A 72,089-nucleotide genomic window follows, 5' to 3' on the forward strand; every position below is an offset into this window, starting at 1 on the left:
GGGTTTATTTCTTGAAACAAAAGGGGGAAACTTTAGAAACAATTATCGGGTTTGCCAAGAGGGTAGAAAACGAAAAGAATTTCAAGATTGATAGAATTCGAAGTGATCATGGTGGAGAATTTGAAAACTTGAACTTTTCTAAATTTTGCTTGGAAAATGGCTATAAGCATGAATTTTCTTGTCCAAGAACACCTCAACAAAATGGTATAGTGGAGAGGAAAAATAGGGCCTTACAAGAGGCGGCTAGGACCATGCTTAATGCATATTCTTTACCTAGTTTCTTGTGGGCCGAAGCGGTTAATACCGCATGTTATATTCAAAATTGTGTCTTGATTCATAAGTTTTTAGGTAAAACACCTTTTAAATTATGGAATGGCAAAATCCCTACAATTCACTATTTTAAAGTCTTTGGTTGTAAGGTTTATATTCTTAATACTAAAGATGACTTAGGAAAATTTGAGGCCAAGTCCAATGAGGGAATTTTAGTTGGATACTCATCTACTAGTCGAGGATATAGAGTATACAACAAAAGGACTCAAATAATTGAGGAATCATCCAATGTTGAGTTTGATGAATCCACTAGTACTTACCCTAGGAAATCCCCTATTGATAAGGATATAAGTGAACCAAATCAAGACGTCACTCAAGGATTACAAAATCTACATTTAGGGGGTATTGATCAAGGGGGAGGAAGAGATGGTTTGGATGATGAAAGAAACAATGTAAACAATGATCCTTCCAAAGACGATGATTCTATAACCTCAAGGATCTTAAGGCATCATCAAGATCATCCTATTAATCAAGTAGTTGGAGATGTTGCACAAGGGGTAAGGACTAGGTCATACTTTAGGGATCACACTAGTCAAATTGCTCTAATATCACAACTTGAACCAAAAACAATTGATGACGCTTTGCTTGATACGGATTGGATTCTAGCAATGCAAGAAGAGTTGAATCAATTTGAAAGAAGTAATGTATGGGAGTTGGTTCCAAGACCAAATGATAGTACAATTGTCACAACTAAATGGGTCTTTAGAAACAAGTTGGATGATCAAGGGAGAGTCACTAGGAATAAGGCTAGGTTGGTAGCTAGGGGTTTCAATCAAGTGGAAGGACTTGATTATGATGAAACATATGCTCCGGTAGCACGATTAGAGTCCATTCGGATACTATTAGGATATGCCGCCTATATGAGGTTCAAACTTCACCAAATGGATGTAAAATCGGTTTTTCTAAATGGGTTCATTAAGGAAGAAGTTTATGTAGAGCAACCACCTGGATTTGAGAATATGGATTATCCGAATCATGTTTATAAACTTAAAAAGGCATTATATGGTTTAAAACAAGCTCCCCGGGCTTGGTATGAGAGACTTTCATCTTTTTTAATATCTAAGGGTTTTAGGAGGGGAACAATTGATCCAACATTATTTTTAAAGTCTAAAGATGGAGACATTTTCATTGCCCAAGTCTATGTTGATGACATAATCTTTGACTCAACAAACAATGACCTTCTTCATGATTTTATTCAACACATGGAAAGCGAGTTTGAAATGAGTCTAGTTGGAGAATTAAGTTTCTTTTTGGGGTTACAAGTAAAACAAACTAATGAGGGAACCTATGTATACCAATCCAAGTTTGCTAAAGAACTTATCAAGAAATTTGGATTGGAAAATGCTAAAGGAGCAACTACCCCTATGGGGACAAACACCAAGATAGATAGTGATCAAGAAGGAAAGTTAGTGGATCCAAAGCAATATAGGAGCATGATTGGTAGTTTGCTATATCTAACCGTTAGTAGACCGAATATATTATTCGCAGTAGGAGTGTGTGCAAGATATCAATCATGTGCTAAAGAGTCACATTTAGTAGCGGTAAAAAGAATTTTGAGATACATCAAGAACACTCTCAATGTGGAGCTTTGGTACCCTAGAACTAGAAATTTTGACTTACTTGGGTATACCGATTCCGATTATGCGGGTTGCAAATTGGATAGAAAGAGTACTAGCGGTGGATGTCAATTTCTTGGACCTTCTCTTGTAAGTTGGAGTAGTCGAAAACAACCTTGTGTGGCATTGTCCACAACCGAGGCCGAGTATGTGGCAATGGGAGGTTGTGTAGCTCAATTGCTTTGGATGATGCATACCGTAGATGATTATGAGCTACATTATTCTAAAGTCAATGTCTTATGTGATAATGTGAGCACCATTAATTTAACCAAAAATCCGGTACATCACTCTAGAACAAAGCACATTGAAGTAAAACACCACTTCATTAGAGATCATATGGCAAGAGGAGACATTGAACTATTTTATGTTGAATCCAAATCTAATCTTGTCGATATTTTTACCAAACCATTACCCGAAGCGGAGTTTATCTCTATTAGAAGAGAGCTTGGTTTGTGCCTTGTAGAATAATAGATTTAGCTTTTCATGATCACATATATTCAAAAGCTAAATACATACTTGAATGCATCTTACAACGACCTAGAATGACTTGAATGTATTTAAATGTGATGTGAGATATTAGGAAGATGCATTTGGCTCATCATGTTAGTTATGATGCATTATTGTGCGCCAAAATGACATCTAGAGATATCAATCCTTCATTGGACCAATCATTGGGAAGGCTTGTGCACAATCAATGTGCTCTTTGCTCCTAGAATATGATTGGAAATTTTTGAAACAAATATGGCCATGAGGACATCAATTTATAAATTCGTTACAAAATTATCATATAAGTGACTCCTTGAAATGTACTCAGATTTGGCTAGGTAAATCATTCTAAGGAAAAACTCAAACTAGTACTTTGGCTCAAGGTTCTATCTTTGTAATCTTAATGGTTATCAAGTTTGTATCTATTTTATAGGTAGGCTTGTATCCAATTGGATACATATTTTTCCCAAGTAAATGTTCACATAACAGATCACTCCACGAATTTTGGGCATTTTTAAAGGTCTAGAGAATATCTAGTGGTTTTTCAAAACTCGGTTCCTAATTCTTCCATCTGCGTGCCAGTCCCCTGTCACTGCATCAGTCGACTGGTTCAGTCGACTGATGCAGTCGACTGGTAGCACTATTCGACCATACAGAATGGTTCGACTGCATGTTTTAGCAGTCGACTGATGCCCTCGATTTTATATAAGCCGCCAGATTGGGGCGGCGGCAGAAACCCTAGTTTTTTCGCCCCGCCCGTTATTTCTCGCCTCCTACCCCTTCTTCCGGACATCCTCCACCGTTTTGGGGCTCCAAATACTCTTCCAAGCTTTCGGATCCGCTCTCCTTCCCGTTCCTTCTCTCATTTGCCGCCTGGAACAAGGTTTCACCACCCCCTCAAGGTTTGGGTTGCGGTTCCTGCCATTTCTATGTCATTTGACGATTCCCTGGTACAATGGAGCGTCGGTAATACCTTCTTCCTTGTTTGTTCTGTTATGTTGTGGTTGATTCTTGCCTAAAGTCTTCTATGTGTTGTTTCCTTGTTGTTTTCCTTCATGATTGACTGGTACTTGGCATGGTTATTGCATATGCATGGTTTAGAGTTAGGCAAAAGCGTCCGAGTGAAGCGGGAACCTCTCGGCAGCCCACTTGGCAGCCCCCTCCGGCGCCTTCTGGAGGGCGGTTTCCCTCTGCGGCTTGCCGGACTCGGTTTGAAAACACCGACTTCAAAATGATAAGTTGTCGCTATCTCAATCGTCCATATTTCACTAGAATTGCCCCCGAAATCATTGACATCAATGTGCATTATGGTTTAGAAAAGTTATTTCATTGCACAACTACTGTCAATTTAGACCTCTGTAAGGAATTCTACAATAATCTGTGTCCATCTAGTACTGAGGGTCATGCATATGTCACTATGGTTGGCGGGACATCCATTAGCTTCACCCGTGAAATATTGAGGTCATTCTTAGGGTGTAGGCGGTCTACTAGTACTTTTACATGCATTCCTCAGGTTGAGGAGCCTCTATCTGATACACTTTCTCATGTCTCTGTTGATCTGATTCATCAGCATTATTTTCATGCTCCTAGGCCTCCACTTAAATGTATTTTTGATGCCACCCGCATGTCAGCCCCCAGTTACGTTCTCTATAAGGTTGTCATTGCATGTCTCCTGCCCATTGTGACCAAAGGGCAAGTCAAAATCCGTCTTCCTCATCTAGTCATGATGTATGCTCTAGAGCAGCGTCTTGATATTGATATTGCTCTTCAGGTCTATGAGTCTATCATCCACTTCTCTAGACCAGTCCAGGGGAAGCTATACATGTCCTTCTGCCATGTCTTAACATCATTTTTCGTGCATAAAGGGATAGATGTCACTAGGGGTGCCTTGCATCAGTTGTCTAAGGACTTTAATCAGTTAGGACCTCGCCAGACGTCTTTAGCCTAGATTGAGCCACGTGACGGTGTTATGGTGTGGCGTCGCCGTCCTGGCCCGGATGATTCTGATTCTGATGAGGATGCAGAGGATGTTCCTGTTCCTGCTGCAGAGCCAGCACGTGTCTCACTACGGGAGCGTGTCTACCACTTGGAGGAGTTTGTTCGGGAGGAGTTTCGGACCGTTCGCCAGCAGCAGACAGAGATGTTTGATATGATGCGGCACTGGGATCTTGCCTACCAGGGCCCCCCTCCTCCTCCATCGTCCCATGATGATGCTACGGCATAGGAGTTTGTTGTGTTGCTATGGTGTCGGGTGACGTTTTGGCTTTGTAGTGCCTATCTTTTCTCACCTCGAACACTATTGATGCTGATGTTGTTGGATATTATTCACTCTTTTCCTATGTTGTTTGAGACCTTTTATCTTTCTATCTATGCATGCTAGTTATGTTTCTGGTATTGTTGTTAATTCATGATTATGTGTTTCTATTTTGTAACTATTCATGTACACATATGCTTCGGTTTACTATTGTCATGGTTCGATGAAATTGTTGTTTCTTCTTATTTTTTGATGTATGTCAAAGGGGGAGGATACAACAAGTTTAAGTTAAAAATACTTTTGATAGAGCATATGTTAAGGGGGAGTGTGTGTGGATTTCGTTATGCCTTATGGTTCATGATTTAAATCATGCTTACAATCTTCAAAAGATATGAGTTCATATTTTTATAAGTTTATGTTTCATGATAACAAATATCAAAGTTATGTTTCATGTCTATATTATGATTGTAACTTTCAAAGTTGGTTTTATGTCTAACTTAAACATATTGCCACACATCAAAAACGGGGGGGATTGTTGATACAATCGACCTAGGATTAAATAGGTGATCTTTGTTTTTTATGTGTGTGTCAAAGGGTTTAAGTTAGACTTTACATTGGTTCTAATATGTACTTAAGTTGTGCAAGACTTGGTAGACTGCACAAGCTTGGAAAGTTTCATGGCTCATGTTCATCCGATGGATTACGGACAAAAAGCAGACGGAGTGAAGGGAAGTGAATCTCTAGGCAATGTGAAGAATGACACGAAGATTAGCTGCAGGCTTGAGTGCATCTGAGGGACAAAGGCTGAGGAGAAAGACTTCAAGAGTAACTCCAGACATCAGTCGACTGATTCAGTCGACTGGGAGCGAACAGAGACATTCTGTTCGCTCGGTCCACAGTCACCAGTCGACTGATGAAACATGCAGTCGACTGGTGCAGTCGACTACATGTTTCAGCAGTCGACTAATATAATGTCGTTGGGATGATGACGTACAGGATCTTCACAGATTTGATTGAAACAGTAGTCGTTGTGTGATACCAGTCGACTGCATGTTTTAGCAGTCGACTGATGTCGCGAATTCCAGCATACTGTATATAAAGTTGAGAGCTTGGAAAGAAAATCTTAACGGTTTGAAATTACTGTTTAAGCTTTCCAAGGGATCTTCTAGTCTTACTACTCTTATTCTCTCCTCCCTAAACTCATCAAAATCTTGTAAAAGGAGGAGATCATCTTGTAAAGGTTTCTCCACCATCACTCTTGGATTGAAAAGGAGAAGATTTTAGTGGAGCTTGCTTGGGTGTGTGTGTGCCTTGGATTAGTCACCTCAAGGAGGTGGAGACCAAGTAAATCGAAGAGTTAGCCGTGTTCTCTTATTGTTTTTCATTTTCGTTTCTTTTTGTGCTTCCGCTAACAAATTGTAGGTGAAAAATCAAGAAAGGCTATTCACCCCCCCCCCCCCTCTAGCCATACTCAAGGTTCTATCATTCTCTACCTTCATCTCCTACGTACGAGAATTTGGTTACTACTTTGATGTGGGGTAAGGAAACTCTCAAATTGGAGGAGATCACAAGTGCGTTGTTAGGTTTTCACCAAAGGAAGAAAACAAGCGATGAAATTTCTCAAGGAGAAGGAATTGTGGTAAATAGCAACCAAGAGCGTGATAGGAGCAAATTTCGACATGGATTGGGTAACAATAACAAGGCTCATTCTAAATCGAGAAGGAAGAAGGTAATCACGTGCTACAAATGTGGAGGCAAATGTCATATCAAAAGAGATTGTCCATAGATAAAGAAATATGTTGCAGAGAACAAAAGTAGTTCGGCAAAGTTTGCAAACATAGTTGAAGAAGAAAATTCAGAGAGCAGTGATGGAGATATGCTCTCAGTTATGTCAAGTTCGGAGCAGCTGACGAATGCATGGATTTTAGACTCTGCATGTTCATATCACATGACTCCAAACAAGGATTGGTTTGACACCTATAGGGTAGTGGATTCTGGTTCAGTGTTGATGGGAAATGATGCGTCATGCAAAGTTATCGGCATAAGGAATGTCAGAATCAAGATTTTTGATGGTGTGATCAGAACTTTATGTGATGTCAGATATATACCAGAGCTAAGGAAGAACTTGATCTCACTAGGCACGGATGATATTGGTTGTAATTACAAATCAGTGTGCGGGGTGATGAAGGTCAGTAAGGGAGCTTTGACGGTAATGAAAGGACAAAAGGTAGCAGGAAACATCTACAAGTTGATAGGGACTACAGTTGTAGGTGGAGTCACCTCGGTGGAGTCTGAATTAGATAGTAGTGTCTTGTGTCATATGCGGCTAGGGCATATGGGTGAACGTGAGATGCTAGAACTTCACAAGAGAGATTTGTTGAAGGGTGTCAAGACGTGCAAGCTTGAATTCTGCAAATTCTGTGTTCTTGGGAAACAGAGCAAAGTGCAATTCAAGACGGCAACAAATAAGATAGAGGGGATTCTAGACTACGTACATACGAATCTCTGGGGACCAGCCAGTATAGCATCACGTGGAAGGCGCTTGTATTTTGTGAGTTTTACTGATGATTTCTCACGAAAGGTTTGGGTATACTTTATGCGTCACAAGTTAGAAACTTTTGCAAAGTTTAAATTGTGGAAAACTGAAGTGGAGAACCAGACCGGAAGGTAGATCAAATGTCTTAGGTCAGACAATGGGACTGAGTACACGGATTCAAAGTTTCAAGAATTTTGTGAGCAGCATGGGATAATGAGGCATTTCTCGGTTCGCAGAACACCTCAGCAAAACGGGTAGTGGAAAGGTTGAACAGGACAATCATTGAGAAGGCAAGATGTCTCAGGCTGAATGCAGGGCTTACAAATAATTTCTGGGCGGAAGCGGTTAACATGGCACGTTATGTCATTAATAGATCACCAAGGGCAGCACTAGAAGACAAAGTATCAAAGGAAGTATGGACAGGGAATCAAGTAGATTACTCTCATCTTTGAGTTTTTGGATGTCCAGCCTATATGCACATATCTAGTGAGGAAAGATCAAAGCTGGATGCGAAGTCAAGGCAGTGCATATTTATGGGGTATTAAAAAGGAGTTAAAGGCTTCAAACTTTGGGATCCTAAGGCAAACAAGGTGGTGATCAGCAGAGATGTGGTGTTTGACAAGAAAGTCATGTTACAGCATACTCAGGAAGAAGGAAAGGAAACACCATAAAGTAATATGGAGAAAGATATTGTGTAGGTGGAGCTAGAGACTCATGACTCTGATGATTCTAGCTCAAAGCACATGGAGCATCACACAATAGCTAGTGGTAGAACGAGACGAGTCGTAAAACCACCCACTATATACGGATTTGAAGAGTTGGTATCTTATGCACTTATCACTAGTAGCGGAGACCCTACATCTTTTCAGGAGGCGATACATAGCTATAAGAAGGACAGGTGGACGGGTGTTATGACAGAGGAGATGAAGTAGTTGCATAAGCATCAAACGTGGGATCTAGTGGAACTTCCTGAAAGAGAGAAAGTTACAGGGTGCAAGTGGATATTCAAGAAGAAAGAAGCAATGCAGAGGGAGAAGAAGTGAAGTTTAAGGCTCGGTTGGTAGCAAAGGGGTATTCACAGAGAAAGGGGATTGACTATGAAAAAATTTTCTCTCCGGTGGTAAGACATACGTCAATTAGAGCGGTGTTAGCTTTAGTGGCACATCACGATTTGCATCTTGAGCAAATGGATGTGAAGACGACATTTCTTCATGGATATTTGGAGGAGCAGATTTTTATGTCACAACCCGAGGGATTTAGTCAGCCCAGACAAGAGCGGTTAGTTTGCAAGTTGAAGAAATCGCTCTATGGATTGAAACAATCTCCTAGGCAATGGTACAAACGTTTTGATTCATACATGATTCAAAACGGATATAGGAGATGTGAGTATGACTGCTGCATATATGTGAAGAGCCTTAAGAAGAATCTCTGATTTTCTTACTACTATACGTAGATGACATGCTCATTGTTGCGAAGAAGATGAAAGAGGTTGACAAATTGAAAAGACTACTGCAAGGAATTTGACATGAAAGATTTGTAAGAAGCAAATAAGATACTTGGGATGGAGATTCATAGGGATAGAGCTGCAGGGAGATTGTTGTCTCAACGTAGCTATGTGGAGAAGGTGTTGGATAGGTTCAACATGAAGAATGCAAAGTCGGTAAGTACACCCCTGGTGCATCACTTCAAGTTATCCAGTACACAGTGTCCAAAGATGGATGACGAGATCCAAGAGATGTTAAAGGTTCCTTATGCCAGTGCAATTGGTTGTCTAATGTATGTCATGGTTTGCACAAGACCAGATTTAGCGCAAGTAGTTAGTATGGTGAGCAAGTTTATCTCAAATCCTAGTTGATCGCATTGGGATGCAGTGAAATGGATTTTCAGATACTTGAGAAATACAACTGATTATGGCATTATGTTCAGTAGACAACCGGAAGATCCTTCAGTTGTTAGATATGTAGATGCTGACTATGCAGGAGATTTAGATAACAGGAGGTCTACTACAGGATACATGTTCACTATAGCAGGAGGACCTATTTGTTGGAAATTTATGATACAATCTATTATTACATTGTCTACTACGAAGTCTAAGTACATGGCAGCAGCTGAAGCAGCGAAGGAAGCTTTATGGCTTACAGGGTTGGTCAGAGAACTGGGTGTTCAGCAAGGTGGAGTCAAGTTGTTATGCGATAGCCAGAGTGCTTCTATTTAGTGAAGAATCAAGTGTATCATGCGAGAACCAAGCACATTGATGTGAGGTTTCACAAGATCAGAGAGTTGATTTCTTCTGGGGAAATTCAACTTGAGAAAGTTCACACTGCAGACAATGCTGCAGATATGCTAACAAAGCCAGTGACCACAGAAAAGTTTAAACATTGCTTGAACTTGATCCATATCTCTAGATGCTAGAGGAAGGAAGCCCAGACCCAGAGATCCAGATGGAGTTTTATTCAAATACTCGTGTTCTTCGAAGGGATGAATATTCGCCAAGGTAGAGATTGTTGAGGGGTGACTCATATTTGGATAAAGGTTAATATGAGGGATTTTATGAAAGAAAAATCTATTAAGATTTTTCTTAATAAAATTCTGTTAAGATTTTATATAACAGAATTTTGTTGTGATTTTTCATAACAAAATTCTGTTACGATTTTATCGGGTCTGGGGTTTAACATTATTTATAGGGACTATTGTAAGCCTATTGTACAACAACAAAACACAAGAATCATTAGATGTGATTCTCTTGTGTAGAGAGAATTCTAATAAAGCTTCGGCCGTTTTGTGGAGTAGGCAAGTCGCCGAACCATGGTAACTCTTTTTTTTCTCTTCTTCTTCTCCTTCCTCGTATTTGCTCTCCTTTTATGCGTCTTTGTCTTGTTGTTCCGCGCAATCTTTTTTTTCTCTTCCTCTTCTTCCGCGGTTCAGAGGTTGAGAGGTGTTGCCCTCTCTTTGCGCAACAACTGACCTATAACCTAACTCAGGAAAGACGAGATAACGATCCCAGTCAGTCCAGCAGGCCCTTCAACGACGACGACAATGGGGGCGGTAGTGGGGACGGGGGTTGTGGCGGCTGCCGCAGCAGGGGCGACGATAACTTCCTCAGCACAATCTGTGAAGGCAGCAGCGAACGTCGTCGTTGTAATTGCGAGATTGGCGTAGGCATGATGTGGATTCATACCAGAGCTCTGAGCTTCTACCCGTCGCTCGCACTCTTTCTTTCTTAATGCTCCCATGCAATTGAACCTGTGCACATAATGCAACCACTTGACGACCCATGAACAACTAAATGGTTAAATCCACTTTACGGCCCATGAACAACTAAATTGGTCTCCAAATAAAATCTTAATATTCTATCGAATTAAAATATAACTATTAATATTAGTTAATTATTTAATAACTAATAAATAGTTTTATATAGATTTAATAACTAATTAACTATTTATTAGTTAATTTATAATTATTTATGAATAAATAATTTAATATGTTAATTAATTATTTAATAACTTATTAATATATTTTCGTTTGCCATATGATTACTCTTAATAATTATAAATCATCTCTAATAAACAATTTTATCAATTTATAATTTTTTAAATCTTGAATCGTGATAAACCATGACGAACCATGAATCGACAGTTTCGAACCATGAACCGTAATCGTCTTGGACGATTAAAGTTAAGGATCGACCTATTAGGAACCGTCGAACCTACAGTTTTGAACCATGGTCAAGTTTATATTCACACCCTATCTATTACTAACAAACCTCATTTTCTAAATAGACTCATCAATAATTTTTTTATCACAATTTTTTCTAAATACATTTATTAATATTCCTATTTTACCCTTTCTAAAAACCCTAAAAAAAACACACCGTCAAATACGAACTCCTCCACCTCTTCGTCTCCCTCTCATCTCCTCACGAAACACTAATTCCACAAAAAAAAAATTTAAGAAGAGGTTTCATACTATATAATCTAACTACGAATTAGCTCTAATACCACTGTTGAAATAGGAGCACCGCAAAATACATATATTAGCATCAGATGTTTTTCCTTAAATCATGGATCTCTTTGTACTATATATAATTTTAAATAAAATCACATGAAATAAAACATACCTTGTAATCCTCGATAGAATAGATATCACAAACAAATGAGAGCCCCATGTGTGACTCCTCTAGCAGTATCCACGCGTATTAAATCACAAACTTAACATGATCTATTAGGTGTTAACCTCTTGGATTGACAAAACCTTTTAGAAGCACTATCGATCTCTTTCGATAGAAGAAAGTGAAGATGAAGTCTTCAAGGGAGAAGTGGAGAGAGAGATCATTAAAGAATCTTTCCAAGGATGACTACTTATAGCCTCCAAGGAAGATGAAGAAGTATGACTATTCAAAATCTCCATTAATCATCATGGTTATGGCTATTCAAATTCTCTATTAATCATCATGATTATAGCTATTCGAATTCTCTATTGATCATCCTTTGGATCAAATAAATCCATATTTGATCTTGATATGTTATAGCTTCAAATATTTTAAAATTAATTAATAATCCAATTAATTATAATTTAGAAATAATAAATTAATTAATTTTAGTATTCACTAAAATAATCAATTATCGATAATGTTCATGTTTCATGCTATGCGTGCGACCCTTTAGGTTTTATACATGAAGACAGTGCAAATCCATTCACAGATTAAGGTAACCGTCTAGTAACAGTTTTTAGTCACCCAACATGATAAAATTAGTATTAGTCATAAAGTATAAGCCACCATGAACCGATTACTATGTAATTCAATTTCTTCATCTAAGCCTAAGTCTAACTTCCAATTAATTCAGTACCTTATGCATCATCACCAAATTAATTGTTTTATTTGATTTCTAGTATATAATATACTCCTCTTGAATGATAAAATATTCCTCCTATAGACATGAATTTCGAGTCACTAATATCTCTATCAAGCGGCTAGGATGTTAACTCCTTATCCAAAAGAGCAATGAATCCTCTATTGACTCAATATTATTCTCTCTACGCTTTGTCATACACCCAACTATCGTGTTAATTACAATCCAATTAAAGATTGCTTTTAATAACGTTAAAGTACATAACTCCACATATAGAATAAATAAATGTCTCAAGTCAAAAAGATCAGTTACAGTCGTTCATTAGAGAAATGATCAATGATGCTTAATATGTGGTCTCCTCTTAAGCAGATCGTGTGTAGTGTACCTCTAAACTCAAGACATCCCGAAGTATAACTTGGATATCTATCCTCGATCTATCTCGATCTAGTCATACTCAGCGTTGATCTAAATATTCATGTTTCATTTAGATATCTATTCGATCAATGACTGTTTTTAGATTAATATATTTATTAATCCGTAAAACTTTATCATTAATCATATACATATAGTAAAGTAAATGATTAATGATAAAAACTTGCCTTTATGAAATGATTATCCACAAAATATATAAGGAGTGTCTTTACACATAAGTGCACACAGTAATAATCTCCCACTTGTACTATTACCAAACATTATAAACTTTTAATCCTAGGCTCCTCACATGGGTCTCATGTTTATGTAGAAGTAAGGCCTTTATGAGTGGATCTGCGATGTTCTTGCTAGTATATACTTTGCCAATCAACACATCACCCCTTTGAACATGCTTGGATCGTTGGTGAGACCTTGGCTCCTTCGTATGTGCTATGGTCGCATTATTGTCATAGTATAGCACAACTAGATCAACAATGTTAGGAACCACTTCAAGCTATGAAATTCTTGATCCACATAGCTTCCTTTGCTACTTCTGAAGTTACTATATACTCAGACTCAGTTGTTGAATCTGCAACTATCTCCAGCTTGAAACTCCTCCAATAAACAACTGCACCATTCAAACAAAACACATAACATTACTACAATTTCATATCATCCCAATCTGTTTGAAAACTTGCATCAGTATATCCTCTAACAAACAATTCCTCGTCTCCTCCAAAAACTAAGAACATGTTTTTTGTTCTTCTAAGATACTTGAGAATATAGTCTTTACCGTAGTCCAATGTCCCTCTCCAGGATCTTACTGATATCTACTTGTTATGCTTAAAGCATACGAGACATCTGGTCGAGTACATATCATAGCATACATAATGGACCCTATAGCCGAAGCATAAGGTATCTTGTCCATTCTACTCCTCTCCTCTTATGTCTTTGAGCACATAACCTTAGAAAGATGTACACCATGTGATACTAGTAAGTATCCTCTCTTAGAGTCCTGCATACTGAATCTATTCAGCATGTTGTCAATGTATATACCTTGACTCAACTTTAGTAACATGCTTTGTCTATCTCGGTATATTCTAATACCTAAGACATAGGTTGCATCTCCAATATCTTTCATTGAGAAATATTCTCCCAACAAAGTCTTGGTAGATTCTAGGTTAGGGATGTTATTGCCTATAAGAAGTATATCATCAACAAACAATACTAGGAACGTAATCTTGTTTCCACTAATTTTTTTTGTACATGCAAGGTTCTTCTAGATTCTTGACAAAGAAAAAAAATCTTTAATGGTTTCTTTAAATCGCAGATTCCAATTCTGAGATGTTTGTTTTAATCCATAAATTGACCTCTTAAGTTTACATAATTTATTGGCTTTCTTAGATATTATAAAACTGGGAGGTTGTACCATATATACTTTCTCCTATAACTTTCCATTTAGGAAAGCATTTTTAATATCCATTTGCTAAATCTCGTAGTCCTTGTAAACTGCTATAGCTAGCAAAATCCTAATAGACTTAAGCACTGCAACAGACAAAAATATTTCATCATAGTCAATTCCTTGGTATTGATTGAAATCCGTTGCCACAAGCCTTATTTTATAGGTACTTATGTTCTCATCCATGTCAATCTTTTTCTTAAAGATCCATTTACACCCTATGGTTTTTACCCCAACTGTATATCAATCAACTCCCAAACTTGGTTATTGTACATAGAGTCAATTTCAGATTTTACGGCTTCTATCCATTACTCAGAATCATTTGAAGCAACTGCTTCCTCGTAAGTTGATGGTTCATCATCTTTGATAAGTAGTACTTCCTCATCTTGGGCTACCAACCAACAATATATGTTTGGCTATCGGTGTACTCTTATAGACTTACATTGATCTCGTATTTCATGAGCAGTCTCGGATGAAGAAGACACTTGTACTTGTGGCATCGTCTCATTATCTAACTGTTCATCTACCAACCTATTTGTAGAGTCTATAATTTTTTCAAGACTTACTTTACTCCCACTACTTTCTTTAGAAATAAACCCTCTTTCCAAGAAAGTAGCATATCGAGCATAATAATTTTGTACTCACTTGGAAGATAAAAATAGTATTCCATTGTAGCTTTGGGATAACCTACAAACGTACATTTTATGGATCTTGCTGCAAGCTTATTAGAATTTTCATTCTTCACATAAGCATCATAATCTCATATCTTATAGTAAGACAAATTTGATTTCTTTTTAAACAATAATTCATAAGGAGTCTTATCTATTGTCTTGGTTAACTCGGTTAAGTGTGTGTGTTGCTGTTTCTAAGGCATAGCCCTAGAATGACATTGGAATGTTGGTGTTGCAAGGTTGCAAACATAGTCCCACATTAAAAACATATGGGAAAGATCATGAGTTTATAAAGAGAAAGATATCTCTATTGAGATGAGGTCTTTTGGGGAGAGCACAAGAGCAAAGTCATGAGGGTCTAGGCCCAAAGTGGACAATATCATACCATTGTGAAGATATCTAAATTCTATTCGATCTTACATGGAAGACTTACATGACTTATCAAAAATCTAACCATATTTATGAGTATACTATTTCTCCTTTCCGAAACACCATTCCATTATGGCATTCTAGGAAGTGTAAGTTAGAAAATTATTCCACACTCTTTTAGGTAATCACTGAACTCTTGGCTTAGATACTCACCACCTTGATTACTCTGAAGGACCTTAATCTTCTTGCCACATTGATTTTCTACCTCGTTCTTGAACTCCTTAAATTTGTTTAGAGTTTTAGATTTATGCCTCATTAAGTAGATATATCTATATCTACTTAAATCATCAATAAAAGTCACGAAATAGGTATACACTCCTCTAGCCTGAACTTGCAATGACCCACAAACATCACTATGTATGAGTTCTAGTAGCTCTTTTGCCCATTCACCTATTTGATGAAAGGCTTCTTGGTCATTTTGCCTTATAAGCATGCTTCACATGTATCTATGAGTTCTAATTTAAAAGAGTCCAAATATCCATTACTGAGTAATCTAACAATGCATTTTTAATTATATGACCAAGTCTACAGTGTCAGAGATATGTCAAGTTTGAGTCATGCAAACTCTGTTTCGTGCTTTTAATACAATAAATCAGTTCATCTAAGTTTAAAAAAAATATAAGGATCATTATTCAATGAATCATTCTCATATAACACATTGTTCAAATAAAAGGAACATAAATTATCGTTGAATTGAAATACAAATCCCTTACCGTCCAAACTCAACACCGAAATGATATTCTTTGAGAAACTAGGAACAAAACAATAGTTTTCTATATTCAAAATAAGTCCACTAGGTAAATTTATTGAATAAATTCCTACCGCTAACGTAGCAACTCTCGCTCCATTAGCTACTTGTAGTTCCGTCTACCGTCACTTAGATTCTACATGTTTACACAAATGTGAGAACTACTTTTAGAATCTATAACCCATGATGAAGAAATAGAAAGATTGTACTCTATCATAAAGATACTTGAAGTATCCGCTTCACTAGCATTATTCTTCATGAAAATGTAGCAGTTTTACTTCCAATGACCTTTCTTGCCACAATGGAAGCATATGACCTTCTTCTCATCAGATTGGGGGGTACTTGTATCCCTTTCTTAAGGTTTTTCTTAGCTTGACATTTGGTATTCGTCACTGCATTAGCCTTGGGATTAAATTTCCCAGTGCTAGGGCACTTGTTGGTCTTTCTGACCATTATTGCATGCAGTGAAGGATTTACGGTCATATCCTTTTCAGTAGTTTTCAGCATTGTCATCAGATTAGTCAAACTCTTGTCCATGTTGTTCATGTTGAAGTTCAACACAAATTGGAAAAATAATGGAAGTAGTGACGACAAGACCAAGTCAATAGCCAAGTCCTAGTTCAATTTGGAACCTAAGCTCTTAAGCCCCTCTATGTATCCTATCTTCTTGAGTACATGAGACCCAACTTGGTTTCCTTCCACTAGCATGGTATGAAATATTGCTCGAGAGGTTTCATACCTCTCTACTCTCGCACTTTCTTAGAAGAGCTCACACAAGTGTTGATCAATATCTCTAGCACTCATGTTCTCATGTTGTCTCTACAACTCAGGAGACATAGAAGACAACCTAATGGATTGCACATCTAATGCATTTTTCATATACTGAGAATAATATGATTGATCTTCGCCCGAAGCATCGGGCACGGACTCCTTCATTGGTTCGTCTTCGAGCATGAAAATTGTTCTTTCATGTCTTAGGACGATTTTTAGTTTCATATACTAATCTAGGTAGTTGGAACCGAGGAGAGTATTCTCTTTCTTGAGAATGCTTCACAGTGAAAAGGTGGTTGTGATTGCCATCTAAAATAAAATAATTTAAAACAGAGTTTTAATATTTATGAAATATATTTAATAAAGGATTTTATAACCCCTATTATTTTATTCAAGTCCAACATCCCCCACTGTTAGAATCAAGAATTGGTTGGCAACAATTCTTAGAAGGATTGAAATCCTGAATCATATAGTATGCAAACAGTTGAGTTGTACCTACGTGCTACATTCATCAAGGTCTTAACTTGACAATCACAAATTTATGTGACTTTCGGTATATTCTTGTTAAGTCTTATATTCTTAACACTTGCCCCTCAAATCAATTGACCTTAATGTAGTTAAACAAGTCAACGAATTCGAGTTAAGTCGAACCACTAATAATTATGATAAATTATAAATGTTTTGACACAAACCTACGGCTAAGTTGTACTAACCTATGTAAAAACTCTAACTATCATCATAATTATTAATGGAGGGCATTTAACAAATCTTGACTTAATAAATTTAAGAGATTTTATTATTATTAAAAATGTCTCACCATTAATGACTTCTTGCGTATTCGCACAATCTCATTACGAGATTTATCTCCCTTAATATAGAAGTAATCACGTTCTTTGGCCATAACTTTTCATTGTGTCTTGATTCATTTTAGGACAAGTAGGTCTCGGGGATTTTAACATGTTAATATAATTATGCAATAAGGTATTTATATCTCAATCAAAACATGTATTTATGTACAGGTTTGATAAACAAAAATTCATTTCTATCTTGAAATGTTAAGCTATATAACTTGAAATAAAGGAATAAAAATTTCTATGAAATCTCACAAAACACTGATTTCACAAAATTTTTTAAAGAAGGCGTTTCGTACTATATGATCTAACCATGAATTGGCTTTGATACCACTGTTGAAATAGGAGCATAACAGAATACATATATTAACATCAGATTTTTTCTTAAATTATGGATCTCTTCGTGATACATATAGTTTTAAATAAAATCACATGAAATAAAATATACCTCATAGTTTTTGATAGAGTGAATGATATCACAAACAAATGAGAGCCTCACATACTCTAGCGATATCCATACGCACTAGATCACGAACTTGACACGATCCGTTAGTTGCTAACCTCTTAGATCGACAAAACCTTTTAGAAGCAATATCGATCACTTTCGATGGAAGAAAGTGAAAATGAAGTTTTCAAGGGAGAAGTAGAGAGAGAGAGATCGTTAAAGAATCTTTCCAAGGATAACTATTTATAACCTCCAAGGAAGATGAAAAAGTATGACTATTCAAATTCTCCGTTAATCATCATAATTATGACTATTCAAATTTTTCATTAATTATTAGGATTGTGGCTATTCGAATTTTTCATTAATCATCATGATTATAGTTATTCAAATTCTCTATTAATCATCTTTTGGATCAAATAAATTCATATTTGATCTTGATTTGTTATAGCTTTTGATATTTCAAAATTAATTAATAAGACAATTAATTCTAATTCAGAAATAATAAAATCGATTAATTTTAGTATCTACTAAAATAATCAATTATAGATAATGTTAATATCTACGTACTATGCGTGCAACCCTTTAGGTTTTATGCACGAAGACAGTGCAAACCATGCATAGACTAAGGTAATTAACCATCCCGTAACAATTTTTAGTCATCCAACGTGATAAAACTAGTATTAGTCATAAATTATAGATCACCATAAACCGATTACTATGTAATTCAATCTATTCATTTAAGCCTACATCCCAATTAATTCGATGCATCATCACCAAATTAATTATTTTACTTGATTTCCAAAATATAATAAACTCCTCTTGAATAATAAATCATTCATCCCATAACCATGGATTTTAAGTCACTAATATCTCTATCAAACGGGCAGGATGTTAACTCCTTATCCAAAAGAGCAATGAATTATTTATCGACTCAATATTATTCTCTCTACGCTTTGTCATAGACCCAACTACAGTATTAATCATAATCTGATTAAAAATTATTTTTAACGATATCAAAGTATATAACTCCACGTATAGAATAAATGAAGGTCTTAAATCAAAAGATCAGTTACAGTCGTTCATCAGAGAAATGACTAATAATGCTTAATATGTGATCTCCTCTTAAGTGGGTCATTTTCAGTGCACTTCTAAACTCAAGACACCCCTAAGTATAACTTGAATATCTATCTCTCGATCTATCTCGATCTAGTCATACTCAACGTTGATCTAAATATTTATATTCCCTCTGGATATCTATCTGATCAATGACTATTTTTAGATTAATATACTCATTAATCTATGAAATTTTATCATTAATCATATAAAAAGTAAATGATTAACGATAAATACTTGCCTTTATGAAATGATTATCCACAAGTATTTTGACACATAAATACACACACTAACAAAAATCAACAAGATCAGACATCAAAAAGTGGGGAAGATTATGCAGATTTCAGGAAACAAACCTAAAAGGATGAACTAGAAAATGAATGGGATCGATCTTGTATGGTTTAGGAGCTATTAACTAAAATGAATGGAATCAGTCCATAACAAGGACACAGTAAAACATTCGATAAAGACAATTGAGAAATAGAACAGTCATTGGTGCTTTAGTGATCACAATGGTTTAGATCTTCAATTTGGAGTCGATGTTAGTCGAATACAGCAAGAATAGAAACTATGATGTTAGGCTTCCATCCTACTTATTCATTTCAAGCAAGGAAGTATAGAATTACAAAAATCAAGCTGCAGACTTTTCGTCTGTGTACATTTACAATCTTAACAATGAACGAACAAAAATTATATGCACTCAACACTGAGAACCAGTTAGCAATGAGAAAACCAACTAGGAATGGATTCAATATTTTCTCGATACTCATAATCAGATGAACAATTTAGTTAGCTTTCCCTGTCACTGCCTTTTCTCTTTTCCTACCTTATTGACAGGGTAGGAAGAATTTTGAGGGTAAAATTAGAGTTAAAGAAAGAATAAAAAAGGGGTTATGTGTTGAGGAAGGTAAAGAGAGAGAAAAAAAAACAAGGTTCGGTTAGGGAAAGTGAAAAACAAAATTCTGTTGGTTTTAATTGGATTTTTGGAAAAGAAAAATGTGGAAATTTTTCGTAGGTCAAACTAGTCCCTTTCAGAATTAACCGAAGGAGAAGCCGGGACCTGGACAACATGCAGCTCGCCGTCGACTCCCTCCAATTCCAGCACCTCGGAGGAGACGACGTTATCTCCGTCGGTCCGTTGACGTCCTCTTATTTGCTTCCTTCGCCACGGTCACAGGCGCCGGCGACTCATGCCGCCTGTGAATTCGCTTCTCAAACTCATTTTGAATCAAAGCAAATTATTTTGTTAGACAGATTCAAGTGTTCAATACGAAAGAAGAAAAACTATCCATGAATAATAAGATTATCCAATAACTTGTGATAGATTATCCAATATCTTGAGATTTATCTCTAATTAAACAACCAAACTCTGAGTAGACTCGGGCAACCCGAGACTTGTCTTGGGGTAGCGGTTGTTCCAGCCAGCCTCCACCAGCTTCTTCGCCTCCTCCACCCTCGAGTTCTTCACCAGCGCATCCACCACCCCTTGCAAAAATGACGCTCTCACATAGCACCGCCTGCTCATGCCATCGTTGCAGCACCTCACCGCCCAGTCGAGCTCACCGGCCTCGCAAAGGTATGAGATAAGAAACTCAAACGTCTGTTGATTCGGTGAGCACTCGTTCTTTGCGAAATCGAGGTACAGCTTCTTCGCCTCCTCCAAGTTCCCATCTTGGATGTAGCCTTTGAGCAAGGCATTGAAGGTGAAAGCATCAGGCTTCGGTCCGTTGCGCTTCATCTGGTCGACGAGCTCGATGACTTCGTGCGTTCTTCCTTCGGCGACCAGCCAACGCAGCTTAGCGTTGATGCTCCTTGAATTGGGTTCGATGTTGTTCTCTCGCATCATCGCCCAAATCTTCTCCGCTTCGGAAGGTTTGTTGATGTAGAAAGAGTGTAGAAGGATGTTGCAGGTGATCAGATCAGGGGAGATTGCATTCGTGTTCATTAGGTCGACCGTGCGCATAGCCGCCTCAAGGTCGCCCTTTTCGCAGAGAGCGCCGATGAGGATGTTGTAGGAGATGATATCAGGGGTGATCGAGGCGGGGATATCGCGGAAGGCCTCATTGAGGCCGTTGAGGTCGCCGGACTGGGCGTAGGCGGTGAGGAGGGCATTGAAGGACTTGACGGTGCGGGGGGAGCCCAGATCGGGGAGCTGCCGAAAGGTGGCGGCTGCGTGGGCGGGCATCGCGGCCTTTCCGTAGAGGGAGATGAGGCTGATGCCGAAGCCCTCGTGAGCGAGGTCAGAGGAGAAACTCTTGTGGTGCTCGAGGATGGCCTCCACGGCGTCGGGCCGGCCACACTTGGCGAGGCGGCGGATAGAGACCTCGTAGATGCGGTGGCGGCAGCGGAAGCGGTAGGAGGAGGAGGCGGCGATGAAGGCGGCGGTGAGCTTGTCAGGGTCCCGCTCGTTGAAGAGCTTGTTGAGGGTCAGGGATCGCGGCTCGGAGGGCGTTGGAGGGTTAGGCTTATCGATAGCTACCGGCGACGTAGCGATGGCGGTGGTGGTGGAGGAGAGGCGGCGGTGGAGGAGGAACAGACAGCGAGTGCGATTGGTCATCATTTTTAGCAATCTTCTGCTGCCCTAACGGCGGCGAAGATAGGAGAGGGTTTTATTGAACCATTTGTTTTTGCAATTTGGTACCTTAATTTGTATAAATGATAAAAAGCGCAAGGGGTTTTATATAAACGTTTGGAAAAAAAGTGGTAAAGATCATCCAAAAATAACTCTTCTTTATCAAATTTGATCAAATATTATAATAACAATATCACAAAAATAACTTCAATATTAATCAAAATTACTTTATTATTAATCAAATTTACTCTAATACTAATAAAAATTATTCTAACACGAATTAAAATTACTCGTTAAAACTACTTTAAAACTGATTAAAATTACTATAATTTAAAATATTTTTGATCAAAATTATTCATAACATTGTTAAAATTGCTCTAATTCACTATTATAGTACTTTTGGCCTAAATCATTAAATATAAAACAATTTTAACAAAAATTATTTCAAATAATTTTAACTAAAACCATTCTAATATTAATTAAAATTTCTCTAATATTAATCAAAGCTACTTCACACATTATTTAAATTTCCAACATACAGATTCTTTTAACTTTAAAATATTCTTTTGATTCTTTTGATTACCCTTTAAAATGATAATAAAAACAAAAGACATCCTTTTAAATGATAATAAATAGTAAATCTATTTCTTTTTAAAAAATTAATGTATTAAGAGATAAAACATCATATATAATACAAGTGATAAAAGGCTAAGCATGTTTGTTCTAGGGAGTGAACTAATTATTTCCCAAAAGCAACACCTTCGGGCAATATGAACGATGCGCAAAGCATCCATTTTCCGGGCGCAACAAGACGGACTCTGTGCATTTCTACATCGACAACTTCCTCACACAATGCGACATTAATCCTCTGCGAAAGAAAACCATTCGAGTTTTGATCAGCTTAAGAATGACAATAATAGTTGGGTTATTAGCCGACAATAGATAAATAGTCATGACAAGTATGACTCGACGATAATGATTAGTCTGCAGCAAGATGAACTGACCTCTTGAAAATCATACTCAGGGTTTTGTGCCTTTGAGAATCCGTAGACATGAATCTTTGGAAGAGTGCGAGCGGACCTAGGAGTGTTTCTGAATACTCCTCTAAATGCATCTGTTTGAGAGTAGAAATTCAAGCCATTAAGTCTATCAAACAACCAACAGATTGAGCTAAAATTGTGTTGTGTGCTTTGTTTCACTTCATTGTAGATTGCGATATAAAAATTAATATTCGGCGATACTTCAATATGCAAAATTCATGAGGCAGTGTTTTTGAAAACCGAACTGCACTGGACCGACAAGTTCAACAGATTAAACTGAGAACCAATATTATTTTACTCTTTGCCTTTTCACTCTAGTTTGGTTGTCAAAACATCCTTTCTAGTAGTTTATATCCAAACACAATTCTATATTCAGTCAAATTAGAATAGAAAGTGTGAAAATTGCAGTAATATGTTGAAGATTTGAAAAGAATACGAACGAACCTAGAAATTCGGTAGCATCATTTGGCAAATTCATAACCACTTGTGTAATAGAATCTCAGTTGAGTAGTGAACATTGCAGCAATGAACCTACGGCCTTCCATGTTAAAAACCTGAGATGTAAACAGTAACTGTATTAGTTGCCATTAAAATAACATTTGGAAAGTTAAACAATTGTCGCCGACATATAAACTACAAGAAAATCCAGAACACGTGAATGACAAACCAAAAAATGAGACCAAAAGAAGTCCGTAGTTATGCTAAACTGTCGAAGACTCACTATGTCAAGCATAACAATAACTTCAAATGTATAGAGAAACAGCTTCATCATACCTCTACTTTCCTCTCTAGCTTGTTGAGGACAATGTTTCTTTCAAGATATTCAACAGCATTGGGGTTTAGGTCATTGGCAAATACACACTTCACTTTCCTTGCTGCAGAAATGGCTATTGGACCAACACCATAGAATACGTCGCCTATTCATGATCATGTACAAACATGTTATTATGCTAGTATCAACTATTTCGATGTTAGCTTTCCTTGGTTGGCACCATGTTTGCACATCTAAAGAATTCACCAAATTTCATTCATTATAAAAAATATCATCTGTTTATGGTCAGTTGATACGAAGAAGCACATAATAGTGGCAGTGAATAATCATATATGAAGTCTATACAAACTGAGAAAGGGGCTTACATACGACATCAGATCTTTTGAAACTGCAGATAAGTCGTTGTCTCTCAGTTGCCAACTTAGAATTCCAATAACTGCAGTCAAAACAAAAAAGAAACATTATTTGAACTCGTAGTCTTCATATTGCAAACTAACAAGCTAATGATGCCATCTTCTAATGCTTTAATTGATGAAACAAACAAGTCAAAGTTGAAAATGAGAATCTCAATACACACACATCAGAAGGGAATGAGAATCCTACACTTTTCCGAGATCAACTTGAAAACAAATCCATTCTCCACCACAGTTGTTACAAGGGAATGATTGCCAACCAAGACTTCAAGTTGCATTGTCCTGTATTCATTTTGAATTGCATCCATCTTGTTAACCACTGTCTGTATTTTTGGCCTGTTCTTATCCAAGACTATCTGAACAATACGAGTACATCTAATATCAGGATAACACCCATAATTGAATATTAATTACAGAATCCGTGTTGAAGAAATTGACCTGTGCGATAAGTTTTCTAAAAGGTAAGTGTTCATCTCGCAAATTCAAGTGTGCAATATGGCCAATTGTTTCAAATCCAGTTGGAACAATCAAGCCCTCGGGTAGCAAGGCCTCGAGGAGCTGAAAAAACAGCTAGACCATCAATTTACAGAAAACTAAAAGCTATCACAAAAAGGTAAATGAAGAAATTAATAGGGCAATGAATATTGACATGTAGAAAAACATTGATTCACCTCACTCATTGACCAATAATCATAGAATAAGGTCAGCTGGCATTGAACAAGCTCAAATGACGAGGATCTACTGTGGAATGTGTTGCCATTTAATACAGCCTGAGGCAAAAAAAATTCAACGAGTTTTTTCAATCATCCTCCATCCAAATGCAATAAAAGAAACATGGATCCAAATAATTGAATGGCATTCAAACAAAGTGAATATGCAAATATTTCAAGCAATACAGAAATGAGTTCTCACACAAAGATTTCTTTTACGAAAAACTGGAAGCAACAAGCAAGTTAATTTTTATATATCTTTGCAACAGATGGTGCATCCCAACATCTTGAAATTCTTGCGATCTCAAAATTATCTTTCCTTCCACAGTACTTTGTCAATGTAAGTTATCCTTTGTTGTAGTATTCGCAAGATAAGAAGCATAATCATGCTATAGTATGAACAAATATGCAGAAATCGAGTGTCATATAAGCTGCACTAAAGAGTGCCCACTTGCTCTGAAGTCATTTTGATTTGTGTTTGCATGTCCCAAGTCCAAAAACTACAAGTTAAAGTTAGTTCATTCGACTTCATGTTACATTGGAAGCAATTCCTAAATGCAACAGGATCTTCTTCTTTGGATATCAATTCTTTCCTTTTGAATTAGATGTGGTGGAAATTATTCACTAGAAATCAAATAAGTAGTCTCCACTTACATATAGAAAAGATAAGAATACAAAGGATAATTCAATTGGCAAACTCAAATGGAGAACTCACAAAGGAATCATAGGCACCTTGATGGCCTCTGGGAGCTCACTCACACCTTTCTTTGCATGTTTCTCGTCCAATAGGAGCAGCCTGGTAGGACCTCTCCACCTTCGCCCTTTGAAGTCTTCGCCGAGCAAACCGCTTAAATCCCCCTCGTCTTTTTCTTCTCCGATCATCTTGACGACATAAAAATCATTCTTTTCTAAGTTCTTTCTCGCTAGATCACCCCCATCTTTGCTGTTCAATTTCTTCTTCTTCTTCTTTGGCCGCGACAGCTTCGCCAGATTCCTAAACTTAGGAAACCCACTGCAATTGAATTCCTTCGCGAGTTTTTCCCTATACAGCACTGGACTCAGCGCCGCCGTCTCGACGTCAGCCCTCCCATCAACCCTGGCCGCGAGCGAGTCGAGCCTAGCCCCGCCATCCCCTTCGCCCTCTCGGAGCAGTCTTCGGATCTCACGGTCCAGATCGTCGCCGGGTACCCTGGCGATGTTGCGGACACGGGGCCAGTTGAGGAGGTGCCCGCGGAGGTGGCTCTCGAGGGCAGCGCACTCCTCCACGGGAACCCGGAGGGCGGCGACATCGAAGACGCGGCAAAACTTTGCCTTTTCGATAACGCCACCGTCGCCGTCCTCACTGGAGTGATTCAAAGCGAGAGGTAGCGATTCCGGGAGGTGACCACGGCGGAGGGATGGTCCAAAGTGGAAGGAGGAAGGGGGTCGGTAGTCATCCGCGGCTATGGATAGCACTGCGTTCAATGAGGAGGAGGGGGGAGAAGAATTTGGAGAGGCGTCGGCGAGGGGAGGCTGCGGCGACGACGGAGAGTGAGAGGGAGATGTAGAAGGGGAAGGGCAAGGGCTTGTAGGTGCGCAGAGCAGCGAGAGAGCAGCAGCACATACGCTTCTTCATCATATGGAAGGGTAGCGCCGCTCCTCAAGTGGACTGTTTATGTGATTGTTACAATGTCACACTGAACTACTGAAGTTGCCTATTGCAAATAATTCGGAGCTTCCGGCAAGAGATCCGGTAAGAAATGGTATCAGCTACCGGACAATCTCACATCTTATCGGATCCAATATCTAAATCCGCACGGATCTGCCTAAACTACTTCACTTTATTAATTCGAGATCCTTAAATGACCATAATAGCCCTATTACAACCCACAAATTTCACTTATAAATGCCTTGTGGCTCCGTAAATACCGAGTCATTTCGAGGGCAATAAAAATCCATGTCGACACCTATAATTTTCTCGGCCATCCAGCTCTCTCTCTCCCTCATCGCAACAAAACCCTCGTCGCTGGAACGAGCTTTGGGCGACCCCCTCTCTCAGCTTCCACAAAGCTAGATTTTGATTCATTCTGGTCTCATGGATCTAGGTGGAGAGGTTGTCTCGATGGCGGCGCCGATTTTCGCAGAGGCGAGCTTGTCGAGCTGGTGGGACCAGATCAACGAGTCGCCGAAGTGGCAGGACGGAGTGTTCTATTTCCTCTGCGCTGCCTACGCCCTCGTCTCATCCGTCGCGCTGGTTACTATCCCTTCCCCCTCTCTCTTTCTTCCGCGTCTCTTTACCTTTTCCTAGTAAAAGTTGGTAATTTGTCGCTGGTAAGCTGCATCTTCGCTGTCTTTCCACGTTTTAAGGTTAGTTAATACATCTCACATCTGGATATTTTTATATGAGTTTGGTGTTGAGTTTTAGAAACCAAAAGTATGATTGCTGAAAATAATTAATTTGTGTTAAAATAATTAATTTGTGTTCAATTAGTTTGACCTTAGCATTGATATGTTTCGTTGCTTGTGTTTGCATATATTATGCTTGTTAAGGGTATTTGAGATGTTTCAATAATGGTAGAAGAATTGGCTTTTAATATTCCTCTATCCACCTGGGCTGATACTAGATTACAGGAAAGAAGTAGACACAGGAATGATTATTGGCTCATTTGTTGTGTAAAATGTTTTCCTGTATATATTTTTCGGATTGCCTAATGTTTGAGAATGTAAAATCGTGGTTAATGGAAAATATAGGCATTGTGGTGGAAAATAACTTGCCCTCAAAATGAGCAAAAGTCATTTTCCTCCACTTGTTCATGAGCCTACTGCCTTTGCCAGCGAGCCCATCCTCCCTCCCCCTGCTCTTGTTAGCAAGCTCCCCCATGGGTTGAAGAAGGGGGAATTTATTTTGCCTCACCATGCATCAAGGAGGATCCCTCTTCTCTAAAAAAAAAATCCATGGAGAATGCTTTAGATAATAAAACATTTCTATGCAAAACAAATTGACCAAAGTTTCTTATTTTTTTTACTTCAGAGAATTAGATGGATTTTGTGAACTTCTGGAATTATGGAATCTATCATTGTTAGAAGTGTTAATAAGCACCTTCTGAGTGGACAACTGCTAGTTAATTGAGGTCAATGACCTGATTGTTTATTAACTTGTGTTTTTTGTGGTTTCCATTAGCATTTTTCTTTCAGTTGCCTTTAAATAAGTTTTTCCCTCTCCAAAATAACTGTTATGAGATCAATTTTGTTCAAGATTCTAAACAAAAATTTGCTTCAGCTTCATTTTTATGCTGGAAAACTGATTTCATAAAGTTGTTTCATTTTCAGGTTCAATTGATTAGAATCCAACTACGTGTGCCCCAGTATGGTTGGACAACATAGAAGGTTTTCCATTTTATGAATTTTATTGTGAATGGAGGTGAGTACTACAACATGATCATTTTAACATTAAAGCCATTGTATAAGTGCTCATACATTAATCCTTCTACAGTACGTGCAGTTGAGTTTGGATTTCATACTCGAGTATTTCTCTTCAGGCCCAAGGTAAATGAATTGAAAAATAATATTTTTTAATCAGCAAAAGGCAAGTGATAATCAAATTTTTTGAATCACTCACATTGAATCAAGGATGATCACCTATAACCATTGCTTTCGTAATAGAGCCTAATTGATCTAACCAATGATGTAAATATTAATTCAGCTACTAAGGTAGCTAGAAAGTATCATCGGTAACATCATATGCTAAGATGATATTAATTTGAATTCCAAACACTAGCTGTGATGTAAACCATTTATTACCTAAGAAAAATGTGGTCATGACATAATGATTTTGGAAAGTCTGTGGTCAAGGATTTTTGATATCTGAACATATAATTTATTCGGGTTGTTGTGCAAAAGGATGCCCACATATCTCTACAATAGCATGATATTGTCCACTTTGGGCCTAAGCCCTCGTGGCTTTGCTCTTGGACTTTATCCGAAAGGTCTCATACCAATAGAGATATCCTACATCCTTTTAAACCCATGATCTTTCCCAAATCTTTCTAATGTGGAACTTTGATTGTATCCCAACAATCCTCCCCTCAAACGAAGGACCATCATTACTCTAATGGTCTTGGTCTCCTCGCGAACATCCAGTTATCCTGACTTGCTCTAAGCTTCCCCGCAAGCATCTGGATCCGGTCACTCTTGACTTGCTTTGGGTCTACCCGCGAGCATCCGATCAACCTGTTTCGGGCCTCCCCGCAAGCAACCGCATTTAGTTACTCTTGACCTACTCCGGGCCTCCCCACAAACATCTGGTCAACCTGACCTGCTCCGGGCCTCCCCGTGAACACCCGGTCATCTTGATCTGCTCCGAGCCTCCCCGCAAGCATCCGGTCAACCTGACCTATTCCGGGCCTCCCCGTGAACACCCGGTCAACTTGACCTACTCCGGGCCTATCCTCAACTTCGTTCAAGGTCACCCCACATGGCATCTAGTCTGGAGCATGACTCTGATACCATTTATTGTTGTTACCCTATTCATGTCGAGATTTGCTCCTACCACACTCTTAGTTGTTATTTACCACAAGTCCTTCTCCTTGAGGAATTTCATCGCTTTTTTTCTTCCTTTGGTGGAAATCTAGGAACACACCTGTGATCTCCTCCAATTTAAGAGTTTCCTTATCTCACATCAAAGTAGTAACCAAATTCTCATTCTAAGTCAAGCAGGAAGAAGGTGATCATATGCTATAAGTGTGGAGGCAAAGGTCATATGAAGAGAGATTGTCTAGAGATAAAGAAACATGTTGTAGAGAACAAAGGTAGTTCGGTAAAATCTGCAAACATAGTTGAAGAGGAAAATTCAGAGAGTGGTGATGGTGATATACTATCAGTTATGTCGAATTCAGAGCAACTGACAGATACATGAATCTTAGACTTTGCATGTTCATATCGCATGGCTTCAAACAAGGGAGTGATTTGACACCTTTAGAGCAGTGGATTCTGATTCAGTGTTGATGGAAAATGATGCGTCATGCAGAGTTATCAGCATAGGGAACGTTAGAATTAAGATGTTTAATGGTGTGATCAGAACCTTATATGATGTCAAATATATACTAGGGCTAAGGAAGAACTTGATCTCACTAGGACACTATACTATCAGTTATATCGAATTCAGAGCAACTGACGGATACATGAATCTTAGATTCTGCATGTTCATATCACATGACTCCAAACAAGGAGTGATTTGACACCTTTAGGGCAATGGATTCTGGTTCAGTATTGATGGAAAACGATGCGTCATGCAGAGTTGTCGGCATAGGGAACGTTAGAATTAAGATGTTTAATGGTGTGATCGGAATCCTATATGATGTCAAATATATACTAGAGCTAAGAAAGAACTTGATCTCACTAGGCACACTAGATGATATTAGTTGTAGGTATAAATCAGTAAACGGGGTAATAAAAGTCAGTAAAGGAGCTCTGACAGTAATGGAAGGACAAAAGTTACGAGAGAACATCTATACGGATAGGGCATATGCGGATAAGGACTACAATTGTAGGTGGAGACGCCTTGGTGGAGTCTGGATCAGACAGTACTGTCTGCATATGCGGATAAGGCATATCGGTGAATGTGGGATGCTAGAACTTCACAAGAGAGATTTGTTGAAAGGTGTCAAAACATGCAAGCTTGAATTCTGCAAATTCTGTGTTCTTGGGAAATAAAACAAAGTGAAATTCAAGACGGCAATAAACAAGACGGAGGGGATTCTGGATTACGTACATACGGATCGCTAGGGACCAGCCAGTGTAGCATCACATGGATGACACTTGTATTTTGTGAGTTTACTAATGATTACTCACGAAAAGTCTGGGTATACTTTATGCGTCACAAGTCAGAAATTTTTACAAAGTTTAAATTGTGGAAAATTGAAGTGGAGAACCAGACCAGAAGGAAGATCAAATGTCTTAGGTCAGATAAAGGGACTAAGTTCACAGATTCAAAGTTTCAGGAATTTTGTGAGACATGGGATAATGAGGCATTTTTCGATTTGCAGGACACCTTAGCAGAACGGGGTAGTGGAAAGGTTGAATAAGACAATCATTGAGAAGGCAAGATGTCTCAGGTTGAATGCAGGACTAGTAAAGAATTTATGGGTGGAAGCGGTTAACATGGCATGTTATCTCATTAATAGATCACCAAGGGTAGCACTAGAAGGCAAAGTATCAAAGGAAGTATGGACTTGAAATCTAGTAGATTACTCTCATCTTCAAGTTTTTGGATGTCTAGCCTACATGCACATATCTAGTGAGGAAAGATCAAAGCTAGATGTGAAGTCAAAGCAGTGCATTTTTCTAGGGTATCAGAAAAGAGTTAAAGACTTTAAGTTTTGGGATCATAAGGCAAACAAGGTGGTAATTATTAGAGATGTAGTGTTTGACGAGAAGGTTATGCTACAGCGTGCTCAGGAAGAATGAAAGGAAACACTACAAAGCAACATAGAGAAAGATGTTGTGCAGGTGGAGCTAAAGACACATGACTCCGATGATTCTAGCTTAGAGCACACGAAGCATCACACTATAACTGGTGGTAGAACAAAACGAGTCGTAAAACCACCCACCTGATACGGATTCAAAAACTTGGTATCTTATGCACTTATCACTAGGTGCGGAGACCCTAATTCTTTTCAAGAGGCGATACATAGCTCTGAGAAGGACAAGTGGACGGGTACTATGGCAGAGGAGATGGAGTCGTCGCTTAAGAACCAAACGTGAGATCTAGTGGAACTTCCTAAAGGAAAGAAAGTTGTAGGGTGTAAGTGGATATTCAAGAAGAAAGAAGCAAATATCAGAAGGAGAAGAAGTGAAGTTCAAGACTTGGTTGGTAGCAAAGGGGTATTCACAGAGAAAGAGAATTGATTATGAAAAAATTCTCTCCAGTAATAAGACATACGTTAATTAGAGTAATGCTGACTTTGGTAGTATATCACGATTTGCAGCCAAAGCAAATGGATGTGAAGACAGAATTTCTTCATAGAAATTTAGAAGAGCGGATTTTTATGTCACAACATGAGGGATTTATTCAACCTAGACATGAGCGGTTGATTTGCAAGTTGAAGAAATCGCTCTATGGATTGAAACAATGTTCTAGGCAATGATACAAACATTTTGATGCATACATGATTCAAAACGGATATAGAAGATGTAAGTGTGATTGCTGCATTTATGTGAAGAACCTTGAAAATGAATCATTGGTTTTCTTACTACTCTACGTAGATAACATGCTCATTGTTGCGAAGAAGATGAAAGAGGTCGACAAATTGAAGAGACTACTAATCAATGAATTTGATATGAAAGATTTGGGAGAGGCTAAAAAGATTCTTGGGATGGAAATTCACAGAGAGAACTGTAGGGAGATTATGGTTGTCTCAACGTAGCTATGTGGAGAAGTTGATGGATAGGTTTAACATGAAGAATGCAAAGTCGGTGAGTACATCGCTTGCGCACCACTTCAAGGTATACGGTACACAGTGTCCAAAGACAAATGACAAGATCTAAGAGATGTCAAAGGTTCCTTATGCCAATATAGTTGGTTGTTTGATGTATGTCATGGTTTGCACAAGACTAGATTTGGCGCAAGCAGTTAGTATGGTAAGCAAGTTTCTCTCAAATTTTGGTCGATCGCATTGAGATGCAGTGAAATAGATTTTCAGATACTTGAAAAATATAACTAATTATAGCATCATGTTCAGTAGACAATCGGAAGATCTTTCGATTGTTGGGTACATAGATGCAGACTATGCAGGAGATTTAGATGACAAGAGGTCCACTACAGAATATGTGTTCACTGTGGCAAGAGGACCTATTTGTTGGAAATCTACAATACAATCTATTGTTGCATTGTCTACTACAGAGTCATACATAGATGCAGCTGAAGCAGCGAAGGAAGCTTAATGGCTTACAGGGTTAGTCAGAGAACTAGGTGTTCAACAAGATGGAGTCAAGTTGTTATGCGATAGTCAGAGTGCTATCTATTTGACGAAGAATCAGGTGTATCATGCAAGAACCAAGCACATTGTTGTGAGGTTTCACAAGATCAGAGAGTTGATTGCTTTCGGGGAAATTTAACTTGAGAAAGTTCAGATACTCGTGTTGTGAGGTTTCACATTGTTGTGAGGTTTCACAAGATCTAGATGGAGTTTTGTTCAGATACTCGTGTTCTTCGAATGGATGAATATTCGCCAAGGTGAAGATTGTTAATGGGTGACTCATATTTAGATGAAGGTTAATGCGAGGGATGTCGAAAAAAAATCTGTTAAAATTTTTCATAATAAAATTCTGTTACGATTTTATATAACAAAATTCTGTTACATTTTTTCATAACAGAATTCTATTGTGATTTTTCATAACAAATTTTGTTACGATTTTAGCGAGTTTAGGGTTTATGTACTATTTATAAGCATCATTGTAAATCTATTGTGCAATCATGACAATCATTGAATGTGATTCTCTTGAGAAGAGAGAATTCTAATAAAGTTTCGGTCATTTTTGTGGAGTAGGCACATCGTCGAACGGTAACTCTTCTTCTTCCTCTTCTTCTTGCGCAACAATTGGTATCAAAGCTATTGGTATCAGAGCTATGGTCCAGACCAGATCTCCTCTAATTTAAGAGTTTTCTTATCTCACATTAAAGTAGTAACCAAATTCTCGTATGTAGTAGATAAAGGTAGAGAATTCAACAACATTAGCGCCTTGTCTTCATCTTCGATCTTCACATCAACCCGCTTCGTATCACTCATAATCTGGTTGAATACATTGATGTGCTGGCTTAAATTGGTTCCTTCTGTCATGGTCTTCACCCAAACCTGATGAAAATAATTGGATCGCTTCTTATAGATTCGCTGAGAATGATTCTGATCTAGTTCATGGCCTATTAGAATTAAAAGGCGCTCTGTTGAGATCCTCACGAACAGAAAAAGATTACAGTCAATTTGATAATAATCGAGTGGCATTACTTCTTCGGTCCGAATCAAGGAATCAGTTAGATATGATTCAAAACTATGAAAAATATGAATCACAATTTGAAGAAGAGGAAGAGGACATCGACCCGCAACAAATGGAGGAGGATTTATTCGATCACATAGTTTGGGCTCCTAGAATATGGCGTCCTTGGACCAATCTATTTGATTGTATTGAAAGACCCATTGATTTGGGTTTTCCCTATCGAGCCAGATCATTTCAGAGCAAGTGGAGCATTTACCATGAAGTGGATGAGCTTCAAGAACATGAGAAGAAGTTCTTGCAGAGGGGAACCATGCAGTACCGGACATCAGATAGATTTTCCAAAGAACAAGGCTTTTTTGAATAAGGCAATTCATTTGGGACCCTGTAGATCCATTCTTTTTCCTATTCAAAGATCAGTCCTTTGTCTCTGTGTTTTCACGTCAAGAATTCTTTACATATGAAAAGATGTCAAAGGTGCTTATTACTTTCCAAACGGATTCTCCTACATCTATGTTGACACGCTAGTTCATCGGGAATAGGCAAGAAAAGTACTACGAATTGTTGATTTATTGCTAGAAATGGCTTAGAAGCAAGAGTTTATTATCTAATGGATCTTTCCGTTCTAATATTCTATCCGAGAGTTATTAGTATTTATCAAATCTCTTGCTATCTAAGGGAATACTATTATATCAAATGACAAAAATAGTGTTGAGAAGGGGATGACTTTTTCCGGATAAAATGAAACATTTGATTTATGTAACAGGAGAAAGATTTCTCATTCCTTAGCTGTAAAGATATGTGACCATAAAAAAGGGATTAAGTGGAGCAGGATTGGTCGGGTGGTAGAGTCGTGGAAACACTTTTTATTCCATATTTTGCACCTTAGCTCCATGGAACAATATGCTACTGTTGAAACATGGAAGAATTGAAATCTTAGATCAAAACACTATGTATGGATGATATGAACTGCCTAAACAAGAATTCTTGAACGGTGAACAACCGGAGTCTATTACTCACTATATCAAATAATTTCCATTAATGAAACCATGGAAATCCATCGGAAAATAAAAAATGCGCATGTCCGATGAAATACTTGTTGCTTTCTACTCTAATAATGAATCATTGGTTTAACTGAATAACTAAAGAAAATAGATAGATCTTTTTATTCGTCTCAGGTTAGGAATCTTCTCAATCGGAGGATCCCTCATATGGATAATAAATATTCTTGTTTTGTTCTGAAGCAAAGATATCCATGGAGGTTGATACGTCCTATTCAGATATTCACGACCAAGAGGTATTGGATTCTCTTTCGGATAGGCCTTGAAAAGAAAAGAAAGGTTGGAATACCAAAGTCACTGAATGGGTAAGTCGCTAATCCATAAAATGGACTATGTCAAGTACTTTATCTACTGGGTTATGGGTACTGGTGGGTATTTTATTAGAGGTTTTTATCAATCTACCCTTGTGTGATTCCTCGTGAATCATATTCTCAGGGGTGGGTGCAGGGTGGACGATTTCTAAACGGACTCCTCATTCATTAGATGAAGATCACTAAAATTTCGTGATTCAATTGTTAACGGGTGGCCCAGAGCAGGTCAGGTTGACCGAATGCTTGTGGGGAGGCCCAGAGCAGGTCAAAAGTGATCGAGTGTTTGCAAGGAGGCCCGGAGCAGGTCAGGGTGACTAGATGCTTGCAGGGAGACCCGAAGCAGGTCAAGAGTGATCAGACATGAATGCTTGCAGGGAGGCCCGGAACGCGTCAGGGTGACCGAATGCTCGCAGGGAGGCCCGAAGTGGATCAAGAGTGACGGGATCCAGATGCTTGTGGGGAGGCCCGAAATAGGTCAGGGTGACTGGATGCTCGCAGGGGCCCGGACCATGAGAGTAATGGTAGTCTTTCGTTTAAGAGGAGGATTGTTGGGATCAATTAAAGTCTCCTCAAAAGGCCTCATACCAATGGAGATATCCTACATCCTTTTAAATTCATGATCTTTACCAAATCCTTCCAATGTGAGACTTTGATTAAATCCCAACCATTCTCCCCTTAAACGAAGGATCACTATTACTCTCATGGTATGGCCCCCCGCGAGTATCCAGTCACCCTGACCTATTTCGGGCCTCTCCACAAGCATCTGGATCCGGTCACTCATGATCTGCTTCAGGCCTCCCCGCGAGCATTCGATCACCGTGACTAGTTCCAGACCTCCCCGCAAGCATCCACGTCCGGTCACTCTTAACCTGCTCCATCTATAATTGTAGGTGGAGTCACCTCGGTGGAGTTTGAATTAGACAGTACTATTTTGTGGCATATGCGGCTAGGGCATATAGGTGAACGTGGAATGCTAGAACTTCATAAGAGATATTTGTTGAAGGGTGTCAAGACGTGCCAGTTTGAATTATGCAAATTCTTAGAAAATAGAGCAAAGTGCAATTCATGACGGCAATAAACAAGACGGATGAGATTTTGAACTACGTACATATGGATCTCTGGAACCAGCAAGTATAGCATCACCTGGAGGGCACTTGTATTTTGTGAGTTTTACTGATAATTACTCACGAAAGGTTTGAGTATAATTTATACGTCACAAATTGGAAACTTTTACAAATTTAAATTGTGGAAAACTAAAGTGGAGAACCAAACCGGTAGGAAGATCAAATGCCTTAGGTCAGATAATGGGACTGAGTACACAGATTCAAAGTTTCAGGAATTTTGTGAGCAGCATAGGATAATGAAGCATTTCTCGGTTCACATGACACCTCGGCAGAATAGGGCAACGGAAAGGTTGAACAGGACAATTATTAAGAAGGCAAGATGTCTCATGTTGAATGTGGGGCTAGCAAAGAATTTCTGGGCTGAAGCGATTAACATGGCATGGTATCTCATTAATAGATCATCAAGGGCAGTACTAGAAGGCAAAGTATTAGAGAAAGTATGGACAGGAAATCCAATAGATTACTCTCATCTTCGAGTTTCTGGATGTCTAGCCTATATGCACATATTTAGTGAGGAAAGATCAAAGCTGAATACGAAGTTAAAGCAGTGTATTTTTTTAGGGTATCAAAAAAGAGGTAAAGGCTTCAAGCTTTGGGATCTTAAGGCAAACAAGGTAGTGATCAGTAGAGATATGGTGTTTGACAAGAAGGCTATGCTACAGCATACTTAGGAAGAAGAAAAGGAAACACCACAAAGCAACATTGAGAAAGATGTTGTACAAGTGGAGTTAAAGACTCATGACTCCGATGATTCTAGCTTAGAGCACACAGAGCATCACATTATAACTGGTGGCAAAACGAGATGAGTCGTAAAACTACTCACAAGATACGGATTTGAAGACTTGGTAACTTATGCACTTATCACTAGTTGCGGAGACCCTACGTCTTTTCAGGAGGCAATACATAGCTCTGAGAAGGACAAGTGGATGAGTGTTATAGCAGAGGAAATAGAGTCGTTACATAAGAACCAAACGTGGGATTTAGTGGAACTTCCTGAAGGAAAGAAAGCTATAGGACGCAAGTGGATATTTAAGAAAAAAGAAGCAATGCCAGAGGGAGAAGAAGTGAAGTTCAAGGTTCGGTTGGTAGCAAAGGGGTATTCACAAAGAAAGGGGATTGACTATGAAGAAATTTTCGCACCAGTAGTAAGACATACCTTAATTAGAGCGGTGTTGGCTTTGGTGGCACATCACGATTTATAGCTGGAGCAAATGGATGTGAAGACAGTATTTCTTCATGGAAATTTGGAGAAGCAGATTTTGATGTCACAACCTGAGGGATTTAGTTAGCCCAAACAAGAGTGGTTGGTTTGTAAGTTGAAGAAATCGCTTTATGGATTGAAACAATCTCCTAGACAATGGTACAAAAATTTTGATTCATAAATGATTCAAAACAGATATAGGAGATGTGAGTATGATTGCTGCATATATGTGAAGAGCCTTGAAGATGAATCACTGGTTTTCTTACTACTATACATAGATGACGTACTCATTTTGAGAAGAAGATGAAAGAGGTCGACAAATTGAAGAGACTATTGAGCAAGGAATTTGACATGAAAGATTTGGGAGAGGCTAAGAAGATTCTTATGATGTAGATTCACAGAGATAGAGCTGCAGGGGAAATTATGGTTGTCTCAACGTAGCTATGTGGAGAAGGTGTTGAATAGGTTTAATATGAAGAATGCAAAGTCGGTGAGCACACCCCTAGCGCATCACTTCAAGTTATCCAGTACATAGTGTACGGATGAAGAGATCCAAGAGATGTCAAAGGTTCCTTATACTAGTGCAGTTGATTGTGTAGGATCGAAAAGAATTTAGATATCTCCACAATTGCATGATATTGTCCACTTTGGGCCTAAGCCCCTCATGGTTTTGCTCTTGGGCTCTCCCCAAAAGGCCTCATGCCAATGGAGATATCTTTTTCTCTTATAAACCCATGATCTTTCCCATGTGTTTCCAATATTGGACTATGTTTGCAACCTTGCAACCCCAACAATCCCCCCCTCAAACAAAGGACCATAGGCTTTCCACGTTCGATCCTCGACCCACCAGGTCTTCCTGCCCCTCGATCCACCCGACCTACTAGAACTTCCTTGCCTAGTCGCAACTAGAACTTCCTGCCTGGTGTCTGGTCCTCTTGATCCGAACATAGGAGCCCCCACTTTCTTTGTTCGAGGTCAATATTGTACTCACATGGCTCAATCAGACCATAGCTCTTGTGCACAGTCGGCGGTTAAACCTTCTGGCAGTCCGGGCTCTGATACCAATTGTAGGATCGAAAAGAATTTAGATATCTCCGCAATTGCATGATATTGTCCACTTTGGGCCTAAGCCCTCATGGTTTTGCTCTTGGGCTCTCCCCAAAAGGCCTCATGCCAATGGAGATATCTTTTTCTCTTATAAACCCATGATCTTTCCCATGTGTTTCCAATATGGGACTATGTTTGCAACCTTGCAACCCCAACAGATTGTCTGATGTATGTGTTTGCACGAGACCAGATTTGGCGCAAGCAGTTAGTATGGTGAGCAAGTTTCTCTCAAATCTTGGTCAACCACATTGAGATGCAGTGAAGTGAATTTTCAGATACTTAAGAAATACAACTTATTATGACATCTTGTTCAATAGACAATCAGAAGATCATCAGTTGTTGGGTACGTAGATGCAGACTATGCAGGAGATTTAGATGATAAGAGGTCTACTACAGGATACGTGTTCACTTTGGTAGGAGAACCTATTTGTTAGAAATCTATAATACAATATATTGTTGCATTGTCTACTACGGAATCAAAAGTACATGGCAACAGCTGAAGCAGCCAAGGAAGCTTTATGCCTTACAGGGTTGGTCAAAGAATTGGGTGTTCAACAAGGTGGAGTGAAGTTATGTGATAGTTAGAGTGCTATCTATTTGGCGAAGAATCAGGTGTATCATGCGAGAACCAAACACATTGATGTAAGGTTTCACAATATCAGAGAGTTGATTGCTTCAGGAAAAATTCAACTTGAGAAGGTTCACACTGCAAATAATGCTGCAGACATGCTGACAAAGCCAATGACCAGAGAAGTTCAAGCATTACTTAAACTTAATCCATATCTCTAAATGCTAAAGGAAGCCCAGATCCAGAGATCTAGGTGGAGTTTTGTTCAAATACTCGGGTTCTTCGAATGGGTGAATATTCGTCAAGGTGGAGATTATTGACGGGTAGCTCATATTTCGATGAAGGCCAATGCGATAAATGTCATGGAAGAAAAATTTATTAAGATTTTTCATAATAAAATTTTGTTACGATTTTATATAACAAAATTATGTTACAGTTCTTCATAACAAAATTCTTTTGATCATATGGCATCTAGTCTAGACCATAGTTCTGCTACCATTTGTTGTGCAAAAGGATGTCCACATATCTCCACAATGGCATGATATTGTCCACTTTGGGCCTAAGCCCTCATGACTTTGCTCTTGGGTTCTATCCAAATGGTCTAATACCAATGGAGATATTCTATATCCTTTTAAACTCATGATTGTTTCCAATTCTTTCTAATGTGAAACTTTGATTGAATCCCAACGGGGTAAAATTGAATAATTATCTATTCACTATCACATCCCACATCTCACATCTCACATCTCACATCTCACAGGTATGTTTTCTTCATCAGTTCATAGTTGTTTCTTGACTAAGTGATATATAAAAACCACAGGTAATATTAATGAGATACAAAAGAGAAAAACAGTCACTTTCAAATCCATTTGAATAAGTTGTTTTTTCCCCTCGTTTTTCACAAATATTATACAATCTAACTATTATTAATTTTTTTTTACTTTGGCTAGCAATCAATTTAGTCATTTTCTTCTTCATCCAGGTATATTCTATAGCTCTACTAGATTTTCCTGGTTTATTGTTCTTCTCTACGTACACACTGCTTGTACTGTTCTGGGCAGAAATATACCATCAGGCAAGTTAGAGGACCACTTCCATTATCTGCATTAAAATGCATTTTCATAGACGCAGTCAAAACCATAAGATTTTATTTTCTTGGAATTTCAGGCAAAAAATCTTCCAACGGACAAACTAAGGACTGTGTACATTTGCATCAATACTGCCATCTATGTTATTCAGGTCTGCCTTATCCTTCATTCAGTTAATTCCTTTATTTGGCTCTTCAATTGATAAATCTTCTGTTGCATCAGGCGTTTCACACACAAAATGTTTTCTTTGTCTTGTTGTTTTGGTCTATAGCTTCTATTTATTATTAAGTTAACTGAGGAGAACTATAGAGAAAAGTTTACTGATTTCAAAAATGTTATGATAGAGTGTGTAGACAATTATTCTGTTGAGTTTTAGAGAAGAAAAAAATACAGTAATTATATTAATGTGATAATATGATAATGTAGTTAGTAGAGTTCAATCTTTTGAGAGTGTAAGAATTGATCTTTACATCAAAAGGGAACTCTCTGTTTATGTTTTTTTAAACATTCGTACTGGTTGAATTTAGTGGATGGTGTAAAGGATAGAGGGAGATTAAAGTAAACATAGTGTATATAATATTAAATAATTTGAATACTAGTAGTGATATTATCTAGCATAGAATTCGTGGGAGGGATGAGATGATAGAATCAATCATCTTTTATGATTCAGAATGATGGATAATTAGGAAATAACACATAAAAAGTTTAGTATAGGAAAAATGAACATGCTAAGATTAGTTTGTGTGATTACTAGAAAAGATAAAATGAAGAGGTTAGTAAAAAAGAAATATGAAAATAGTTATCCATGACTAGTTAGGTGTATCTTTAAACAGTGTGTTAAAATCAGGCCATATCAAACCTATTAGTTTAATCAATTGAATTGGGAATTAATGGTTTGATTCTTTAATATTATTTTTTAGTTGAACAGGGTTTGTTGACTATTTAAAAATCAAGATCCAATAGGGTGGCTGAATCATCTTGTCGGGATGTTTTTCAAAACAGTGCCTCTAGTAACAGAGTGAGTGAAAATTGGATAAAATTGTCATTGAATTCTATAATTGGATAAATTGAATCAATTAAAATTGAAGGCGTGAGGAAGATCAAGACTAAAGAAAACTGAGTTAATAAATTGATTGAGAGTTTTCAAAATACCATATTTTTCATTGGATAAGTTTTCATTGATTTCGCTTCAAGCAACATCATGGAAGTTAAGTGTCTCATGATAAGTAATAACTTAGACGCTGAATCAGATCAAAGTTATCATTGCAATGCAATTGTATATTCTGATTATCTACAATGGATTCAGGTCTGTATCTGGATATATTTGTTGGTAGATTACAGCAACATAGGAGATTTATTGGGGAAAATCTTTATAGCAGGTAGCTAGTCTATCATTCCTTTCTTTTTCCCATGATCATAAACTTACTTTTGTGCTCATGCTTTTGTAATTTCAGTTGTTTCATTCGTAGCTGCGCTTGGATTTGCCATCTACGGGGGCAGGTAATTGCTAATAATTGCATGACATCATGATAATCACAAGTAGCAATGTAGCATTATCTATGTTTGTTTTGTTGTCTTTTTCTGAATAGGTTGTTTTTCCTGCTTCGGCGATTCCCAATTGAATCAAAAGGGAGGAGGAAGAAACTTCATGAGGTATTTCATCAATACTGTTTCAGATGCAAAATATAGTACAAGTGGAATTAGGCATGATAGCTAACAACAGGAGCTCCTGATGCCTCCCTGTTACTTTTCCATGAAAGAAATTTTGTACTTAGCTTCAAATATTTCTACAAACATATGGCACTTTCTCAAAGGGCACCCCTAGAGTTTTTGAATGCCCAAAATGCGCTCCAAGGTTTCAACTTTCACAAACGACACACGTAATTCTCATTTTACCCCTCTTGCCAACCGAGTATTTTTTTTCTCTTTCCTCTCTCTTCGTGCATGTAATATCTTTCCCCTCCTTTGTTTCCTCTTAAATTAAATTATCTATTATCCTTTAAATTTATTTATTTTTAATTTTAATTTTAAATGTTAATAAAAAATATAAAGAAGGTTAATAATTTTTTTAAATATCTAATTATAAAAATAAAATGAATAACGAGAATTGATTTTATTAATAAAAATAATAAAAATAATAAAATAAAAAATTGCTTTGGTATTGGTTTTTAAAAATTAACATCAAGCTTAAATACCAACATTGTTGTGGTGTCAGTGTTGGTATTTAAAAACTAGAACCATAGCTCAAACATCAACACCACAACTTAAACACCAGCATCGCTGTAGTGGTGATTTTTTAAAAACAGTAAAGAAGGGCATATTTAAACTCCAGAACATTGCAGAAACACACATGAACTCTCTAAGTCCATCAATGGGTTTTGATCGAAGCTCATTGATGGACCTAGGGGATTTGAATTTTTGAAAAGTTGACATGTAATGAAAAAGGGTAGTGTAGTAAAAGTATTTATGGTGTCCATGTTTGATTCTGACATTCTTATGATAAGTTATGTGAATGTGTCAGTTGTTTTAAAGTCATAAATTTTGAAAACTTTTGATCATTGTTGTTAATGACTTCAAGCTGATATCTATGGGCACATATAAACTTCGGGGCACTTTAGAAACATGTAGCACTTGAAATGGGTCTGATTAAAGTTCTTTAGACTTGTCAATAAGTTTTAATTGAAACTTTTTGATGGACGTAGGAGATTTGAATTTCTTATAAGTTGGCAGGTAATGGAAGAAAATAGTGCAGTGAAGGTATTTATGTTGTTCATGTTTGGTTCTGACATCCTTACGATAAGTTATGTGTATGTGTCAAATACCTATTTTTGAAGGTCATAACTTTTAATTCAAGTATCAGAATGGTCTACATGCCAAATTGAACCTCGTTCAGAGATCTACACTTGTGTTTTGAGCCTAAAAAATTTTGTCATTGTTTTGGCAATGGGTACACATACGTAACTTATCGTAGGGATGTCAGAATTATGCATGGACACCATAAATACTTTCACTGTACCATCCTCTTTCATTACATGTCAACTTTTCAAAAATTCAAATCTCTTAAGTCCATCAATAGGTTTTTATCAAAATTTATTGATAGACAATTCCGATTTGACCATTCCAATTCCTGTGGGTTTCTACCATGTTTTAGAATTCAAATATGCTCTTGTTTACTATTTTAAAAATCAGTGTTTAAGTTGTGGTGCTGATGTTTAAGTTGTGGTACTGATTTTTAAACACGATCATGCTAGTGTTTAAAAACTAGTATCATAACATAATGATGTTGGTATTTAAGCTTTGGTGTTGGTTTTTAAAATTAGCACTAAAGTGATTTTTTATTTTATTTTTATTAATAAAATCAGTTCTCATTTTTAATTTTATTTTTTATTCTTTTATAATTAGATATTAAAAAATACAAAATATATTTTAAAATTTTTATTAAAGTTTTAAGATTAAAAAAAATAAATTTAGAGGATTATATTAAAGTTTACTTTAATTTAAGAAGAAAGAGGAAAAATATTACATGTAAGGAGAGAGAAGAGAAACGAGAAAAAGTCAACGGTTGGAAGGAAGGGTAAAATGGGAATTGGGTGCTCCGTTCGGGAAAAATTGAAACCTTGGTGTGCCTTTTGGCTCAGAAACTCTAGGCGCGTCCTTTGGGAAATTGCCGAGAAACATATGAAAAGTACTGCATTTTGTCAACCTTCATAATAAGAAAAACCAACTTATTTGCTAAAAGCATTTGCTGATTGTTATTATTCCACAAGACCATACAAAAGACTGAAGCTAAACAGTTGAACTCCTGGTTAGGATTAATATCCAGAAGATTTTGATTTTTTAAAAAAAAAAAAATTACTTTTTAATATGGATGTCCTGTATACCAGAAAATAATTACTTTTTAGTTTCTTTGTTGTTTTTGTGGGCACACTTTGGCTTATAACTTGATTTTATTGGTAACAAAAAATTGAAACCAAGCTTAAAATTTTCAAAATCAAATAAATCATTAACTGACAAAATAAAATATCCACCAGAAAATTAATTGAAAATTTTAGGTAACATTTTAGTGAAAATAACAATGATTCTTGTAATTTAAGGTTTATGCTAAACCATGAAAACAACATATCAGTAAGAATAGCAATAAGAAAACATAATGACATATTAAGTTATTTAAATTGTTCAATTTGGGTTTAGCCGTTTGCATATGTTAAAACTGAACCTAAATCAAAATTGATGTTTTGCCTTATTACAAACTAAAACCCAACCGATAACCAATATTTTTTGTTTGGGTTGATTTAGTTTGTTGGATTCAGATTTTAGGTGCTCACCCTAGTTTTTTGTTAACTATTTGAATAGGTTCAAGCAGTTAGCTTAACCATATTTCCAAAGTCAATTCGTGTTGTAGATCATTGATCATCAATGAAATGATAGCAATAACTTTTTTAGGAATTGAACTCCTTTGCTGGACACAAATTCGAGCAATTCATATCGGCATCAATAATGAACAGTTGATTGTGAGTAACTAGGTATATTCTTGGATCCCCCCCTAATCGGGAATGTGAAATCTGATGTAGGTGGGATATGTCACGGCCATATGCTTTGCATGCTTCCTTATACGATGCTTCGTGGTGAGTTGATCGATAAACTTTGGGCCTGTTTTGTTATGTTATCCTGAAAACACAGAACTGAATGCGATGTGCTGCTCTGAGTACCTCAATTGAAATTATGTATCCCTCTTTTCATTGTAGGTTGGATTGTCTGCATTCGACAGAGATGCCTCTCTTGAGGTTTTGGATCATCCTATTCTAGACCTTGTATACTACATGGTACGCTTAATACACGTTCATAAATTAGCTTATGACCATATGCATCTACTATGATTCTTTTTTCGACATGGTATGTTTAATATGCTAGTTTCATAAATTAGCTTATGATCATTTCCATCTAATACCATGATTCTTTCTTGACAGCTGACCGAAATACTCCCCTCGGCGCTTGTTCTTTACATACTCCGTAAGCTTCCTCCAAAGCGAGTATCAGCACAACACCACCCTATCCAATAGCGGGAACGAACACTATTTTGAGCTTGCATTGTGGCAACCAGACTCGAAATTTTGTTCAAAGGTTGCAGTAGCTAAAACTGTATGAGTAGCTATTCGTTGTGATCCCTCCTGTTGCTTACTCGTGGGAATCTAGTGACCCTAAGGATAGGAGGTCAGTTCAGTGCTTTGGAATGGAGTTGTGGGATCACACAAGCAACCAATTTGTTCAAGTGTTTGCTAAGATTGAAGGTTTGAGAAAATTATGTATTTTTAGAACAGAAGTTGAAGTGTATAAGAAGGATCACAATATTATTTTAGCATACTTTTACTAAAACAAAAGCTCCTCTCAAATATCTCTCATACTTCTTCTTAGGTTATGTCAAGGAAATAGACCAAGAGGGAGGGGTTTTTTTTTAAAACACGCGTCAATTGGAAATTAATCTGTCCTATTATAGTAAATATGTTATTATCCTTAACAAGTTGTTCAATCTAACAATTGAAATAATAAAAATATTATATGCTGTGGTACTTCATGAATCAGGTTTAAGTTGCTAAAAAATGCCACTTTTATATACATATATATATATATATTAAAATGCAAATATTGGTGTATAGATATTGGAAATAAACAAGTAAAGAAAAAAAGTAAATTCTATCAATAGCAAAATGATTTAATTGATATATTATTGGTGATATCGTAAGTAGACTAGCTTCTCTAGTTCTAATTCAACTATCGGATAAATCCAAAGCTTTCATTCAGAAGTCGACTAATATATCATCAATACTTAATCAATGCGGAGATCATCTTTTGCAAAAAAAAAGGAAGCATACACCAAACAAGCCAAATATTGGAAAGAACAAAATCATCCTGCATCATTCTTTTTCTGTCAAGAAGAAATCTCTCAAATGGTACACTTATCAGTTCTTCAAAAAAAGCAAAAAACCATTTAAATAACTTAACAAGAAAAACATCAAACTGGGGATCTTTCCAAGTTCTATTTGTCCTCAGTTTGATGTGTTGTGATCCAGGAATCAAGCATCTCCTGAGGTCTTATGAAAAAATGATAACAATTCAAAATTGTGTTCATCATCTCAAATATAAACAAAAGTTCAGCCTAGACATTCTTGTATAATGTTTTTAACTCTATCAACCGGTATCAGAGATCAAAGGGCACCTAGTTGAGATGTCGAACTGCTTTGGTTCTGAACTTGTCTTCACAGTCCCTTTCATCATCAATCACTGACCTAAACACATACAAAAGCTTGTCAACCCCCCCATGGCACCAAGTTGAATCAGATTTTGGATTGCTTCAACCACGAAAACCGGGAATCAACAGGAAGTCTATGGTTCTGATACAGTTTCTAAAACACTATCCTTGATCTTATCTTTACAGCAGACCCTTTGATCATCAACCATTGATCTAAACACATCCAAAAGCTTGTCCAAACCTTCCATGGCACCTCCTAATTCTTTCATGGCACAAACAATGCTTTCAATGGTGGAAAAACAACCTGCCTTAGGCTCGTGTCTCACTTCAGCATACAAGCTCTCCCTCCCTGAATCCAACTTCAGATGAGGCAAAAGTTGCAGCCATGGATTCTCATGGTAAATCCTCTTTGCCTTTGCCCAAGTGCCGTCTAAAACGACCAAATGCTTCACTTCGAAATCCACTTCCTTTAAACTGATAGCCTTATCACTAGGAAAAAGGAGTGCAGCTCCAGGAGGGATCGCAATATCGAATTCGTCAAAGTCTTCTAGTTTCTTGCTTGGCTGCAATTCCTTCCTCTGCAACTTTTTAACATTAAAACCACTATCAATTGCAGCTCTGCCAATGGGAGTCTCTAAGACCCAGTTGATTCTAGGTTTGCAAGAGCGCTCAACAAACATCTTTATATCTCTACTAGAGCATGTTACTATGCATTTATCACATGCCATTGTGATCGAATCAGCTGAACTTACATCAAAATCGAGTTGCAGCATCGAAGAAATTGGAGTCTGTTTATGATAAGTAAATGAAGGATCTGAGACCTGCCTTTCCAGTGGATTCTGAGGATTGAATGAATGTGCAGAACGGCAACCATTGCAGCACTTGGCATCTGAAAAATTCAAACTTCCTTCTGGCTTCATCTGGGCTCCCATGGAGGGCTCGAGAGGACGAAGAACTAGCTGAGCGTGAAAATTCACATCGGTGACCGGGACAATCTCCAGGTTCTTCAGGCCCAACTTAGCGATCCGCGTTGAATTTAGCGGGTGCTTCTTCTCCAAGCTATGAAGGAGGATCGTGACGGAGATCGAGTTGTCGAGAGGCGTCGACGGTAATCGAGAGCAAATACAGGTACTAGCCGCCTTGAAGCACTTCAGACAGAAGGGCCGCCGCGAAGGCCCCTCGCTCCCCATCGCTAAGTATAGTGCTCGATAAAAATTGAATCTTTTGGCGAAGAAGAGATGGTGCGTCGCATCGAGAGGCCGATGGAGGAAGACGACAGGAATGCCGGCGACAGAACCATGCGGCATCTCCGAGCTTCGAACCTTCAAGCTATCAAGCCATGGTTGTAACCCTAATTCGCAGCATTTGGTGGGCCGGGCCTTTCGACATTTTTCCAGTCCATAAATTGCCAAATATGTAATTTTCGAAATTTGACGCTGAAATATGAAAAAAGTACCGAAGTGGCAATATAGTAAATATCTTTAATGAAAAGGCTACCCTGGTCCTTCGACAACCTATTCGTATCCGCAGTGGTTAACTATTTCCTAATGAAATGGTTCCGTCGACTTCCTTATTCGAACATCGCAGCTTCGCCTTCGTCTTCTTCTTCCGTTCGATCCCATAGGAAGCTAGGGTTTGCAGAACATCGATGCGGTTCCGTTCTTCCAGCCCTGAAAAATGTGGATCGCCTTCTGCGCTTTGGATCAAGGTTAGTCCGAGTGCGGATCTTGCTGCTTTAACTGCTGTTCAATGTTGATTTCTTGAGTTTGGTCGAGAACTGGAACTTGTAGATTTATTCGAGTAAAATCTTTCTGCGTTTTTTTTTCTCTTTCCGTGTTGCTTATATTGCTTCTACAACACGTTCGATGGTTGATGTGTAATCATCAAGTTTATCAAACGAAGTTTTGGGGATCTGGTTTCGGTATTTTTAGGGTAATCTGTTTAATATTACGTAGCTCATTCTTTTTTGATTAAATGAGGTTGTTTGATTTTGAAAAAGCATATAAATTTTCAGAGCAGTGAAATGAAAACTTTCCCGTGGTTTAAATTAACAAAAGGAATAATATAGTGAAAATTTCAAGTGGCAGCAAAGTAATTCTCTTCAAATTGAAGCCTATCCAGGTCAAGCCGTTTCCTTCTGTATACATTTATTAGCTCTATCGACGAAATTTGCATTCCTCTTTGCTCCCACTAAAGGAGAAGAGGGAGAGGTGGTTTGCCTTCCTCTCCGTCGATCTCAGAAGCTTGGGTTTCCAGATTATACGTCGACAAACCCTACCGATCCCGGGTATTGTCTTCAGCGTCGAATAGAGGTGAGTCCCTATGCGATTCTTGTTGCCCTAACTGTTGTTTGTTCGTCGCCCCAATGTTGATTTGCGAGCTTCGATTTGGTCGAGATCTGGACTTTCGCATCTGAAATTTTACTAAAATAATCAAATAGATTGTCTTCTTTAAATTTGATGTTTAAAGAGCTTAGTTAGTCCCATTGCGAATCTTGTTACCCTACCTGTTCTTTGTTCACCCCAATGTTGATCTGAAAGCTAGTATTTAGTTGAGATCTGGACTTTATTTCACTAAAATGGTTTGTGTTATCTAGTTCGTTTCGTTTTCTTCTCGCTGTTCAAAAAACTTCGAGCAGTACCAACTGGTAAACCAGCTAGATCCCGAGTGCCTTTGATCGAGGTCTAGAGTTCTGGAGTTCGAATCAACAGTACTATGGAACATAGAGCACTGGATATAAATTTTCTAGGCGCAACCATCATTTTGAGGCTGAATTCTTGTGTTTCTACTTTAGAAGGTGATTGTGGGGCATTATTTGCATTGCAGTGTAAATCATGTTGACCTTCCTCTTATTTGTTCTCCCCAATCTCAGATCTGGACTTTGTCAGTTAGAATTGCAATATTGTCTTCTCATGTTTGTTTAGTTTGTTTCCTGTGATTTAAGATTGCTGTTCAAAGAGGTTGGAGAGTGGATGCCAATTTTCTAGTCTGTGTAACCAATCTTTCTTTTGATCAGTGAATTTTAAACCAGAAGATTTCTTACCATGAAGTCTTTAGTCAATGTTGGATCTGTAGACCAAAAATTACCTAGATTCTTCTATGTAATCTCTTCTGTTCGGAGAGAATTGTAGATATTTGTATGACTACCTGATCTGCACAGTTTTAAGGAGTTTTTTTTGTCCTTTTTTGTTGGCTGTTTTGTATAGTTAGATTTCTCTTCTTTGACCATTAGATAATTTAATTTATGTTACTTTTATAAACAGTTAGGTTTTGAAAAGATAGAATTTTTTTTTTCTTTGTTTTGTTGGTTTTTCTTTGCAAAATTTATTATCACCTTAATTAGATGGATTATTTACTTAACAGTTAGGTTTGTCAAAAGATGGATAGCCTCTGGAAATTGGGAGATGAATTCAGAGGTCAAACAAAAAATTTAGAGGACTATCAGTGGTCTGTTATGACTTCCAAACTGGCTGAACTGACAAAGTCCAAAGTGGGCCGCCAGAATAATCTGGAGTACTCAAAAAACTCTATCGAAGCTAAGCCATATGACAAGGTTGAGTTCCACGAGGATAACAAACTCGAGAGCATCAATCTTGGACTTGTGAATCTGGATCTGAAGATAAATGATACTTCTGTAAAGAGTCTCTTCCATGGTGCTTATAGCATGAGCAATGCCTACCAGAAAAGCAACACTAACGAGATCAATAGCTTCAAGTTGGACTATGCAATTAACAAGTATGCTAAAAATTCTGCCAATAGAGAAGTTAACCACAATACGAATGACAGCAACAGTTACGACAACATCAATGGCAATAACAACAGCAACAACATTGATAAGAGGTTTAAGACATTACCCTCAACTGAGATGCTGCCTAGAAATGAAGTTCTTGGTGGTTATATCTTTGTTTGCAACAATGATACTATGCAGGAAGATCTCAAACGACAACTTTTTGGTATGATCTTTCAGCTTTAATCATTTTGTGAATCTTGGTTTGCAACTATGTGATTTTTGCTATTGATTTGTAGTTTGGTGTTGCTAAAGTATTGTTTGATCATGCATCTAGCCAACACTCGGGCATGTAGGCTGAGCATTATTTTTTATCTGTGAACAAATCAAAAGAAGCTGCATTTTATTACTGCAATCTCTCTCTTTATCAACTAAAACGGTTTTTGTTTGTATGATATTGATCTTCTGCATCATTTTTATTTTTCTTGAGCTAAGAACCATGAAATGTAAATTCACTTCATGCTATCTGTTATTTGTTAAATATCAAGTGGAAAGATATTATCAAGGCTATTTAGCCAATTAAGTGTCTTTTTTTCTGCTTACTGGAAAACTTCTCTGTCCATTTAATCTCTTTTAGGACAATTTATCTCACAGTATTTAAATATTTTGATATAATTTTTCAGTTTAGATCTCTGAAAACTCAGTCTTCTAAGGTGACAGAAGGATTCTAGATGGTAGTAACTATTTTTTATTGCTTTCCTTCTTGCATGTTTCTCCAGTGGCTAAGGGGCATCTCCACTCAGTATGGCAAGCTAGAATATCGTCTGCCTAATAATGCAACTAGAAGTATTTTAACTTTTCCAGGTGTTCTATTTTACTAGTATAGGTTATATAGACAATACATTATTGAACTGATATAAAAAGCATTGTATTAGAATTTGGATCAATTCTTTACTTTCATCTGCACTTTTTACTATTCATCATTGTTTACTTTTTCTTTTTGTTCTCTTACAACATTTAGATCAATTACCTGTAGATGCCTTTATGTACTATCCAAGTGAAAGTTTCATGTCTGCTAAAGTGACCAAGTGTTTTAGGTAGCTTTACCTCTATGTACCTACTATTATTATAATAGGCAATTATTATTTCCATTCAGGCTATAAAATTTTTCAATTGCTTGTGACCACATTTGCAGGATTGCCTCCCAGATACCGCGACTCAGTACGTGCCATTACTCCAGGATTGCCTCTTTTTCTATACAATTATACCACTCACCAATTACACGGGATATTTGAGGTTAGTATATTATCAATTAAGCTTCTGTATTCAAGTTGTCTGTAGGTTTGCACTGCTATGTTTATCACCCAAGTGAACTAGGCATTGTAGCAGTGTTTATGTTATCTTGGTCGAGTAGAATTTTGATATTCGTTACATGATTGCATGTTTTCACACTTTAGGCCTTTCACTTTCATAATTTTGTGATTTAGTTCTCCTGAGCAAGGCAAGTCAAGATTGGGCATATGCCTAATAGATCATTGGTGTATGTATTAGATCATACTATCAAATGGAGATGTGGGTAGAAACTACCACCATCTCAGCAGGCCAATAGATCATTGGCGTGTGTTCATTATATGCTTACACTGCGAGTCTCTGTGTATTATCATCAACTACTGAGGGATTGACATGTGATCAATGAGGTAGATCAACATAGAGTCGTCATTCCAAGAATAGGTTATCCTTGCTTGGGAATTGGGACCTGAGGGGGCTTTAGATGGATTACTAGACCAACTACAGTCAACATCCAACTCTCAAGCGAAACTCAAGCGACAAAAATTTCCACCATAGACTTCATTTCACAATCTCCACTTCTACCAAAGCATTCCACTTAATCTCCACTTCAACCAAAGCATTCCAAATAATCTTCACTTTAACCCAAACCTTCCACTTAAATTTAACCTCAGTCCACACCACAACATCACCTTGCTTTTGAACCCAACCTAGAAAGCCCATCAACCTTGGACCCAATCCAACAAAACGCAGGCGAACTGCTAACAAGCCAGCCAAATTACACCTGCCCTGGATGAAACTTGCCCACAACCCTTTCACAATGTCACCTAGTCCAAAGACCTTTAGCCTTCTTGAGCTAACCATCTCAAAACCAAGGCCAATGCAGGGCCCTGAGTTTTAGCAGACTCCACTATTTGTCCAAATTTAATGCATCCGGATATTTTAGCAAGAAGGTTTAAGTCAAATTTTGGAGGAAAGATTAAGGAAAAAACATGCACTATAGTTTAGCAATAGGATCAGAAAGCTTCTTTCCCCTTTCTCATTTCTTGTCTATATTTGAAGTGTGAGGGGATTAGTATTTGAACTGAGTTATTTTCCATGTCAAATATTCTTGTTTGCTATGTTCACATATAAGTGCTTTGTTTCTGGTAGGCGGCTAGTTTTGGGGGCTCTAACATTGATCCAACAGCTTGGGAAGACAAAAAGTGCAAAGGCGAGTCCAGGTTTCCAGCACAGGTAAATAATGCCCATCAGGCCTTCTCCTGCATCACATTCTACACTAAGATTTTTGTATTTGGTGCAAAATATTAGGTGAGGATTCGTGTTAGAAAACTTTATAAGGCTCTTGAAGAAGATGCCTTCCGGCCAGTTTTGCATCACTATGACGGTCCAAAGTTTCGCCTTGAACTCTCTATATCTGAGGTAATAGTTACTTCACTTTGTTGTGCTTTTGTTATGGGTTGATATTTATTTTTTCTTTTCCCTATTTGTCATATTAAAACTGATGTTGCTTTTGGAGGAAAGTTCATAGTACTTCAACTATTTTCTATAAATTTTCAGTAAAATTCTAGCTGAGAATAGATATGAGCGAACATCAATTATCTAAAGACATGATGATTTTAGTATAGCTAGCTAATTTGATGTGCATGACAGTTTAGAAACGGTTAAAAAAAACACTAGTGTAGGTAGGTGTAATGCAATTTGTAGGTTAGATTGTTAGAAAAAAATTGTCAGGGTTTGTAAGACCGAATTGGGGCAAAGCTAAATCTTATGTTCTTTTAGTAACAGAAAACCATAGTTTAATGTCTCATTCTTTGATGGGTATTGTTTCTGGCTGGAACTAGAATATGCTAGCGTTCTGCTAACACATGGTTCCATTAACTAAGAGGGAGGAACCAATTAAGGAAGAAGAAACATGCTTACCTTAAGGTTTAAGGTCTGTTGCTTCGTTAAGAGTCAGAGCTGCAACTTCAATTGCAGGCAGGCCCTTTGAGTCTCCTCTGTCTTCTGAACCACATTGGATCTGACAAGAATTACCTACTCATTTCTCTAATGTTTCCACATCAACTTTTTGCCATTATCTACTTAACAACTACGATAATGAAGGGGTCATCATCTCTCAGAGTGTTTCCTGTGTCAGTTAATGGAATATATTCCAGCCATGCCAATTGGCATAGTAATGAAAGGAATGCATATCAACTTATTGGCATTATCACCTCGTCAATGAGGTGTTACGATATTCAATGGTGTTATTTATTAACATATAGGTAAAATAAAGAAAGCATGGTCTTAGCTTACCCGTAAAATGTTATGTTCAAGCAGTTTAGGTTATATATTGTTTAACTCAATGAACAAGGGTTGTTTTCCACCTATTTGTGTCATCAGACCTTGCAGCTGTTGGACTTGTGCGAGCGAGAGGGCATGTGAACAACTGAACAATCCGTTCATAGCCCGAGCCTCAAGACGTATCGGGCTTGCTTTAATGGCTTTAGGGTAAGCAGTAATTTTGGTTAGTTTACTGAATTTGCATCTCCCGCGATTTGGCATGCTTTGTGACCCGAAAAGAGTAAAGCTAGGTACTCAGCTAAAGAGGTATTGCTATGCTCCAAGTGTACAAGTATAGAATCTGGTGTAGACTTATCTTTTCTGGCTGCTTTGTTCTTTGCTTTGCTGTTGTCGTGTAATAGTTGTTGATGACATATGAAGTAGAATGTTTATGCTTGTTCTCTCTCTCTCTGTCTCTGGTTTATTTTTGAGAAAAGAAATCATCTCAACGTTACGATCTTAAACATGGCGACTGCAGCTAGTCGCCTCCAATCCTGCTTGGCCCAATTAGTTGGGTAAATTGGTTTCCGCCATTTGGGCAGTGTAATAACCAAATTGGTTAGCCTTTATAGGCAGGGTAACAGGTTGTACTCTGCCACATTGAGTCATGACAGGTCCATTAAGGTCGGCATGCGGGTTGATTTATGGCCCGTAAAAAAGATAGGCCGATTCTGACCCATTTACATCAATATATGGGCTATTTGCTGTCCATTAAGACTGAAAATGGACCTTATATGGGCTATTTGCTGTCCATTAAGACTGAAAATGGACCTTCTATCAAAATTGGGCTACCGTCTGGTTCATTACCGAACACTATTATGCTATAATCTGACCCTTCCTCGGGCTCAATAACGCCGACTAACGGACAGTTCGGTTGTCCATTAAGCTGATCTATCGCTTAGGCCATAATCAAACCCATAGGTCGGCTTTAATGGGCCATAGATCGGGCCATTTGTCAACTTAAATAATCCAAACATTGTAAATCTTCGGCCGAATAAAGAGGAATCAGTTAAACTTCGCGTCGTTACACTCCTAGAGATCGATCTTGTTGTCCAAGAAAACGGCCCGTTAAAGGACGTTCTACCAGACAATAGCAGATTACTCTTTCTATTGGATCGCAAACTGGACCTCTATTTGTATGATTGGGCACGTAAACTATCAATCCACTTTAGTTTTGCTAATGCTGGCCCATTAGATTTCACAATCAATCCTTAGTGCGAAAAACTAAGCAATCGCTATTTGTATAAAAAAAATTACAAATTGACTAAACTAAAAGTAAATAAATTCACAATAATTCCATTCGTGATTTTGAAAATCATACAATTACCAAAAGTTTTTAAAAGCAGCAGTTCATTTCTACAATCATTATAATAAAAAAGGGAAACCGAAACATAGACCATCAACTAACATAGGAAGCAGAACTAACAATCATCAAGACCGAAAGTTTGAGTAATTAAAAACATGGCATACAACCACAATCCCACAATAGAAAGATAAAATTCCAAGGCAATAAAGTAGAGTAATCACCAATCGCCCATTGACTTGGTAGCTACTACAAAGTTCGCACATCAACGTATTGTAAAAGGATTTAAAGGGGGAGGCGAGCAGGAACCAGAAAGTAACGAGTTTTTCCTTGTGGAAATTACAAGCCGAGCCACAATGAGCTCCCCAGATCACTGCAACAAAAATGACATCTTAGTTGAATAGTTCAGTATCAACAAATACTTTCACAAACGTCTTAACGGGAACAGAAAGTCAATCTAGGTTTTATACATAAAACGGTCCAAACTTTGAAGTGGCTATATTGACTACGAATTGTTTAAAATGATATTTTCATTTGTCCTCATTCCTCAATCTCTTGCCTCCGAGTTGTTTGCAATATTGCATCACTATACTCAAACTAATCATTTCAACATCCAAAGTTTACGCTTGTGCCATTTTAACAACCACCCAACCAAATCACTGACACTGCTATTTAGATTCTGTAATGATGATGAGGTGAATTCAAAGAATGCCACTGTGAACAGAACTCATCAGCACAAATGCAACATGTTCTTTGGTTTGAACTTGTGCACAATAAAAAAAATAGTTCAATGATCGATAATGCTTAGGTTGAGAATGACTATGATAACGATGATGTTAAAGATCCATCTAGCCGATAATGACAAAAATGACTGACAATGATGATGTCAAAGATCTATCTAGCCAACTTATGTAACTTTTTTTTTTATTATGACAAGGATAATCAAGCCAATGGTGGTGATGATGTGAAATTTGCATCAGTAAAGTGCATACCTGAGGCAGTTGCTGTGCCAGCAGTTATTGCTGCTGCTGCTGATAGTTCCCATATCCTTGATATGCTCCATATGAATATGCGTTAGGATCTTGTGGAGTGGCAGCATAACCATAGTTGTCGTAGTTTTGGGTATATCCATAGTAGCTTCCATTCCACTGGTTGGGTTCCTGCTGCTGCTGCTGCTGATGAGGACAGTCATTGGTAAAGCTCTTCAAAACAACACACTTTTATATAATAAGATGAGCATGTTCTACCTGTTTATTGGTAGGACTGCGACCCCATGACAATCTGATATTTTGTCCACCTAACTGGGTTCCATTTAGTGAACTTAATGCAGACTCAGCACTTGACCTGAGAGACAACATAAAAGGAAGAAATATAATCAGGTACGAGTAACAATGTTCAGGTACTCGTACATTATGTGCTAACCTGTTAGAAAATTGAACAAACCCACATCGCTTCCCTACGGGTATTTTTACATAAACTATTTCCCCATATTGGCCAAAAACTTGTCGCAAAATATCATCTGTAACATTAGAATCAAGCCCACCTACAAAAATCTGCAATCCACGCATCATGTTTTAGAAATATATCTGAAAGAGCTATCAGAAACAAAACAAAATACCCACGGTAGTATTGTTTGGATCATTCTCAGACTCTGCATTCTGTCCACTCTGGTAGGAAACTACAAAAGCCAATGTAACATCATCAATTGATTTAAATCTGAAAATTTTCTACTGGTATAATGTTTACAGGAAAAACAAAACGAATGATAAAATGATTGAAATCAAATTAGAAGTCAGAAATCATTTCAAACGTTGTGCCGATGCAATACTGCCAAAGGGAGTTTGACCAGATATGGATATTTCAACTGGCTAATTCAGCTTCTACACAATTGAGCAAAAAGATATCTTTCAACAAGCGGAATGATGGTGGTGAACACTTGTATCTTACAAATTATCACACCACACACAGCCTCACTACATGCACAATAACTTGTTAGTAGTGGTTCAAACATTTAAACCAATCTCAAAGTAGAGAAATCTTATCGTAATGACATTCATTGAAGTTATTCCTAATTAAGCTAAAATGGATATCAATCCCATAATGAATAATCAAATTCCATGATCGAATACCTAAAGATGCAAGATGGTGGATCTATGTAACATTTTCAAAAGGTCCTTGCCAACTCAGTTAACAAGTTTTTAGTTTAGAATTAAACAAGTAGGAAAAACATTAGTTAGGCTCCAGCCTTTAACAATTTAATAGTTGACAAGGTGGTTCATTAGATGATTAAACTAATAATAAATGTAGATGGGACTAATAATATTGATATTAAATTGCAAAAACTTTGTAAATTCATCCAGCAGGAAATATAAATTGAAGAGTTGATGTAGCAAGGTAATGGAAAAATGTAAATAAAATAAGACTGAAATCAAGTTCAATAACATTAGCAAAAATTTCACAAATCATAGTGATATTTCAGTTGCAACCACTGAAATCAACATAAAGGAAGCTGCACAAAAACTTTGTTAAGTGTAGAGTTTTCTAGTAGGCTTACAATGTGTTGACGATGTGGAATGAAGTCCATGATATGAACTACTTTATCTGAGTTATTGACTATTGGCCATGCAAATCTTGTAATAAAAAAATAACCATTTGAACAGGAAATGATTCTTAAACTCACTTGAATTATAAGGAAAATAAGGTTAACTGGGCCTACCTGACCTGGATACGACTAACAAGATCACATTCATGCACTTAAACAATGACCTGAATCATAAATTTTCAGTGCATTGAAGAATACAATTGACCAATCAGAACTTAAGATTCTTAAAAAAAAGGATAGAAGATAATGTGAACACCAATGCAAAATCTGAAGATCGTAAATAGATTCCTTCATAAATTGTGAAAAGAACTAAGAACTGAAATCATATGCTCAGCCTATGAGATGATTATAGCAGAAATTCTATGAAGGCTCTTACTGACAGGGAAATGACAATTGAAGGCATAAATTTAATGATAGATGTAAAAGTAAGAAACTGGAGGAATTATAAAGGAAAAGCAAGTGGGAATTTGAAAGCTAAAGATAGCCAGCGTAGTTTTTAACTGAAAAATTGTAGCCCATAAAGCCACAGAAAGGACTAAGAACCGAATCAGTATGTAATCAAAACACTGACCTACTGGGCCCCTCACTATAGGAGATTTGCATCTCAGCTGAAGTCAATTCCAATGCCTAAACGAAGGGGCATGTCATCCTGCTTTGAGACAACATGAGTTTCTATAAGTGTTCATTATGCAAAACTATGTGTAAATGAGCCCAAATTTCATGAAGGAAAGTGCTGGAACGAACTGTTCATGATAGCAAACAAAATGGCCAAGGAAATTCTGTTAACACATTCCAAGATAACTCTAACTGAGGAACTGATGTAATTCAAAATGAACTGTCTAAATATGTAACCAATGAACAAGGAATCCAATTGATTATAGGATCCCTGCAGAGTCCTGTAGAAACAATATGAAGAATAACAAGACAGTATTAGTATTTCAGGAACATTGCATTGCTGCATACCATTTGAGGGATATTGCTGTTGACTACCCAATGCCCTCTTGTTAGCAGCAGTACCAACTCGCATGGGCCTTGTCGAACAATAAACTCCATTCATCTCAGTCAATGCTTTTGTTTGTTCATTAAGATCAGCAAATTTAACAAAGCCATAGCCTTTGGAACGCCCAGTAAGTCGATCAGTGACAATTTTGGCACCCTTAACTGAGGAGTAGCGGCTCTTAAATATCTCTTGCAACATATAATCAGTGACATCTGCAGCCAAATCACCAACAAAAACTGTATAATCAGCACCATCTCCACGCCTCTCTCCTGCTCCACATGAAGCCCAATTCAATCTGAAAGCTTGTTCAGAATTAGGCATTGTTTGACCATTATAAGTTTGAAGAATTCGTTCTGCAGCCATTTGAGATACAAACTCAATAAAACCATAACCCTCTGACTGCCCAGTTTGTTTGTTGCGAATAAGTTTAACTGAAACAACCTGCACATAGGTTGAACATGTCGGAGAAGAAAAATGCACATCTAAAAATTGAATAAATAAAAACAAATTTCATGTTACAAGGGCAATCATTATCCAAGTCAACAAGATGAACAGAAAACAAAATAGAGACTTGCAAGAAAAGAGATGTTGCAACCAAACTTTTTCCTGCGTCTCAATGTTTGCACTACTACAATTAACCTGAAAAATGACTACATGATATGCAACAAGAAGAAGCTGAGACCCAACTATCAGATAACTTCCTGAGATGCACAAAAACAAAAAGGATAAGTGAATCATCGTGTCATTTGTTGCTAAACTCCTGAAAGAGCTCATGAAATTTTGCAAGCTTACACAATGTTCATTTGAGCATAAATTAAGCTCTTGAAAAGCATGTCAGATAATGAAACAAGTAATAACGTACAGGACAGGCTTTGTTCTATAGCTAAAAGATATCAGTCACAATCCAAGTTACTCAACTCCCAGTGTTTCATTGTCCAAAGAGGCCTGACCAACTAATCAATAGATTGCGTAGGCCTTAGTTCGCACAAGTAACACAACTTCGATTTGTGTTACTCTAAAGCCTTATGTTGAAAGACTTAACAATAGTGGTGGTTGATTTTGTGTATAGAAAAACTGATCGATCCATCTCGACCGAAGAAATACTAAAAGAAACGTGACATAAATATACCTCATGAGGCTACTAAATATATTAATCAGAGATACTGAAAACCAATGGGCTAAAAAAGAATATAGATGGATAGAAAAACAAACCTCTCCCGTATGTACAAAGCAGCTGTAAATATAGCTCTCATCCATCCAGTACTGCAAGTCGCCGATCCAAAGCGTGCGGATCTCATCAGACGATCCTTGCTGCGCTGCCATGGCTGGTGCAGGGTTAGGCGCAGAAACCTGGTACTGCATCTGGGGTGGCATCACGGGCGGCGCAGGATGCTGGTACTGCGGCGGAGGCTGAGGGACAGGCGCCGGAACCTGAGAGCTCTGTTGGTTCCACATCGGCGGAGGCGGGCCGGCCTGGTAGTACTGCGGCTGAGGCAGAGGTGGCATGAGTGGCATCACGGGCCACTGCTGCGGTTGCTGCTGCTGTTGCTGGTGGTCCATCGGTGGCGGCGCCATCGGAGGTTGTTGCACCATTCCGCCGCCCGGCTGCATCATCTTCGAATAGGGAACGAAAATCACGCAGATCCAGGAAGAAGAACAGCGATAGAGATCTCGCGATGGCCCTCTTCGCTTGGATGATTTGGAGGCGAAAGTAAAGGGGTCGAGGGCTGGAACGGAGAAAACCCTAACGAGAGGACGACAGATCTTAAAAAGAGGCGCCCCGTGATCCTATTTATTAACAAATTAAAAATTAATACTGTTTTCATAGCAACCCACTTTCTTATCTGAGTAGCTAGGGCCCACACACTTTAACAAAAAGTTGGTAAACTTAGGGTATCTTCTATCGTATATGAAATGATTTCTAGACCAACAGAACGCGTATCATCGGGACAATTTCAAAAGGCCCCCCTCCCCACGTTTATGTATAGAACAAATTTATGTTTAATAGCTATAAAATCCTACAATATTGTAATAATTATCCTAATTATAAATATTAAAATTGCATAGCTTATCTTATTAAATAATATTTATATTTTAACAATTATAATTTTATAATTACTGTATTTCAAATTTATTATATTCATATAATTGATCGATTGATTTAGAATTTAATACGTATAATAATATATAATAATATTGAAAAATATAGACAACTTGCCCTTTTAAAGGGTACCAATGGAGTAGAAAGCTCTATTAATAAAAAAAATGTTTGCCAAAAAAATAAACCATTTGGTTATTTACTATCTACTCCATTCTATCAACAAAATATTAAATCCCATTATATTCCTATCTATGTCATTCCCTAGAGCAAAAAAAAATCTACCCTAAACCTTAAAACTCTAATCTCATTTGATAAATAAATTTTACCATCACATGAAGTCAATGAGAGATGGATATACACACTGAAATTAATGAAAGTTATTAAGTATCAAAACCAACAATGGAGTTTTTTCTTATCATATGCCTGATATATATAGGGATGTTATAATATTGCAAAGTTACATGTCTCAACGGTGCTCGTAGTCTTCATTGTTAAAGAGAGGTGCATCATCGAAAACCTTAAGGCACTCGATGCAAAAGCCAGATGCAACACAAGGAAAACAATCCTCTTGTCAGTACACAGAAGAGCCCATAAAGTCAAGTTTCATCAAATGTTGACGAAGTAAGCTGCGATCCCATGATTCCTTTAGTATCGGTCTCACGGATATGAAGAGAGATACATATAAGTATATAGATGTCAGATGTATGATGGAGTAAACCTTAGGTCATCAGTTCCTAAAAATCAACCCATGATCATTATCTCAAAAATATTATACCATCGTTACTACACCCTGGGAGTAAACCCCATGTCATCAGTTCTTAAAAATCAACCCATGATCATTACCTCAAAAATATTATACCATCGTTACTACACCCTAGGAGCTTTAAGTTCCTGAAGATTAAGTAATCCAACCTATGTAACCAAAATAACTTAGGGAGGAGATGCACAAGATAAACTATATAGATCAAAAGATAATTTTTTTCTTCAAACCCCTTCCTTACTCCAACAATTCTGTTTTGGTGGAGCTAACTTCTAGGCAATCATGATTTTTTTTTTTAATGTTGATGCCGAAAGCACATAAACTCAGATAATATAGTGCTCTTTAATTATTAATTATTTTAGTTGGGAATTTTTATATGTATATGGATGTTTGATGTTGATCTAATAATTGGGCCTATTTAGTTATCTCGATGATAAATCGATAACTTGAATCGATGAAGTTTAGTATAGCAACGTGAATCATGTCCCATTTTAACTCTCGACATATCATTTCGGTTATCGAAGTATCCCTTTGGATAATAGACATATCCTTTTGGTATCATCATTGCCGACTTACTTTTATCGGTCGTCGAGTTATCCTTTCAGATATTGACACACCCCCTTTGGATAACCTTATCCCTACAGATAAGAATATTAAGATCGAGATGAAAATTAGACCTTCTTTCCTTAAGATATAACTACTTATGTCTCAAAATAGCTAGGAGCACTTTAAATTTAAAGTTCTGTTGAACTTTCAAAACCTTGAAATTCTTAATAGAAGAATTCATAACTTGAAAATTGAATGAAGAATGAATGATTTAAGAGGAAGAAATGATATTTTTTTTATAGGCACAAAGAGTTACTCCAAAGTAAAAAGTCTCTTCAAAGAGATGAAAAAAAATATAAAGTGTATTTTTTCACTTAAATCGTAATTGATTATCATTAATTAATCTAAATAATTATTTACTTAATCTATTATAAATATCAATTAATATCATAATCATGATTAATCTTTTAATCAATCAATGAAATTAATTCTAATTTCACACCTATCAATGATTCCATATGGATTAACATTCAAGTATATTCGAGTTAGCATTTATGTAATCGCATCTATGAACCTAACTCATGTGCAAGTCAAAGCTTCTGTTCGATCATACCAGACCAACCATTCATTAGAAATTAATTTCTCATTCACTCTTGAAATTAGTTTATGACGATCTACTAGCGAAATAGTTATCTTATCTCTATTTATTTTATTGGTCATCAAAATTAATTTTCTAACAATCCCCTACATGAATGAATGAATATTATGGGTGTGTTTCAAGTCTCAAACAAGAGTTTCATCAGAAGAATATCGCATCAGGAGAGACAGCTTATGACTTTGAACCTTCCGTAGTGGAATACGATCTGATTTACTTGGTTTCCCAATGAATTATGTCTTGAATTGTTCAGCAATTGGTGTAAACCAAGATAATCAGATCCACACAATAGCCTCCTAGGCTTTAATCGGTTCTCCATCATATCCATTTTGGCTATGGGCAAAGCTTGGGATTCATAAGTGTTCCATTAAAGTGGGTCGTGTTCACACATATATAGGTGATCTCCTACTAAGAGTATCCTATAATACTCTATTATACTATTTGCAGTATAATATAGAAATCATTAAGAACTTTTGTTCATCCTTTACTCATTCTCCAGGTTGCACATTTTTATCTCCAGAGATGAGTTAGAGTAATTCTTAGGTGTCTCTAATCTTGTAGCTTAGACATGCAATATCCATTTTACTTTTCAACCATGATCTTGAGATCTTCAGTCAACATGGTTGAATTACCACTACTCAATTTAAAAGTTAAGTTTTAGACTTATTTTCCTAGACATGCAATATAATTAATCTCTTAGTAGGTCTTTCTTAACTAGCGAATTCGTACACTTCTCCATATTCAATGAAAATTGTACCACTAGAGATCTACTGCTTTATACCCCCCCCCCCACACACACACATTTTATAGAGATTTCTATTTCTATCTCATGGAGGCTTGTAGTTTGCCAAGAGGACAACTTTCCCCCATAATTTTTGGATAAATTCAAAACTTGTCAATATAGCTTTTATCATCTTCTCAATGTTTTAGCCACCATTATTGAATTGAGGTGAATGTGATATAGTCAATTATTAAATGTTGTTCTTCCTTGAGAAACATTCCTTGAGCGATATTTAGCATTCACTCCCTCAATTACCATAGATGATCTTGCTTAGTTGATTTTTTCAACCATATTTCTAGTGTTTTATAAAATACTACAAGGGCCTCAATTTTGCTTAAAAGCAAGTCTTTATAACTCCGACTTTGTCGAGTTAAAACTGTGCTTGTTTAATTAAGATAATAAGATGATGACCATGATTACACTTGTTCTCAAAAAGTTTTCAAACGACAAAATATGATCACTTGATCTTCCAATTTCACCGAGCTAGAGCTACAATTATCTAATTGGAGTCTTACTGTTAACCGTGATTACATTTACTATTCAAGAGACACTTGACTCAAAAAGTGTACATCCCTTGATTTTCCAATCTCATCGAGCCAAAATTATAATCATTTGATTGGAGTGCTAATTAGGATTGTAATTCTTCGAGAGACACTTGACTCAAGAAGTATACATCCCTTGATCTTCCAATCTTGTTGAGCTAAAGCTATAGTCATCTGATTGAAGTGCTAACCAGGATGTATTACTCTTCGAGAGGCATTTGACTCAAGAAGTATACGTCTCTTGGTCTTCCAGTCTCATCGAACTAAAATTGTGGTATTTTAATCGAAGTGCTGACCAAGTTTTTATTTACGCTTCGAGAGACACTTGACTCAAGAAGTATACATCCCTTGGTCTTTCATTCTTGTCGAGTCAAAGTTGAGATTGTCTGATTGAAATGCTAACCAAGATTGTATATACTCTTCGAAAGACACTCCACTTAAAAAGTATACATCCCTTGGTCTTCCAATCCCATCGAGCCATAACTATAATCGTCTAATTGGAGTGTTGACTATGATTACATTTATTCTTCGAGAGACACTTGACTCAATTTTTTAGTCAGTTGCAACACGTGATGTAATCCTTCTAACTCATCTATTTTGACCTCCACTTAGGTCTCATTAAGGTAAACTGAAATCTAGCTTTTTACCAATTGGACTTGATTTTCTATCTAAAGCCCTCTTCTTGGATAATTTAAACTCACTATCCTCAACTTTATGATTTTAGTAAAATGACCCCCCCCCCCCCCCCCAATAAAGCCTTGAACTGTTGGTTGCTACTCGAAATATCGTACCGGTTCTCCTGTACAAAAATTTTGTACAAGTCCTGAACCATTCCTAACAACCTATTGTGTTCTTTAGAAATTAAATTTGGAATTGCAAACAGAACTTAACATTATTGATTCTAAATTCAACTTATCTGTTCTTAGTGGTTTAGACTTGGATCGCAAACGATGTTTAACATTATTGATCCAAATCCACCCATGTTACAAATTCAATTAAATATTAATTTCAGAGATCTACTTCCAAGTTAAACATGGCGAGGCACTAGGCCTTCTTGGGTATGGGAGCATCCACCACTTCCTAGACAAAGCCTTTCAACGAAATTCAATATTTAATTTGTCTATAGTAACCTTAGGTTTAACCAAAAAGAACAATCGAATCACAAGTTCAAAAAACAAAAGAAACACAAAATCAAAAACATAAATTCGATAACCTAGATTCATTAGTCTCTTGTGTTTGGTATTTCAAGATCTAAATAAAAGGATGAACTAGTTATGATGCGAAAACTAGGGTTGTAAACAAGCCGAGCCGAGCTTTGGGGTGTTCAAGCTTGTTTGATAAGATAACTGAGCCGAGCCGAGCCGAGCTTAAAATGAACCAAGCTTTTGAAATGAGTGTTCAAGCTTGGCTTGGTTTATTTTTTATGAGCTTGAGCTTGTTTGAAGCTTGGCTTGAGCTTGGTTCGTTTAGATGTTATCAAGCTCTCAATTCGAGCTTGGCTTGAGCTTGGTTTGAGCTTGGTTCGTTTATATGTTATCAAGCTCTCAATTCAAGCTTGTTTGATTATTTGAAACTTTTAATTGTTTGATTGGTTATTAAGATTGATAATTTAAATTTATTTATTTTATTTTATTATTTATTTAGCATATTGAAAAAAATTTTATTAATAATATTGTTCGTGAACATTGTTCACGAACGTTGTTCACGAACGTTAACGAGCTGAACACATATGTGTTCAAGCTTGTTTATTTAGCTTAACGAGCTGTTCAAGCTTGTTTGTTTAATTAATCTAATGTATATTGAACGAACATAAACAAGCTCTTACCAAGCCGAACACCAAGCTTGTTCACGAACGCTTGGTTCATTTACAGCCCTAGCGAAAACTAATAACTAGTTATACCTTTTATAACTTATAGACCTCACAATCTTCTATCGTATTTCTCTTCTTATCTCGGACGTCGTGTGGGCGACGATCTACCAAGACGAGAATCCACCCAAGCCTCCTTCTTCTTCTTGCAAGTTTTGGCCAACAACAATCTCCTAGAGATGAAGAACTTCGGCCACCAACCAAGTTCCAAGGGATGCAAAGAAACAAATCCTCCTTTCTCTACTTCTTCTCCAAGCAAAATCCGGCCACCAAGAGTCTCCTAGAGAGTTGATGCCGCCGGCCAAAGAAGAAGAAAAGGAGGATAGGATGAGGGTCGGCCAGCACCAAGGAAGAGAGGAGAGGAAATAATAGATGTATTGTTGTGGTGAGATAAGACACCTCTACCCTCTCTTTTATATTCCTTGGTCTTGATAAATAAGGAAAGTTTTAATAAAAACTACCTTATTTTCCTTGCCATTGAAAGGAAAATTTAATTTATAAAAAAAAATTTCTTTTCTTCTATTAATGGTTGGCCACCACCATCTCCTCCAAACAACGAAAGTTTTAAACACAAAATTAAAACATCCTAATTTGTTTCCGAAAATTTTTAAAATAAAAATTTCTCTTTAAAAATTCCCTTCATGGTTGGTTATAAAAGGAAACTTTTATAAATTAAAATCTCTCTATTAAAACATGTGGATGATTACAATAAAGAAAGTTTTCTCCAAAATTAAAATCTTCCTTTCAATCTACAAATAAGGAAAGATATCAAACTTTTCTCTTAATCTTTTGTAGAAACTATAAAAGGAAAGATTTAATTTTAAAACTCTCTTTTAAAATCATGAGGATGGTTGCAAAAAAGGAAAATTTTATCAAAAAATTAAAATCTTCCTTTTAACTACAAATAAGGAAAGATATCAAGCATTTCTCTTAATCTTTTGTAGAAAGCTATAAAAAGAAATATTTAAATTTTAAACTCTCTTTTAAAATCATGGCTTCCACATAAGGAAATATTTTTAAAAAATAAAATATTTTTAATTTATTGTGGTCGGTCACCTAAGCTTGGGTTCAAAGTAGGCCGGCCACACTTCAACCATTCCAAGCCATGTCTTGGTCGGCCCTTGCTTGGGCTCCAAGCTTGGCTTGGCCGACCACCTAAGGATGGGTAAGAAGGTGGGTATATGTGGGTATAAGACTTTATAAATAAGAGGCTACAACAGGGATCGAGAGGAGGAATTGGTTTTGGTCTCCCGATGAACTTGAGCCTCTCGTGTTCGCCCCGAACACCCAATTCAAGTTCATCAATAATATCTCATTCCACTAAAGAGTTATTATTGAACTACCGCACAAATCTCATATTACTATATGGGTGCCTTCTTATCATAAGTATGTTAGTCTCCCTGTGTTTAAGATATAGAATGCCCACTAATTAAATGAGTTACTGACAACTCACTTAATTAATATCTAGCTCCAAGAGTAGTATCACTCATCTTCATTGTCATGCCAGACTAATTCCACCTGCAGGGTTTGCATGACAATTCTTATGAGTTCCTCAAGGGGACATCATCAACCTAGATTACTAGGACACAGTTTCATTCTATAATCAACAGCACATCATATAAATAACATCATTTCCCAACTTATCGGGTCTATTAATTTAACGAGCTAAATCACACCCTTTGATAAATTAAAGTAATAAATATTAAGTATATGTGTTTATTATTATATCATGATTAAGAGTACACACTTCCATAATAACAGAGGTATTGTTCTTTTATGCAGTCAGTATAAAAAGACTTACCTTAAATGGTTCTGCTCAATACACTCAGAGTGTACTAGTGTAATTTTATAGTCAAGATAAACTAATACCAAATTACACTACGACTATTCCAATGGTTTGTTCCTATCCATCTTAGGCATGAGCTATTATTTATAAGGAACTAATAACATGATCTTTTGTGTGTGACAACACACACCATGTTATCTACAATATAAATTAATTGAACAACTACACTTAGCATATAAATGTAGACATTTGACAAATGTAATTCTTTATTTCAAAATAAATGTTTACAAAAAGCTAAGCTTTTAGTATACACTCTAACATGAACATCGTTGTTACATTATATGCATGGTATAATTTTATCTTCTATCCTTTTGAGGCATGGTAGTTGCACTAGAAAATTCTATTCTTCCTTTCGAATAATTCTCTCATTGCTTAAGGTTCACTTTTAGATGCATTAGGACATTTTTTGATAATAACCTTAAGGCTACGTTTGGTGAGGGTTAATCAGCCTTATAATGTAATCAAAACTACATTTTAATATTGATTACTTTGATATAATTTTAAAGTTGTAATGTAATGTAATCCGGATTAGAAAAGATAATAAAATTTTGTAATCTAGATTACAATATCAACACCATGTAATCCAATTACATTCCAAGATCAATGTATAACTAAAATTTAAATGTCAAATATACCCCTAGTCCATTTTCTAACCAAACGTAGCTTAACAGATTGTTGGAAAATTTTATATGTATATGGATTAGAGTTGTCAAACAGGCTAACCCGTGGCGGGGCGGGTCGGCCCGTAGAGGGCCAACCATTTGGCGGGGTGAGGCGGACCAACCCGTCAACTTGGCGGGTTGGGAAATTTCCAACCCAACCCAATCCAAGGCGGGTTGCGGGTTTGGCGGGCCAACCCGCGGACCCATCAATTTTTTAAAAAAAAAATTAAAAAATATTTTCATATTTTCAACGTTTTACTTCGAAAATGTTTCATTAATCAATGTATTCATAAATATGTATTTTAAATATAAATGAACACAAATGAATACTTATGTTAAATGAAAAGTACTAATTTTATTTTACTAAAGTAAGATAATAAATTGACATAAAACTTAGTTTACATATATTTCTCAACCTGCGGGCTGACCCACGCGGGTCGCGGGCCTAGGCGGGTCAGCTCGCAGTGGGTTTGGATTGATAAAATTCCAACCCAATCCGCTTAAATTATTTGGCTGGACGAGTCAACCCGACATGCCCAACCTAAATTGACAGTTCTAATATGGATCTTCGATGTTGATCCAAAATTGGGCCCGGTTAGTCATCTTGACGATGAGTCGATGACTCAAATCAGTGGAGCTCAATATGATGGTGTGGACCTTGTCCCATTTTAACTCTTGGCACACCCCTTCAATTATTGAGGTACCCCTTTTGATAATAGATATATCTGGTATCGTCATTGCCGACTTACTCTTATCATTCGTCGAGTTATCCCTTCGGATATCGGCATATCCCCTTCGGGTAACCTTATCTCTACGGATAAGAGTATTAAGGTCAAGGTGAAGGCTATGCCTTATTTCCTTAAGACAATATTGTTGGAGCAATCTAGGTGCCCTAAGTTTTGATGTTTGGGCAAAGATTTAAGTTAGGTTTATTGTTGTATTTGATATGCATTGTGAGTGTGCAGGATATAGGTACAACAAGGAAAACCCAAGTGTGATCTTGGTAAAGGAGGAAAGTCCAAGAATGAGTCTTGGCGGTGTAAGTCCAAGCATGTAGTCTTGACAACGTAAGTCCAAGTGTGACTTGGCAATGGATGAAGTCCCGGAGGTGAGGAGCCTCTTGGCAAAGGAAGACCCGACAATATAGACAAGGCCGAAGGAAGCTCCAGAAGGCAAGACATGAAGGATGGGGAGACATCCGAGGGACGCGAGGCTGATGGAGGAGGCTAGAAGGCAAGGTCTAGGTTGGTCGGGCGAGGACGAGTGCATGAGAGATTGTACTCGGAGTAAAATCCTAGTTTTAGGGTTTTACTGTAGCGTTACTGTAGCAGTTACTGTAGTAGTCGACTGGTGCATGGACCAGTCAACTGATGCACTGTAGTAGAGAGCCGTTGGGCTGGCACCAGTCATAGACCAGTCGACTGGTGCATGGACCAGTCGACTGGTAACGGGCAAATCAGGTTGCTGATTTGTTCCAAGCTCTATAAGAAGGAGCTTGGTATGGCCGGCCAAGGTGACGAAATTAGACTTGGTTAAAGCCTAATTAGTAGTCACCAAACGTGCTCAAGGTTCTCTTGTGTCCAAGTGTTCTTGGTTGGTGTTGTGGTGAGGTTTCTCCACCCACAAGGAGTTGCTTGAGTAACCGGAGTTTGCCGGGGGCTAATCCACCGAAGGATCGGGATCGTCTACCTTACGGACAACCGTGGAGTAGGAGCAAGTTATCTCCGAACCACGTTACATTGACGTGCATTGGTTTGCATTTCCTTTCTTTGTCTTTAGCTTTCATATTCGTATTTAGTTTCGTATTATTCCGCTGTGCAACTAACGAATACGTAGAAAGCCATCGATTTGGGTGAGACGCTATTCACCCCCCCCCCCCTCTAGCGGGCACATCGGTCCCAACAAGTCGTATCAGAGCGAGGTCGCTCTTCTACGGACTAACCGCCAAGAGAGCAAGAAGCTAGAGGAAGAAGAAGATGGAGTCCGAAGGACCGCTCGGATGGGATATCCGAATTCCACCTCCGTACGACAAAGAAGACTTCAATTATTGGAGGAAGCGGTTGGAGACATGGTTCCAAATGGATTGGAACCAATGGGTTGTCTTGAGTGACCCATTTGAAACTCCTACGGACAAGAAGGGTAAACACCTCCGACCTCGGCATTGGACCGAAGAGCAACGAGAGCAATCGGAGGCGGACAAGGAGGTAACGAGAATTTTGCATAATTTACTACCTTCTAATATTTTGTTGAGTGTAGGTGAAACCACAAATGCAAGTGATCTTTGGAAAAAGATCATTGCCTATCATGAAGACCCTATAAAAATCCAAGGAGGGGAAGAGCCCAAGGAGAATGGCTCATTGGTCCAAGAAGAGAAGGACCAATCCGATATTGACAAGAGGTCAACATTCGAGGAGGAAAAGGAAGAGGAGGAAGAGAAAGAGAAGGAAGAGCTAGAAGAGGAGAGATCTTCCACATCCTCAAGAGATGAAGAAGTGGAAGAGTCCACATCTTCAAGTGAAGAGGAAGAAGAGAAATCCGAGGAAGAGGAGATCTTGGAAGCTCAACCCTCTACCTCAACTACCAAGAAGAGCACAAAGGACCACATCAAATGTTTTGAGTGTGGTAAGATGGGGCACTACAAGAGTAGGTGTCCTTCGCTCAAGAAGGTAAATGAGGTAAACTCTAAACTCACTAAAGTTAATTTAGAAACTAATGTGAGTTGTAGAAAGAAGAAGAAGAAGGAGAAGAAGCACATTAGGTGCTTTACATGTAGTGAGTGGGGTCACTACCACACAAAGTGCCCAAGGAGAGGAGAGCTCAAGAAATTGACGCACTTGAAGAAATGGGAGAAGAAGAGAGCTTCAAGGGTAAGGGAGGTAAACCCTAATTTGAAAGCTAGTTTAAATTTAAATCGTTATAATGCTATTTATCATGAAAATAGAATGCATGATAAACCTAAGGACAAATATATACCTCCTCATGCTAGATCTATCATACCTAAGGTTAGAAAGATAGATAACTACTTAGGCAACAATTCTAAGAACTTTAGATATAAGCCTAAGGCTAGCAATGCTCATAAGAATAAACAAAAATCCAAATCTATGGATTTGGTAAGGGAAAACCAAGTCTTAAGGTCAAGACTTGATAACTTAGAGAGAACCTTAGCAAGAATGGAAAACTTGCTTAAGGGGCAAAGTGAGCACAACCCTGGAAAAGCTAGACAAGAGTCATCCAATGACTATAGAGTTTTGGGATACAAACCCAAAGCCAAGAAAGATGTGACTTCCTTTCATAGGGTTCCATATAGCTATAGAACCAAACCTAGGACTAGTGGTCAAGCTAAAAGTACAAGGGAAGTTGTCCCTAAGAGTACTTTTGCAAAGACCAATGTGACTAAGACTTCTAAGAAGTCCAATAAAATCACAAATAAGGTTACAAGGGGAGTTAGCCCTAGAAGTGACCTAGTGGAAGTGACCAAGGCTTCTAAGAAGCCTAGAAAGGTCCTTAGGAAGGTATCTAGGGAAGTCATCCCTAGTGAGTACCTAGAGCATCCAAGGAGCACCAATAGATTTTGGGTTCCTAGGAGCATAGTCTCTACACCTTAGATGGGTTTAGAGAGTGTTAACTCCAATTGGAAGGGTAGTTAACCCAACTTTGATAAAAGTTGACACTTGAAAGCATTTTCAAGGTTATTGTTAACCTTTGAAAATGAAAAGGATTACTAAGTGTACTCTTTAAGAAGAGTAAATTGTGTCAAAATTTGAGGATTTGAGTTTAACTTAAATTGACACAAATATGGAAATACAAGGAATACAAGTTGAGATCTTGGTCTCCTTTTGATGGGTTAAGGGAGACTTTTAACCTTAATCCAAAGTAATCACTATTTGGAAGAACAAAGTATGTCAAATCTTAAGGATTTGAAATACATGTAAAT

The 72,089-nt window shown here is 37.4% G+C and overlaps 4 protein-coding genes and 2 pseudogenes across 9 annotated transcripts; 2 read left to right on the top strand and 4 right to left on the bottom strand.

Annotated features, from left to right (window-relative positions):
• Nucleotides 1-20,233: 20,233 nt before the first annotated feature.
• Nucleotides 20,234-21,571, bottom strand: LOC121976389 (pentatricopeptide repeat-containing protein At1g55890, mitochondrial-like). The gene has a single exon (XM_042528529.1). The coding sequence runs from the start codon at nucleotides 21,528-21,530 to the stop codon at nucleotides 20,325-20,327; it is 1,206 nt and encodes a 401-aa protein (XP_042384463.1). The 5' UTR covers nucleotides 21,531-21,571; the 3' UTR covers nucleotides 20,234-20,324.
• Nucleotides 21,572-22,165: 594 nt separating this feature from the next.
• Nucleotides 22,166-26,393, bottom strand: LOC121978634 (annotated as a pseudogene).
• Nucleotides 26,394-26,449: 56 nt separating this feature from the next.
• LOC121976390 lies at nucleotides 26,450-45,294 on the top strand (annotated as a pseudogene).
• A 497-nt stretch (nucleotides 45,295-45,791) lies between these two features.
• On the bottom strand, nucleotides 45,792-47,523 carry LOC121976391. Its single transcript, XM_042528530.1, has one exon. The coding sequence runs from the start codon at nucleotides 47,456-47,458 to the stop codon at nucleotides 46,286-46,288; it is 1,173 nt and encodes a 390-aa protein (XP_042384464.1). The 5' UTR covers nucleotides 47,459-47,523; the 3' UTR covers nucleotides 45,792-46,285.
• A 783-nt stretch (nucleotides 47,524-48,306) lies between these two features.
• On the top strand, nucleotides 48,307-53,895 carry LOC121976392 (B2 protein-like). 3 transcript variants are annotated; one of them, XM_042528531.1, is made up of 6 exons: nucleotides 48,307-48,463; nucleotides 49,515-50,104; nucleotides 51,074-51,174; nucleotides 52,318-52,401; nucleotides 52,477-52,587; nucleotides 53,551-53,895. In XM_042528531.1, exons 2-6 carry the CDS (start codon nucleotides 49,531-49,533, stop codon nucleotides 53,590-53,592), a joined length of 912 nt encoding a protein of 303 aa, XP_042384465.1. In that variant the 5' UTR covers nucleotides 48,307-48,463; nucleotides 49,515-49,530; the 3' UTR covers nucleotides 53,593-53,895. The 3 variants fall into 3 exon arrangements, with proteins under 3 accessions (XP_042384465.1, XP_042384466.1, XP_042384467.1); XM_042528532.1 differs by lacking the exons at nucleotides 52,477-52,587; nucleotides 53,551-53,895 and adding an exon at nucleotides 50,900-50,975 and having other exon boundaries at nucleotides 52,318-52,354; XM_042528533.1 differs by lacking the exons at nucleotides 52,477-52,587; nucleotides 53,551-53,895 and adding an exon at nucleotides 50,915-50,975 and having other exon boundaries at nucleotides 52,318-52,354.
• A 1,017-nt stretch (nucleotides 53,896-54,912) lies between these two features.
• Nucleotides 54,913-60,162, bottom strand: LOC121976394 (polyadenylate-binding protein RBP45-like). Of its 4 annotated transcripts, none has more exons than XM_042528538.1 (7): nucleotides 59,608-60,161; nucleotides 58,359-58,836; nucleotides 56,416-56,471; nucleotides 56,216-56,346; nucleotides 56,041-56,137; nucleotides 55,786-55,962; nucleotides 54,913-55,166 (listed from the first exon to the last, which is right to left on the bottom strand). In XM_042528538.1, exons 1-6 carry the CDS (start codon nucleotides 60,007-60,009, stop codon nucleotides 55,810-55,812), a joined length of 1,317 nt encoding a protein of 438 aa, XP_042384472.1. In that variant the 5' UTR covers nucleotides 60,010-60,161; the 3' UTR covers nucleotides 54,913-55,166; nucleotides 55,786-55,809. The 4 variants fall into 4 exon arrangements, with proteins under 4 accessions (XP_042384472.1, XP_042384470.1, XP_042384469.1 ...); XM_042528536.1 differs by having other exon boundaries at nucleotides 55,786-55,965; XM_042528535.1 differs by having other exon boundaries at nucleotides 55,786-55,968.
• Nucleotides 60,163-72,089: the final 11,927 nt, after the last annotated feature.

The sequence above is a fragment of the Zingiber officinale genome, chromosome 4B (genome assembly GCF_018446385.1).
Source record: "Zingiber officinale cultivar Zhangliang chromosome 4B, Zo_v1.1, whole genome shotgun sequence".
In the NCBI taxonomy this organism is placed as follows: Eukaryota; Viridiplantae; Streptophyta; class Magnoliopsida; order Zingiberales; family Zingiberaceae; genus Zingiber; species Zingiber officinale.

Bases quoted from the DNA above. Each gene is read 5' to 3' on its own strand.
- LOC121976389 (XM_042528529.1), bottom strand. From the start codon at position 21,530: ATGATGACCAATCGCACTCGCTGTCTGTTCCTCCTCCACCGCCGCCTC.
- LOC121976391 (XM_042528530.1), bottom strand. From the start codon at position 47,458: ATGCCGCATGGTTCTGTCGCCGGCATTCCTGTCGTCTTCCTCCATCGG.
- LOC121976394 (XM_042528534.1), bottom strand. From the start codon at position 60,009: ATGATGCAGCCGGGCGGCGGAATGGTGCAACAACCTCCGATGGCGCCG. The intron at 58,837-59,607 runs GTTTGTTTTTCT...ACCTATGTGCAG, and splicing joins GCTTTGTACATACGGGAGAG to GTTGTTTCAGTTAAACTTAT. The intron at 56,472-58,358 runs GTATGCAGCAAT...TGGCTTTTGTAG, and splicing joins ACAGCAATATCCCTCAAATG to TTTCCTACCAGAGTGGACAG.
- LOC121976392 (XM_042528531.1), top strand. From the start codon at position 49,531: ATGGATAGCCTCTGGAAATTGGGAGATGAATTCAGAGGTCAAACAAAA. The intron at 50,105-51,073 runs GTATGATCTTTC...CCACATTTGCAG, and splicing joins TCTCAAACGACAACTTTTTG to GATTGCCTCCCAGATACCGC. The intron at 52,402-52,476 runs GTAAATAATGCC...GCAAAATATTAG, and splicing joins AGTCCAGGTTTCCAGCACAG to GTGAGGATTCGTGTTAGAAA.